Genomic DNA, 72089 nt, shown 5'->3' with positions numbered 1-72089 from the left:
GGAGACTGGCCGCCATATTGGGGCTGCTGTCTTTCCAGCGCGCCACCTGACACAGCGCTCTAGTGCTCCGTTTGGAGACCAGGGGAGGCTGTATTTAAAGCTCACATCCCTTCGCGCAGCGGAGACGCGCAGTGGTGGCGCCTGACCCGCGCCGGAGTCAAGCCAGAGTCCTGCCCGTCTGCGCTCGTCAGCGTCCCGGAGGCGTTCAGGGCGGCGGGTGGGGCTCGGGTACCTGGCATGTGTATATCTGGCCTACCCATGCTGCAATATACTTCCGAGGAGCTTCGCTCTCTCCTCAATCTAGACAGCAGTTGCTGCCCTGTCTTTCCTGGCCGCCACAGAGGTAAGTTATGCTGCCCTGGCTGTGGTTGGTGCCCCAACCGCGCTTTATCATCATCTCCCAACAGTACCATCATTTGTGCTGGGTACCCCTGCATGCTGTTAAATACCAGATCGGCGTGCAGGCACGCACAAGACATTTTTGAGCTTCTTGATACAGAGAAGCCACTCTGTCTTATGCTTACTGAGACGTGGTGGGGAGAATCTTCTAATCCGGACGTTGCTATGGCAGTTCCGCCTGATTATAATATCTTCAGGAAGGATAGAGCTAAGGGAAGGGGCGGCGGAGTTGCACTGGTGGTGAGGAAAGGCACGGCGTGTGCTATCCTGCCTGTGGATAACATCCGTGGCTCCGAGACCCTCGCTTTTTTGATCACTTTGGCTTCTCACCAATCAGTGAAAGGATTATTAGTATACCGACCACCTGGCCCACCTGGAACGTTTTTTGAAGACCTTGATTTGGTTTTGCTGGGACTGGCCTTGAAAGCAGAACACTGTATAGTAGCCGGGGATTTCAACTTTCGGATGGATGATCCGTCTGACCCGGCCGCTATTAAGCTATCAGAGGCTATGGCCCCGCTGGGCCTTATCCCTTACCTCCAGGGGCCCACGCATGACAAGGGGCATACTCTGGACCAGGTCTTTTCGACATCCCCTCTTGAGGTGAAAGAGATTCTCCCGGTGCCATGGTCAGATCATCTGCTTGCCAAATTTTCGATTAGAGGCACAGCTAAATTGTCTATCTCTGTGCCACAGCAGCAGGGCCGAGTGTCTAGAGCTTACCATCGAGTGACCCCTGCGATGCTGGCTCAGGCCGCCCTGGATCACCCCTGCTCCCTCTCAGGCGACTTGGAGAAGGACTTGGAGTCCTTGCAAGCATGGCTTTTAGACAGGCTAAACGATCTTGCCCCGGTGTTGACCCCCCGCTTGACATCGAAACGGGTCTCGGCCCCCTGGTTCACCGCAGCACTGTCGGCTATGCGGCAGCAGTGTAAGGTAGCCGAAAGAGCCTGGCGGGCACAATACGATGCTGGGGATAGGCTGACCTACAAGACGGCGGTTAGGGCCTATCACCGGGACATTCGCCTTGGAAAAAAAGCCTATCTTGCAGGGAGGATAGAAGCCGCCTCCAACTCCTGCAAGGAGATTTTCACCATAGTGAGAGAATTTATGACCCCACGGTCCATTACAGAGATGCCCTCTGAATCCTGGGCCTCGGATCTTGCTAATTTTTTTACTAGCAAGATCAAACTCATACAGGACTCTTTTCCATCGGGAGCTTCTGCGGGGCCGTTCAAACCTGAGGCTGACATGCTCCCTCGGGCATCGCCAGGTGCGATGTTGGCTGTGTTTCCATCCATTTCAGCCCCTGCTTCCCTAGCGCTTATGGGCAATCTCAAATCTGGGTCGCCTCTGGACCCGTGCCCGGCCAAATTTTTGGGGAAAATCGCGGAAGTGATTAATCCGCTGGCGAACCCTCTCCTGAATCTCTCGCTGAGCCAGGGAGTGGTCCCACAGGCCTGGAAGCAGGCAATGGTCATCCCTTTGCTTAAGAAGCCTGGCCTCGATCCGAAGGCCCCAGTCAACTATAGGCCCATTTCATTGCTGCCGGCTCTCGCGAAAATTTTGGAGAAGCACGTTCAGACGGTGCTCTCCAATTTTTTAGAGACACACGAGAACCTGCACGCCACCCAGTCTGGCTTTCGCCCAAATCTCAGCACAGAGACTGCGCTCCTAGAGGTTTCTGAAACCATTAAAGGGGTTTTGGATACTGGGGGCAAAGCCATGCTGGTGATGTTGGACTTGTCGGCGGCTTTCGACACCGTCCTCCATGATGGCCTTCTCGCAAGACTCTATGAGATTGGCTTACGGAGGACGGTGCTCAGCTGGTTTTCTTCTTTTCTAGCTGGCCGCCGGCAAACGGTCTGGGCCTCTCCCGATTCCGCCGTGATGCCGCCTTTGGGAGTCGGGGTTCCACAGGGCTCTATCCTGAGCCCGTCCCTTTTCAACATCTTTATGACCCCTCTGGCGGCGTTGGCGGAGTCATTTGGGGCCCAGATCGTATCCTACGCAGACGACACCCAGCTCCTCTTCTCTTGTAAGAGAGGAGGAGACTTCGATGGGGAGAGTATCCGGGATTGCCTTGGGGCTGTTTTTAAATGGTTCCAACTGAACAGCCTCAAGTGCAATTCCGATAAGTCCGAGGTACTCTTCTTTGGGTGCGATACGGAGCCAGACTGGCAGGCCTGGTGGCCCATTAATATGTTCCCCCCGTCTTGTTCCTCCCAAATTGCTAAGAACTTGGGGGTCAAGATGGATAAGGGGTTAACGCTGAAAGCCCAGATCCTCGGTGTGACTGGCACTTGTTTCGGCCTCCTAAAGATGCTGCGGAGGTTTTTGCCCCTTTTGTCTGAGGAGCACAGGAAGTTGATTGTGCAGGCTCTGATCGGCTCTAGGCTAGATTATTCGAACGTTCTCTACCTGGGACTACCAGAGTATTTGCTACAGCGGCTCCAAGTCGCGCAGAACGCTGCTGCCAGGGCCATTTTTGGTCTGAACAGACGAGTTAGTGCTGCGGGTTTGTTGCAGACGTTACACTGGCTTCCCATCCGCAAACGGATTGCTTTTAAGGCATTGACTTTGGCCTATAAGGCTCTCCATGCGGTGGGAGCAAAGTATCCCCGAAAGAGACTTGCCTTTTACCATCCGGTTCGCTCTCTGAGGTCAGAATATCTATTCCTGGCGGCTGTCCCGCGAGTGAAGAGAGCCCGCCTGGGTGGCCGCTCCTTCGGATTGCTGGCGCCACAGATGTGGAACTCACTGCCGCTCACACTTCGGGGTGCCACCAGTCTTCTTGCTTTTAGGAAGGGCCTCAAAACCTGGCTGTTTACCCAGTAGGCCATCCAATTGTCTGCTCTCTTTGTGTACTTTTCTTCCCCTTATTTTTACTGTGTTATGTTATTGTGCTGTAGCTCTCCTTACTTAAAGCGCCGGGACACTCTTTTTGAGTAGCCGTGCGCTATACAAAAACCAATATAACATAACATAACATAACATAACATATCATCTATATATCTCTTCCAAAAGAGAATATGATGAAGGAAGGGGTTGCTCTCATTATGGACGAAAGTGCGTCCAAAGGTGCTGACGTACAAACCCGCCACACTAGGGGCAAATGTACTGCCCATAGATGTTTTATGGCGTTGGAGAAAGAGGGTATCTTGGTACTGGAAAACATTTTCTGTTAGATATATTCTACAACATTTCAGTACAAAGTGTCTAGGGGTTTTGTTGGGCCAGTCAATGTCAAAAAGGATTGTCTCTAGAGTATCTAGAGGTTTTTTTCTGTGGCAAACTCGTATAGAGACTCTCTACGTCTAGGCCTACTAGAAGCATGGTCTCTTCAGAGTACTCAAAATGTTGTAGCATATTTAGAAGGTCTCTTGTGTCCTTCAAATAGGTGGGTGTTTTTTGGACCAGTGGTCTTAAATATTGGTCTGCAAACTCCGAGAGGGGCTCTAAGATTGAGTTGATACCGGAGACAATCGGTCTCCCTGGGGGTGGCATTCTCCCCTTATGTGTTTCTGGTAAGCAGTAGAAGTAAAAACAGTTATTTTTGAGCACAGACTTGATAATATCATAACACCAGCGCGTGCATGAATTTATCTTGGTATTTGAGAACGCGAAGAGTTACAGCTCGAGAAATATATACGGTTTTTGAAAACCTTATTCTGAAAATACGAACGAAGTTAACAACATGACACTGGTTTTATATGTATGATGATCACCATGAAAAATAATGAGCATGCCTAATATTACACAACAACAATTAGTCATCTATCTTAATACCTATGATGTACGAGTAAATAATAGGAACAGTACCAACAAGAACATAGTACTGTAGTAATCCCCCTAATGATGTTCACACGGACATTTGAGAACGAGAAAGTTGACGCATGATTTGAATGTGACTCTTTGTTAAGTATTGCATAATTCGATCCCATAATCAATTTTTATAAACTATGTCACTGTACATCTTGTGTGTCTTCTTTTACCTTCCTCTATATGTTGGAAGCACTTTCTCCCTTTTCTCTCACTACAGGTACAATGTGACCTCCTACTGCAAGACGAATCAGGTTATAAATTTACCTTTTTCTTCACCTTCACCTAATCACTTTATGGTCCTGAAGAAAGCCTACTGACCAATTGGCAACTAAGGCTGAAACATGTCGACCACTTTTAACCTCACCTAACTAGTGCGCTAGAATTCCTAAATAATTCGAAGGCTGCACAACTACAACTGCTTACCCGAATCCAGATATATTAAAGTTGAATCCCTGGCTGTCCGGGTAATTTTTAACGCCCTACCTCACTATTCACTATTCACTATCACTACTGTCTTAACCAAAGGTAAAACCTCCTGGCGGAGGGTGCAAACAAAAAACTGACCCAAGGATTACGCACAAACACGTGTTAAAAAAGAGCAGGGATACATCATATACCGCTACGCAACTTCGTAAAAACACGTGTATGAGGGTCTTTTATTTGGGAGACACCTACTTACCTACCTGCAGACCTTGGTTATGCAGGACCAGTGATCCTTTCTATATTGATTTTGAACTACAGCATGGGAACTCATGACAGTAGTATAGGCCAGTTGCAAGTTGCCTGCCAAGTGAGAAGACGGTGAAGGAGTGCAGGATGCTGTATGGAGTTGAAGAGCCAAGGCCTCATGGTTGCTGTAGTCAACTGGATATCAGTTTAGCAACAGCGGACAAAAGGTAAGCTACTCGAGTAGTGTAAGCCAGTAGCAAGATGGATCCCAGCTGAGAAGGGGATAAAGGAGTGTGGCATGCTGCATGGAGTTGAAGAAACAAGGCCTCAATGTAGCTGTAGTAAAGTGAATGTGACTTTAATAAGCTACTTGAGTAGTGTAGGTCAGTAGCAAGATGGCTGCCAGGTGAGAAGAGTGCTGGTCAAGGAGTGTAGCATGCTGTGTGGACGGAGATACGCTTCTCCGGTGGTGCGACAGCGACCTCTGTGGCGGCGACACAATTCTCTGGTGATGTGACGGCAACAGCTGCAGTGGTGACATGCTTATTCTTATTGTGGTGTGCTTCGAGTTCCCAACAATACTCAGGCTTCTGCAAATAGAATTCCCAGCGATTAAATTCAGGGGGGAACTGGTGGTGAAGTCTTATATGCCTGAGACTTCAGCAAGAGGCAAGCACAATTCAAGCCCTTGGATTTTCTTCTTCAAGATACGGAAAGTTCAATAAAAGTTCCTTCTCCTTTCCTTGGCAAAAAAGTAACCACTGCAGGCCAACCCCAGAAAATAGCACACTGGCACAGGGGCAGTCAAATCCTTCAGCTTCTTTTGGTTCCTTTCCTTGGCAAAGGTCCATCTTGATTCCTAGAAGTGATCTACCTGCGCACAACCCTCCACGATGCAGGGATCTATGGAAAAACCCCGGACTGGATCACCTCCTTCCTCACCGGCAGAACCCAGAGAGTCCGCCTCCCCCGTTCTGATCCGAAGCCACCACAATCACCTGCGGCATACCCCAAGGTTCATCCCTCAGCCCGACCCTTTTGAACATCCACATGGCACAGCTCGCAAATATCGTCAGAGCGCACCTCCTCAACATGGTCTCATATGCTGAAGACACACAGCTGATCCTCTCCCTCACCAAAGACCCGGCCGTCACCAAATACAACCTCCACGAGAAAATGAAGGCCGTCGCAGACTGGATGAGATGAAGACCTGTCAACTAAAACTGAACTCAGACAAGGTGGAGGTCTTCCTCCTCGGATCCACCCACTCTGCTTGGGATGTCTCCTGTTGCCCTACCTCACTGGGAGCTGCCCAGACACCCACTAACCACGCACGCAATCTGGGGTTCATTCTAGACTCAACTCTCTCTATGACCCAGCAATTCAATGCAACTCCTCCTCCTGCTTCAACACCCTCCAAATGCGCCGCAAAGTCTACAGGTGGATCCCCATCGAAACCAGGAGAACAGTCACCCAAGCACTCGTCAGCAGCAGGCTGGACTACTGCAATGCCCACGACCACACTCCAGAAAAGACTCCAACGCATACAGAACACCCCCGGACGCCTCATCCTTGGACTCCCCGGCCACAGCCACATCACCACCAACAGAGATCTGCACTGGCTCCTGATCGACAAGAGGATCACCTTCAAACTCTGCACCCACGCTCACAAAGCACTCCACAACGTCGGACCAGCATTCCTCAATGAACGACTGTCCTTCTACACCCCGAACTGCCAGCTCTGCTCCACCGACCTTGCCCTTGCCACCATCCCACACATTCCCTGAATGACTACTGGTGGCAGATCCTTCTCCCACCTCGCCGCAAAGACATGGAATATCCTACCCGCCCATCTATAGCAGACCCAGGACCTGCTGACCTTCGGGAGATGTCTCAAGACCTGGCTGTTCGACCAATAGCTGCCCCCACCCTTTAGTTCCTTGAGACCCTCACGGCGAGTAGTGCACTGTACAATGCCTTGATTGATTGATTGATCTAAAGTCTTGGGGTGTGGGCCCAATATTTATACTGCGAATTTCTTTGTTCTCTGAAGGCAGAGAGTGTCTGTACCTGGCCAAAACCAGTTCTGTACTCACTGGTGCAGCTTTCTGGCAGGAGGTGGAGACAGCATTGTTAAAACCATACCTAGCCTACGTAGCTGAAAGGAAATCTCCTCACCCTACTCTCTATTCTATGAGGCTCAGGGGAGTGAAAGGAAATCTCTACCCCCTACTCTCTATTCAGCCAAGGTCCTATTTAGCCCAGCCCTGACTCACCAGACTGCTGGAGCCCAAGCCCTCCTGTCACTCACAAACCAGACATGAAATACACAACCTAACAGAGGCAGGCTAGATGGTTTGGTAAGAAAATACCTACTTTCTGAAAGTGGTATTTTCAAGCACAGAATGTAAAAACGACCTTCACTAAAAGGTATTTTAACATTCTGAGTTCAGGCATACTAAATTCATTTTTCTACCATGTTCCCTGGGTCAGGTAGGATTACAAGATGTTATAATAAAACTTCCCATTCTAGCCTATGGGGACAGGTAGCCTTGCAATAGTGAAAAACAAAATTGGCTGCAATTCACTATCAGGACATGACAAACACACCAGGGAATACCCTACCTTTTCCTTACACTGCACCCTGCCCTTGGGCCTGCCTTGGTTAATATGTAAGAAATGGAAGGTTTAGGGACAGGTAAGTGGGTGCACTTACCAAGTCGACATGGCAGTACTAGACTTCACACAGGCTCTGCAATGGCTGCTTCTGTGGGTGGGTGGCACAATCAGTGCTGCAAGCCCACTAGCAGCCTTTGATCTACAGGCCCTGGGTACATATGGTGCACTGTACTAGGGTCTGACAAGTAAATCAAATAAGCCAATCATGGAGTCACTAATCCTTTACAACAATTTACACCAGGGAGCACTGAATAGCAGTGGCACAGTGCCCAATGCATGTAAACCAGACAAAAACATATAAAAACAATAAACAGAGGAGAAAACAGCGAAAAATGGAAGGGAGACTCACGCCAATGGTATCAGGTCTAACAGTAGGTGTGGTCAATTGAGACTTGGTTGTTGTGTAATATACCATAGCTGTATATTCTACAGATATTTGACTAAGCACACATTGTCACATTTTTATATTTCTTGTGTCCTGTTTTTATTTAGTAGATGCAGCACTTACAAAAAACATTGCAACATGTTGCAGTTTATGAATTTGAAGTATATTGTGTAATTTGCTCTAATGGGCATTGCCACAGATAAACAAACATCCAAGAGATTTTATATATGGCATGTTCAGGTAGTAGATGTAACAGACGGTGGTGTAGCAATATTTTATGTCAATCAGGTCAGTGTAATATTGTGGTATTTCAAGAAGTACAGCTTACCAGAGTCTATATCTCCCAGTATTCCTTCCAAGCCCACAGTGTTTAGGATGGCCAACACCTTCTCCTCCCAGGGCTTGAATGGTGCACTGAGAGGACCACCACCAGTCCTTTGTGTGTCCTAATGGCGGATGCCATACTTGCGAAGCACCTTTTTACGGAGGTTGTTCCACCTCTTCTTAATATTGTTCTGTGTGCACAGCATTCACATTGTTATCAATCCTCTTCCACATGTCTGCTCGTCTGCTCTAATACTATGAGGAGTATGTTAGACTTGGGCTCCAAAAAGACGGAGCTATAATCTAATCATTTCATCCACCAAGGCTCTTAACTCGCCTCCAGTGAATGCAGGGTTTTTGGGTGCCATAGTGAGGGAAAAATTAGAAGGGTAGTGACTTCAACAGATAAATAAATCCAGGGAATGATGAGATAGTTTGTGAAAAAATAATCAAACAGGTGGTGGATGCTGTACTTGCGAAGCACCTTCTTACGGAGGTTGATCCACCTCTTCCTGATGTTGTTCTGTGTGCATAGCATTCACATTGTTAACAATCCTCTTCCACATGTCTGCTCGTCTGCTATAATACTGTGAGGAGCATGTTAGACTTGGGCTCCAAAAAGACGGGGTTCTACTCGAATGATTTTATCCACCACGGTAAAAAATTAAAGGGCAGTGACTTCAATAGATAAATATATCCAGGGGATGATGAGATAGTTTGTGAAAAAATAATCAAACAGGTGTTGGTGATTGATAAATAATAGTTTCTCCCCCCCAAAAAGTGAAATGTGCATTCAAAGGTGTTGTCATTAATAAAGTGCCTGTTCTGCATAGAATGGCAAAGGATGCTGGTCAGGTTTGGGGTGTGATTATAGTATGATTTGCAGGTGTGTCCACTTGTGACAACACTTCTGGTGTGTGTTATTTGAATCATTCAATGGTCAGTGTAGTTTATATTTTTTTCCTTTTTGAGAAACTGCCGCTGGCTGTGCACCACATTGAAACCGCCAGTGTCACTTTGTACTCGTAATATGCCTGGTGGTAGAAATGATATCTTGGCGGCGCCCAGCAAGCTCACCACTCATAAATCACGCTGCTACAAGTCCGCCCCTGAACCGCTGACAGGACCTCCATGCTGGCAGTGTGTGTTTCACACTGCACAACTCATAATATAGGAGGCGGTCATACCCCAGCACACTGATGCGGTTCTCTGGTGGTCAGACCGCCAAACTTGTAATCAGGCCCTAAGTGCTTTATTTCCAGGAGAATCGAAGATCTACTGTTGCTATATGAATAAGTGCTACTGCCTTCTTTGTTCTTGGGTAATTCATGGTATGTTTAGTGCACCGCAAATAATTTGTAGTGCATCTATTGTTCAATTTTCCAAAAAGGCGCCTTTATCAACATACATGCTGTTATTTCATCAGATTACATTTGCATGGGTACTGTTGGATGGTTATCTGCAAACCAATATTGTTTCACGGATCACTGTGACTGTCTTTGTGGTCCACTCTAGAATGTGAATGCTCAAAACAAATTGACACTACCTGACTGGAATGCATTTGTGGATGAGCACTCCATATGCATTTTTCAGGAGACATGGAGCATGGATCCTATTCATAAGGCGGGATACTCCACCTTCTTTATCCCAGCAGTTCGCTCAGAATCAGGGAGGGGACGCCCATCTGGTGGCCTTCTTATCTGGGTTGCTGCCGCATTGAATTGTAGGATGAGGGAGCATCAGATTGGTAGCCCGGACATCCTTAATATTACCTTGAAGGACTCCAGGGGTCGAGCCATTTTGAACATCTTTAACATTTATGCACGTGGCACTAAGGGGGGAAGGCAGTCCCCTACAATTGCCCTCTTGGATGATCTCTTGAGATCAAATCCATATAAGGCTTGTACCCTGGTTGCCGGTGATATTAACTGTACATTCGTGCCCTTAGGCTCGGATGTTTCCCTGGACCAGGACGAGGAGGACGCTAGGAGGGGAATCCCTGCCCTTGAAATAGCCCCCATTAAGAGGTGGACCGAGGTGGCCCTGCAGGTGTATACCCTCAGCTTGGAGTTTAACTTGAGGGCTCTAAATGGGAGGACAGAGTCGGATAAGGGGGGGGTACACACATACAACAGGCCCAACCACACATCAAGAATTGATTATATCTTGCTTGATGTGTGTTTGTGGAATTCAGTGAAGGACATGTCTGTGGTCCCCTCAATAGAGAGCGATCACAACTCACTTTCCCTCACTTTAGATCCTTGGTGGCTAGTTGATAGGGGAAGCCTGGCACCCCCCCTGTAGTGGAACTGGGCGAGTCACAAGTAGCTTTGTGCGGGAGGAAAATAAAGTGGTCAAAATTGATTCTCTCAGATGAAAAGGTTGCAGCCATAACACACCGGTTAGCCCAAGCACAACTTAGCTTAGGGAACTCTGAGGGAGGATTGGGAATGGCGTGTGGAGTCTTTAGTGAGCTCACTGAGGCCCTAATCAAACTGTTCACTGCTCCCCCAAATAGACGAGCGACAAAGGGAAGACAGGGAGTTTCCAAGGGATGGTACACCCACACATGTTAGAGAGACCAAGACCAGACTGGTAGCAGCAGTTAAATCTAAATCTCAAATTAAGATCAGAGAGGCTAGGAAGGCTTACTCCAGGTCCCTCCAAATTATGAAGAAGGACTGGGAGGAAAAATTTTGGGCTGACTTACTAGCTGCCAGTAAACACAAGGATGCTAGAGGGTTTTGAAAACTGGTGGGTGCCCGCAACAGACCCGACGATACTTTGAGGACCTGTAATATCCCTCCCCAGAGTTGGTCGAAACACTTTGGATCCCTATATGCTCCTGTAGATGGCCCCCTAAATGATCCTGCCCCTGCCCCAGCCTCGCTAGGAGACGTCACTTTAGATCTGTTCACAGGTAGGGAGGTCGAGGATGTCATAAAATGGGTGGCACCACGGAAAGCTCCAGGACCGGATGGTCTTCCGGGCGACCTCCTACGTGCTTACCCATCTGACTGGGGCATTGTAATCGCTGCCCTTTTAAATTACATCTTAAAGGGTGGTCCTGTACCGGATTCATGGAAAGGGGCGGTGGTCGTCCCCATCTATAAAAAGGGCTGTAGGAACAGCCCAGGGAACTATAAGCCAATAAGCCTGATCGATTCTACCCAAAAGGTGGCAGGAAAGGTAATTCTGGGCAGGATTCTTAACTGGGTGGAAGAAAATAGAGTGCTATCTGACTTTCAGGCTGGGTTCCGCTCAGGAACAGGGACCATCGAGCAGGTTTTCAGATTAGCACTCTTAAATTGGAAAATTGTGGAACTAGGCAAGGGCAGTCTTTATTTGGCCTTCATTGACCTGAACACTGCTTTTGACCTGGTTCCTAGGGAGGAACTCTGGAGGGTGCTTCAGGGACTGGGACTGCCCCCCTACATTCTATCCCTACTCATTAAACTCCACACCAGTAATTATGCCCAGGTCCGATGGGGGCAAAATGGGGAAACAACGGACAGGATACCGGTCTGTCGGGGAGTCAGACAGGGTTGCATGTTAGCTCCCAGACTCTTTTCGCTATACGTAAACGGTGTGGTTGAGCATCTCCAGCAAGAACCAGCGGACGCACCCTGTCTGGGGGGAGTAAGGATCCCCACTCTGCTCTTCGCAGATGATACTCTGCTTATTTCAAAAACTCCCCAGGGCCTACAGAAGCTATTGACCCGCTTCCAGGACTTCTGTGTATCTAGGGGTTTGGTTATAAACGTGGCAAAAACTAAATATTTAATTTTGCACCCCCCAAGGAAATTAGGAAAGCCGCCTGTCTTGAACTCCGCCCCCTTGGAGAAAGTCTCAGAATTCGACTACCTAGGGCTACGTATTACTGACAATATAAACTGGTCCGCTCACATTGAGAAGATGGTTCTCAACCATAAAAAGGTAGGAGGTGCTTTGCTCAGAGAATTTCAAGCATCTCCGAGACAAGCGGTGAGCCCTGCAATTGAGATCTACAAGGCAAGAGGCGTAACATCAGCATTGTACGGGGCAGAGTTATGGGGTCATTGCAATAAGGACTCTCTCACTAAGGCCGAGAACAAACTTTTGAAGGATCTCCTAGCCCTCCCTTCAAGCACCCTGACATTCCCGGTGCTCCTGGACGTTGGCTGCAAGAGTATTAAAGATCAGGCTCTCCTCCGTCCACTGCTTCTTTGGTCCCGCATTTGGAGGGTCCCGGAGCTGAAGTCCTATGCTGACGGCCTGGCAGAGATAATGAACATGGGAGGTTGGGCCAAGATCAAGTGGCTGAGGGACATCAAAAGTCTCTTGGGGGAGTTGGGCTTGGGGGACTGTTGGATCTCAAAATCTGCTCCACCAAAGGCTGACCTCAAAAAGTTATATTGGGAGTGGGTTTCTGGAAACCTCATCAGGAACCATCACCATTGCAATTTGACTGCATCTTTTTTGGAACTTAAGGATGTGGCTGTTTTTGAACCCTTTCTGGACCTAATCTCCCTGCCAGCTGATAGGTCCCTGTACTACAAATTTAGGGTAGGCACCCTTCCGATTGGGACCTTTGCATCAAAATGGAAGGGAGCCCACCGAACGTCCTTCTGTGCTCTCTGCCCATCTAGGCCAGAAACTGTAGCACATATACTCTTTGAGTGCCCAGACTATATTAAACCCAGGAGACATTGGCTCAAACCCCTTTTTAAACGCCTGGGAACACGTAGGCATTTGGTCGCACTACGGATTTTAATGACCGATTCCGCCCCTCTAATAGTTTGTGGTGTTACCAAGTTTTTAAAACATTCATGGTTGATTCGTTGCAAGAGACTCTCAGTTTCAATTTAATTAATTTTTTAGCTAATTTATCATGGATTATCCCACTTTTATCTGTCTTAACATTTAAATGGCTAACGTACATTGCATTGTTTTATAAATATGTCTCATGTGTATGTATGCTTTCAAGATATCCTGCATATCGAATAAAAGCTTTCAACCAATAATGCTCAAAACATGCCCCAATCAACCAAGTGGGTCTGGTCTTAGTTAGACAGAGTGGCTTGAAATCTGTAGTTTATGCTGAGAATATTCTTACTCCTAACTGCAGTGGTCATTTGTGTTCAAATCTAATGGTATCATTAAAATATTTTCATTGATTGATGGAGGGTGTGATCCAAAACCTGGAGGCAATGGATGCTGTTCCTGGAAAACCTAGGTATTTACCTAGCCAGTCAAGAATACAAAGATTAAGAAGAACCAGAGTTGGTTATTCAGTTGAAGTTGAAAGTACATTCTGATAACTGAAATCAGATACTTAGGCAACAATTTAACAAAGCATTCACAGCCTTGGGTCTACCCACACCAGGTGGTCTAAAGGTAGTTGCAGCAGTTTTATCCTTTGTTAAGCAAGACTCCAAGCAAATTCGTATATCTACACCTTCAATATCTGATAAATAAATATTATGAAGGCCACCTCATTTTAACTAGCGCTAGAACTACTATAGAGATCCTCTGTTCTTTGAAAGGTTCAGTAGAGCTATGATGAGGATGTCAAGGGATGCCACATTTATGGCTTTGCAATAGCTTGTGGCAGGTGGAGACCCCTGTCTAGCCAAAGGAGTAGCTCCTCAGGCTTAGACTGAGCAACATTATTAAAAGAAATTGGGAAGGTGGAGGGTCAGTGCTTGATCACTCCCTTAAGACACTTCTTCAAAATGTGATTGTGTTTTTAAACAAAGAAACGTATTTTAAATACTAGCTCACAATATCCAAGTCCATAATTGTCTTCTCTAAGATGATTTTAATGTTAAGCTAAATTAAGATAAGAAAATATCAGCATAATTACAACTAAGAGAGTTGCCTTAATGCCAAATGCCAAAACACAGCCATCATCAGCAAGAACAAATGTGCCATAAATCATGCTCAGCCAATATTTCCAGTGCTGTATCATATATCCCCTGATGGTTCAAAGGAAGTCTTCATTACTGCCAGAGAACTGTCATATTTTGCCTGTTGTGCCACCTGTAGTTCTCCCTCTCTTCATTTCTACAATTACTTTCTAACTTCTTTTTTCACAAAATCAACTTTCCTTGATCAGCATTAATTTCTCTCAGCAAGCCTTCGAATCAGTCTAAGTGTTTAGACATGCTTCTTTAGGAATAAAGAAATGCATTCCCATGGTTTAAATTCTATCTGAAAGAATGCACTGAGGCTGTTTCTCTCCCCCTCTACAAATCTGACTTTTGCTTCATCAACAGTGGTCTTCCTCAGGCTTTTTCTCAAAGCCATCCTTTTAAAATATATGTTGCATTTTTGCCAAACGCATCTACTCTTGTCCAATTACATTCTTTAACTTAAAAAAACCTAACATTTTCTATGGCATGTTGGTAACACATTACCAATAGTGGTATTTGTCATACAAATAGGATATCCAAATGTATGGACATTGTTAAAAACACCCTAAAGCTTTTCTCAAATGTTGCCCGGTTATTGGCCTGATCGAGTATCTGCCGTTCATCCTCTCTCAGCCGGCTGCCTGTATCAATCACAAAGAATGTTAGCGTGCACTATATGACCCTCCCCTCTTCCCTTGTGGTCCCTCAGTTGTATGGAGTTGTCATAACTTATTTGTCGGCCTCCTCAAGGCAGTCCAATATAATCATTCATTTTTTCCCTTTAACTATAAAAATAAGCTGATTCAAAAAGTGGTTCCAGGACTGTAGCCCATCTGACTGGAAATGCCCATGGGTGTTTTCTCCTATCTCAAATTCAGATAAAAAATGCAATGGTCAGGTTAACCTGGGCATCTTATTTCTGATGAATCTCTGCAGGTTTCCTATCTCTAAACATGCCATTTATAAAGACATATGCTTCTGTCACAAAGTCCTCTTCTCTAGACACTCACTTTACTTGCTACAGGGCTCTCATGTTACTATATTGGACATACTCTTAGTTCTCTTCTCAATCTTAGCCAACTGTCTTGAAAATCAGTCACACTTGCACAAAAGGTAGATCCACTTCATATGTGGTCACTATGCCATTCAATGCACTTACTGTGTCACTGTATTGGCACACTACTGTTATGAAGCTCCATAGAATCACTGATGTACTTAAATAACTTTCCTCAGTGATGAGGAGTTTCAAAGTGCAAACCACATGAACTTCGAGTAGATGAAAGTATTTGCAGTTAAGGTACCCCCTCACATTCCTTCTACTGGCACGTTCCATCTGCCCTGAGCAGGCAGACATTGCCAGATTGTTTCTTTGCAGAATTGGGCATGAAATTGTAGTAATTCCCAATTTTGAAGATAAGTTGTAATGCAAGCAATTGTTGCAGGAATACTGGCCTGAATCAAAACTTCTGGTCTCCTGGAATCCCTTCATAAATCCAGCACACTGATCATGAGGCAGACGGATGACATAGTACTCATGATACCAACAGAAATTGCCACCCATAGGCTACTTAAGCGCTTTGCGGAATACTTCCACAAGAATTCTCTGACCTTCAATGGTAGCAAACCAAAGAGCATTGACCTTGCCAGGTAGGTCGCCTCCCCCCGCTGCAGCTCCACCAGCGCTTGAGTGCCCCTGTGCCCGGTTTATGCTGTGCCCAGTTTGCCTCTGTTCCTGTGTGCCCATTCTCTTCTTCATTTCTTCATTCCTATCTCTTTGTGTGCCCATTCAACTTGCTCCTTGGGTGTCTATTTATTTCTTCTGTTCCTCGCGCCCCCGTGCCCATCCCGCTCGCAGTTCCCGCTACTGCTGCCCCTGCTGCCCTGCCCTGTGCCCATTCGCTCACCCCTGCCACCCGCCTCCCAGCTGCTCCTCCCTTCCTCCTGCCCATAAAATGGCACCTGCTGTGCAGCCGCGCCGCGCCGCTGGCGTGGCAAAGGCACGCCTAAATCAAGCCAGTCTGCGTCTGTCCGCACCTAGACCGCGCGCAGAGTCAGAACCCCTGGCCCCCGCACCAGCCGCGATGACCGCATCCGATACAACGCCACCACCCTCATCGCTCTCAATCCAGGACAAACCCCCACCTGCTGCAGGGCCACCCCGAAGCACACCCATGGTCCCTTCGCCTGCCAGAACTGCAGCTTCTCCTGCATCGAAGGCGCAGAGACACCCACCACGACAAAACACAACCAGCTCGGTTGCATCTTGATTAACACCTGCTCCACACGCAAACACGCCGTCGAGCTCTGGGACCTACTCGACACCGCATCTCCAGACGTCGCCTTCCTGACCGAGACCTGGATGAACGAAGCCTCCTCCACAGACATCGGAAAAGCCATCCCCGACAGATACAAGATCGCCCGCAGACACCGCACAGTCAGCGTCAGGGGAGGAATCGCCATCGTCCACAAGAAGACCATTAGGGTATCAACAAACACCTACGACATTCTCAACATCGCGCAACACATGCATTTCCAGATCTACACAGACCCCAAGACCAACCTAAGGGGCACCCTTGTCTACAGACCACCCGGACCCCAACCACAATTCTGCCGATTTCATCAGCACGCACGCAATGACCTCCACCAACTACATCCTACTCGGAGACCTGAACTTCAATCTGGAGAACAACAAACAACAGCAACTCCTCCACCCTGATAGGCAATCTCACCAACCTCAGACTGGAACAGCTCGTCCCGATGCCGACCCACATCGCTGGACACACACTCAACGCCATCTTCTCCTCAAGCCCACACGTCTCCTTCAGCCACGTCTCCGAACCCACCTGGACCGACCAACATTGCATCCACTTCACCTTCCGGAAACCAGTCACACATCACCACACCCTACAGATCCCCCGTCACTGCTGGGACAAAATCACCGAAGTAGAACTACAGACAATCCTCGCACTAAACCCACCGACCAACCCCTCCAACCCCGATGATGGCACGCGCACCCTCAGATGATGGATGGCCGACTGCACAACGCCTTAGCCCCGCTGAAAAAACAAACCCTCAAAGACACCAGCAGGAGAGCCAACTGGGATACCCGGAACTCCTAGCGTCTAAGCGCACCTGCCGGAAGTTGGAGAACATATGGCACAGCGAGAAGTCACTTAGCAGCCACACAGCCCACAAAGACACCATCCTCAACCACCACCCCCTCATCAGGACCGCCAAGAGGACCTCTTTCAAAGACCGCCTCAACAACAATGCACACAACAGCATGGAGCTCTTCAACGTCGTGGAGGAACTCTCCAACCTTAGCTCCAACGCCAACGACATCCTGCCGTCGCAAACCCTGTGTGACTCCCTCGCCACCTTCTTCCACCGCAAGATCGCTGACATCCACAACAGCTTTAACCCCCGGTTGACCCCTATGGGCCCCAACATGCAGGTACCACCACAACCCACTGACTACGACCCCCTGACAACCTGGGCCAACGTGAGCATCAAAGACACAATCAAGACCATGGGCACAATCCACTCCGTTCACCGTCTGACCCTTTTCCACACCACATCTTCAATAAAGCCGGCACCTCCATTGCACCCCACCTACGCAACATCATCAACCTCTCCATTGACACCGCGACCTTCCCTGAGAGCTGGAAACACGCCGAGATCAACGTTCTACTAAAGAAACCAAAGGCGGACCCGAGCAAACTGAAAATCTTCCAGCCCATCTACCTCCTTCCCTCCAAGGTCATCGAGAATATAGTCAATATCCAGCTCACCCGCTACTTCGAAGACAACAGCATCCTGGACCCCTCCCAGTCAGGCTTCCACAGAAACCACAGCACCTAGACAGCCCTCATCGCCGCCACATCAGGATCCTGTTGGACAACGGCGAGACGGCGGCCCTCATCCTTCTGGACCTCTCTGCCACCTTCAACACCGTCTGCCACAGCACACTATGCACACGACTCCACGACGCAGGGATCCGAGACAAGGCCCTGGACTGGACCTCCTTCTTCCTCTCCGGCAGAACCCAGAGAGTCTGCCCCCCCCCGTTCCAATCCGAAGCCTCCAATATCATCTACGGCGTCCCGCAGGGATCCTCCATCAGCCCGACGCTGTTCAACGTCTACATGGCGCCTCTCGCACGCATCGCCCGACAGCACAACCTCAACATAATCTACTATGCCGACGACATGCAACTGATCATCACCAAGGACCCCCTCACCGCCAAATCCAACCTCCACCAGGGAATGAAGGCCGTCGCCGAATAGATGGAGCATAGCCACCTCAAACTGAACACAGACAAGATGGAGATCCTCATCCTCGGGCCCAACCCCTTAGCATGGGACGACTCCTGGTGGCCCGCATCACTGGGGACACCCCCCGTGCCCACCACCCACGCACGCAATCTGGGAGTCATCCCCAACTCAAAGCTCACCATGACAAAACAAGTCAACGCTGTCTCCTCCACTTGTTTCAACACCCTCCGTATGCGCCGCAAGATCTAAAGATGGATTCCGACAGACACAAGGAAAACGGTCTCCCAGGCCTTAGTCAGCAGCAGACTCGGGGGCATGAGAATGTGCAAACACTCCAAGTAGCCGAAAAGAACTTCCTAAGAACTCTGCTGAGGTTGGGGCCTGGGACGCCTTTAGTGGCATTTTATGTGGAGCTAAACTTTGTATCGGAAATTGCAGCTCTCAGGACAGTACTTTAATGGGCTAGACTAATCTTAAAGCAGCAACCTATTTAAAAACTATAGAAGAAGTTACCAATAGTAATGACATTGGGGGAGCACATGGTCGTCTCATGTACAGAGCATTCTAAAAGAGCTGCGATGGAGTCCTTATGTGCATCCTCCTGTAGAGTTAACAGGATATTGCACATTTGGTTAAAGAACGGTACCAGAGACATGAGCAGAATAGGGGGCGCCTGGCATGGAAGCTAGTTTCTATTGCATGCATTTATTTTAGTAATGCTTATGGCTTCTCTTGTACTAAGTATTGGGAAGTGTTATATACCGAACTGAAGAGAACACAGTATGTAAAGTACATGTTTTGTATCCTGCCAACCAGGGACTAATTAATACAAATTCCTAGGCTCGCCACTAAATTTCATCTAATGTGATTGTAGCTTTGGAGGGATAATTTTACCAGTATTATTTTGTTCTGTACAAATATGGCAGTATTGACTCCTCCCCCTTTTTAAATTATATGAGGTTGATATGTTAAATCGGCTCTAGCCGATCGGCTCTATGCATTAGTTTGGATTACGCCTGCGCCTATGTGGTTAATTATGTTGCGTCATTCCTATGGTTCAAGTCAATGTAGGTGCAGAATGTTGAGTTCGTGTTTACAAGATGATGAATAAAGAAGTGTATTACTAATCTCTGTGTGTGATGTAGTCATTGGCGAGTGCCTGGGCTGGGAAAGATGCTCCAACTGGAGACGAGTAGGGGATTCGTAACCAGAACATCAACAGTGCCCTCCCAGAGAGTTTGCCATGGTCCAGCAAACTGCTTGTGCATGTCATGTGTGCCACAATCAAAGTGTGGAATCATCATTGGCATATGTGGAGTAACAGCCAACCCTCAGCCTATGTGAAGCATTTAAGTTTAAGGAAAGCATACTTTAAAGATTTCCACATTGTTAGCCATAAACAGAGGTGTTGTGATACTATGCAATATGGAGTGATGAAGCTGAAGGTCAAGACAACTGAGTTTAACAGTGCTGCAGGCCACATCAGTCTACACAGGCTACAGTTGAAGTCTGCTGTACTGTTGTGACCTTGCCTGAGTGAGTAGTCTTCAGCTAGAAAACCTAAGAGGCTCTGCATACTTTCTATCATGCATTGGGCTGCTAGTTCTAGTTCAAAATTTTTATTTGCTTGCACACCTATTGCTCCTCTGTATTTTCATTTTGTTTTCATCTGGCTAAGTGATTTATCACTCTTATTGTGATGGAATTTAGGGCCTGATGACGATCTTGGTAGGTGGGATACTCTGTCACGAATGTGACGGATATCCAGTCTGCCATATTGCAAGTTCCATATTATATAATGGAATTGCAATTTGGTGGACATAACATCTGTCACGTTTGTGACGGAGTAACTCTGTCTGCCAAGATCATAATCAGGCCCTTATTGTCTAACTGTTTTATGAAACTTAACCCATAGTACTGTATATGTTTTTAAGGCACTAAGCCTTCAATGGTACTGTATTTTAATGTCTCTTTGAATTTGCACTTTCACTTATTGGATGAGTTTGATGGCTGTCTCATCGGAATGGAACGTTGTGCTTAAATGTTATTATACAACCCAGCTGATTGCACTGAACACGTTTTCAAGAAATAGGTTTTGTATTTATATTGTTTTCAAATTGCAGTTTTAACTATTATAAGGATGACAGCTGAAACAATAAGTACATAATATGGTGTCACATAAATATTAAGGGGTTTATTACCAAGCCCCTATCGCCACCACATGTCACTTTTTTTGACGTTTCTGATGGCAATAGGGTCAGCGCCCTATTACCAAGGCAGCGTTAAACCACATAAAGTGGCTTTTAGCCACTTTAAGTGGCTTAACACTACCTTGGTAATAGGGCCCCTTTCACGCTAAAATTAGCCTGAAAGGGGCATGCAGTGGGTGTTGCGGTGGGCGTTCCACCGCAACACCCATTCACTTTGACACTGCCACCTATTATCAAGAGAGGCGATAATAGGTGGCAGCGCCGCACTTAAGACCAGAAAAATCCTGGTCTTAAGGTGGCAAAACGAGAAGAAATGCTTCATTCCTCCTTGTTTTTGCTTTTTCCATGTGTGCTGCCTTGTACAGCACACAAGGAAAAACAAAAATGCCAAGGTTTTTTTTATGTACAGGATGGTGTCCCTTCCTGTACATAAACAAACCTTTTTTAAAATGCCATTTTGTAACTTACATGTGTGCTGCATGTAGCAGCACACATGTAAGTTACATAATGGCATTTTAGGTTTGTTTATGTACAGGAAGGTACACCTTCCTGTACATAAACAAACCTCCCTGCTCACTGACACTCTTGCACTCTTGTGCAAGGATGCCTGCGTTGGGGTTAAGTCATGAGACTTAACCCCAACGCAGGGGGAAATGCCAGGCTGCACCATATCCTTGATAATATGGTGCAGCCTTGCATTTCCGAAGTGGCGACGAGAGGTGTTAAGCCAAGGAGGCTAATGCCTCTCACCACCACTTCCTAGATAATATGCCCCTAAGTGTTATCTGCTGAGTAAACCACCCGAAATCTAACCAATGATTTGAATGCTAAACACAGACCTCAGATGGAAGAGTTTAAGGGTAACTGTAGCAAGGCACATTCGCCCTCTGGCCATGGACGGACAGCCACTGCCGCCAAGAGCAAGGATTAAGTGCAATACAGGGTTGTAGTCGGGAGGGGACACCAACAAAATATGAGGGAGTTTAGGGAAAGAGATTGCTCTTTAAAGAAAAAAATAAGGTAGCAACTGCAAATGCACTTTTTTAGGCATTTAATTTTGTTCAAGTGTCCAGAATACACATCTAGACATCTCTGATTGTTTTTCAGTGTGATCGCTCTTAAATATTTTTTTTAAATTTCAAAATAATCCTACGTTTAGCAAATGTCAGCGCACAAATTTGGGATATTGTTACGAATAAAATATTACTGAAATGTGCCAAATAATTTGTTTCCAAGCAGATGGTGACACTGGCAGCAAAACAATATTCAAGACATTAGTTGTTGATATGATGGATGCAAATAGTTTTATTTGCGGCATCCCTCGATCATGAGGCAAATCTATTTAAATGAAAACCTCTTGGTTCCACTCCTCATGCTTCGGATGCTCCAGGTTTTCCTTTCATGAGATAATGTTGGTAGGAGGACATGAAGGAAAATATCGGATTGATTTTGTTCCAAACTATTTAGATTGTACTTAAACTTTCTAAAATTGAAGCAAAAACAGAAAACTATTTACTCATTCTAATCAACCAATCAATCAATAATGATTTGAAAAGCATGCAGCAACATCAACAGAGGTGTCCCGGTGCTAGTAGAAGACTACCGAAAAGAATGACAGGGAGACTACACCTGAGTAAAGAGCCAGGGGCCTTATTTATGAAAAGTGACGCATCGCTGCGTGAAAACAGCGATGTGTCACTTTTCACTGCGCACTCCTTGCGACACCAATGATGCGTCATATTTAATGTTTGACGCATCATGTCGCAAGGAGTTACAGATACGTCAGTATTTCTGACGTATCTGTAAGCGCAAAAGTGACGCATTGCTGCAGTGCAACTCCAGCAATGCGTCCTTTCACATGGGGAAAGCCCCATGTGAAAGGGCTTGCGTCAGTCTTACGCCTGCTGTGAGGCAGGCACAAGATTTTGACGCAACAGCGTCCTAAAAGTGACGCATCACTATTACGAGGCTTTTTGCGGGGGAACGCCCCCTCTGCATACATTATACCTGACGCAGGTATAATGTGGCGCAGGGGTTTAAAAAGTGACGCATCTACCTAGATGCATCACTTTTTAAATATGGCGCAACAAGGCGCATGTTTTACGCCGCCGATGCGTCACAAAAAGTGACGCATTAGCAGCGCAAAACTGACGCAAGGCCTCATAAATGAGGCCCCAGGCTTTTAAGACTTTCCCAAACTCCAATTCTGCTTCAATCAGGCACAGGTGGACAGGCAGAGTATTCTATAGTTTCACTGTTCTTTCTGACAATGACTTGCCTCCTTACAGGGTTTTATTATATAGTGGAGCGTGAAGGAGTCGCAGGTGATTGGATCTGCTCCTGCTGATAAGGATTATCCCTCTGCCTGCGATAGAAAGGGCCAAAGCTGCTATTGGCTCTGAAGGCCGTAGTCAGAGCCTTAAACTCTATCCCCCTGCCACTGGGAGACAGTGCAACTGTCTCAAGTGAGGGAAAATATGGTGCTGGAAAGGTACTGGCCGAATTAGCCTTGCCGCTACATTCTGAATTATCTGTAATCAGTGAATCGGGTATGGAGTGAGCCCCAAATAAAGCATGTTAGCATAGTCCAACTGAGAGGTCACCAAAGCGTGGACCATGATCCTATGGCTCTCCTCCAGCAGATGACATATACATTTCCTGATATATCTTAGCTTCCAAAAGCAAGTAGAGGAGATTTGTTGGACGTGTGCCCTGAATGAGAGGTCCGTATCCAACCTGATTCCCAGATTTCTTGCTGAGTCAGCAGGGATTGGAGGAGGATTCAGCTCCATGGGTCACCAGAAGTTTGATGAAGGGGGTGACGCCTGACTGAAGAACAAGACCTCGGTCTTGTCAGCATTCAGTTTTATACACATACCGTTCATCCAGATAGAGATATTTTTCAGGCATTCCTTAACATAATGGAAAGCCATAGCAGAGTGTTTGTTAAAAGAAAACACAAGCTGTGTTTCATCCACATAGCAAACTACCTTCACACCCCAGGATACAATAAGGGCGGCCGGTGGGGCAAGGTAAAGATTAAAAAGGAGCGGCCCGAGGGCCGATCCCTGTGGCACTCCACGCACCAATGTTTTCATTGAAGATGAAAAACGTTGAATAACATCCAAAAAGGGCCGAATCCAGGACAGTGCTTTCCCATGTGCGCCAAAGGGGCTCAATCTCAGCAAGATTGGGTGTGCAACTTTATTGAATGCTACCGACAGGTCTAAAAGTACTTTTATGGCAGATGCGCCACTGTCCACAGTCTCTCTCTCACTGATTCGGAGGCTTCAAAAAGAGCAGTCTCCGTACTGAACCCCACTTTGAAGCCTGATTGAGAATTATGTAGAAGACCATTAGCTTCTACAAAATCAGCTAACTGTTTCTGAAGCTTCTTCTCTAGGAATTTGGTAGGAGCAGGCAGTAGGAAAATAGGTTTAAAATTGCTAAGCACTGCCGGGTCAGCATTCATTTATTTTAGCAATGGCAGCAGGAACACCTGTTTAACTGCATCTGGAAAGATGCCAGATTCCAAGTAGGAGTTCCAAATCTGATCTAGTATAGGATTAACAAGGGGGCCAACATTCTAAAGAGCAAGCGTTTAATGGAGAGCCAGATTTACACTTTGAAAGTTCTGCTAATGAATCTCAACTGAAATATGGAGACATTCTGAAAAGGGAATGAGGGAACCGGTGGACCATAGTTGCAAATAAGCAGCTGTCCACATCCAGTGATAAAGAGGAATAAAGTTTCCTCAAAGAAATCAGTAAAGGTCATTCACAGAGCAGGAGAGAGATGAAAGGTGTTACCTATTGCTCCTGGGTTGGTAAAGGATTTTACATTATTAAAAATATCTTTAGCAGAATTATCTGAGCTCTCAATTTGACTTACAAAATATTTCCTCATCTTAATCGGCATTATTTGTGAAATTTTCTCTGACCCTCTTTGTAGGCACTTTTTTGCTGCGGGGTTGAAAGACTTTGTCTAACAACACTCTAACTTCTTGAAGATGCTCTTCTCCATTCTTCGTTCAGTTGAGAACCAAGGGGCCAAGGGTTTAGGTCTGTTAGATGTAGCTGACCTTAGGGGAGCAACTATGTCTACGGCGCTCGTGACCCATGAGTTACAGCAGGAGGAGTCACTGTCAGGATTGCCTGTTAGCTGAGGCACAGATTCTTGAAGCGCCGGCACTAAGGTCTCTTTGATGACTTTTCTACAGTTCTTCCTCATTTCCATGTCTTTCCTATGTGTTTAAAGCCTGGTCTCAAAACTAAAAATGATTGGTACCAGGAAGTCGCCCGTCCATACCAGAAGCAGTGGATCCTACACTCTAAGATTTTGATTATTCGTAAAAATTAAGTCCATCAAATGTCCCGCTCTGTGGGTATGTGAGGTTACTAGCTGAGTGAGATTGGGGCCATCTAATTTCAACGTTAGCTGGAATGCCTGGCAGCAGCTACGATCATCAACATGTAAGTTAAAGTCTCCAAGAACAGTAAAATTAGCATATTGTAATGATAACTGATCAATAGTGTTGCAAAGTTCTGGCATACAGCTGATGGGGCAATCCAGGTGGCCTATATAATAGTAGACCTGCAAAGAAAAAAGATGGTGAGAGCTTGACACAAACGGTCAAGCCCTCAATGTTCCTGATTTGGCCCAGCCTGGTGGTGGAGACCTCCCAGCTATCCTTTAAAATGATTGGATTAGCGTTAAACCTGTCATCCTTGAGTGGTCTTCCTCCAACTTTTTGCCTGCTTACCTCCACTTTTTCTGTATCTTCATGTTGGCCCTAGGACTCTGAGCACATTCCCACTGCTAGCCAAGGCGAAAGTGCATGTGCTTCTTCCCTAAACATGGTGGCATTGGTGTATACCTGATTGGCATATTTAGATTACCTGTATGTCCCTTGTAAAGTGGTATACCAAATTCCCAGGGCCCGTAATCTAAATGCTTCTAGTGGGCTTGCAGAACTGGTTGTGCCACCCACACAGGTAGCCTTTTAAACCTATCTGAGGTCAGCCATTGCAGTTTACTTCCACTTCGGAATTTAAAACTGCTTGACAAGTGTTGAACTCCCCTTTTAAGATACATAGGTCACCCCTAAGGTATGCCCCAGGTAGCCCTAAAGTGTAACTAAAAGGTAGTACATGTACTTCTAAGTTTTATATAACCTGTTAGTGACAAACAGCTAAATCTATTTCTCACTATTGTGAGGCCTACTCCTCTCATATGGTAGCATTTTTTGCACCTAATGATCCACAACCAAACTGCTGCCTAGTAAAGTACCCGAGGTTAGTTGAAAAGAAAATGCCAACTCAGCAGTTATAAACCATTTTAGATGCTGCAACAAATGCAATGTTAGTATGGAGGATCGAAGAGGAAGCTCACTTTTATTCACTTTAATCTTGGCACTTGCACACTTTACCAAAGTCTAAAGCACTTTTTTGAACTATGAAATGTTTACATGTAGAACTGTTTTAACTTGACGTTATATTGCATTGCAACGGTTTTAATTAACTATGCACATAAACTAAACTTGAAACTTGACACATAGGCTAGCATTGGAAATTCCTTAAAACACTTTTCAGCTGTAATTCCGGATTAGAAATGAGTAGCAAATTCATATTTGATAACTTTGGAATGATAATGCTAAATACTCTTCAGTCTTGAAGTTGAATTTGACATTACGATATAGTACGTTTAGAAAGTGGACATTTTTATGCTCTGAACTTAGCCAGTACCTGCAGCCTGTCTTCAATATAAGTCTGGGATGGGTGACGGCTACACTTTTGTCAGGTTACCAAGTCACTCTTGCCTGCCTTGTTGTCTTACCTGTAAAGTGCTTGGCAGGTTTTGCAGAGATGCTATGGGCCAACCTCCCAGAACCCCTAAATTATAACCAGAGATTTGTACCCAAAATCTATGGCTACAAAATGGAAACCTAGGGAGGAGGGCCAGATTGGGGCGCTGATGAATTCCTATTGTCGACCTGCGAGGCAACAAGAATATTTTGAATGTGTTGTGTTCTGAAAAGCCTATTAAACTTTACAGTTCTTAAAGTTAACTCTAGGGAAACAGTTAGCATAAATGTCCTACCAGTGAATCTACAGGAATGGTCCGAGCGTCCTGGTTGTTGTCGTGTGATGAGTCTCTTGTCAGAAGTTTAGTCCTGATGAGGGTACCGGTAAGAAGTCGTCCGAAGTATTTCTGTGTTTTATTAAAGAAAAAAATTAATATTAGCTTTTTAAATTCTAATATTCTAAAGATGCCAACACTTTTAGTACTTTGATACACTTCATCCTTGCTTTTGCTCACTTACTTATTTTTATCTGCTTCTGTGACTGTTTACTCATCACTGGATTTTGTTCCTTAATAAATAACAAACATGCACCAAAGGATAGAAAAACATTTCTTTAAAATGTTACAAAAAGTTCTGGGTTAACAGTTGCAAATAATACCATGCAATCGTTCTTTTGCCAAATGTCCTTAGGACGTTAAAAGTATTTCCAAAAGTTTTTCCATTAATTGTTCTTCTATTTTGCACAATTAGTCTTTCATCTGTCTTGCATAGGGCGCCTTTTGAACAGAAGAAATAAAAAAACTTAACTTAGCTTTCTTTCTTTCTTTTTCAGAAACCGAATCCTGCTGGCGTCGAAGTTCCATGGAAGCCGGATGTCTTCAAGGTAAGCCTCTCGATGTTGACACGACCTCACACTGAAGGCTAAGGGCAATGCTTTTCTTTGGTTTCCTTGATTTCACTAAAGGATTGCAAAATAAAAAAAAGCCCACCTGAACGTTAAAGTAAAGTACAACACTTGGAATGCCCCTTTTTCCCGCACTGAGCATGTTTTCTGCACTGCAGTTAAAATCACTATTATCCAAACATTGAATACTAAATACAATACGCGTGACAAAAAATAGGTACACAAGTAATTACATTACCATACACATGATACTAGCTTACATTCCTTGGAGTGCTGGATGCACGGGATAGGGGTGGGTTTTTTAATGGATCATAAGACATACGTTTTATAAAGTTTACTCGTGAGGGACATCTAGTAACCACCAGTTGAACTGCAGCTCTTTGCAGAATTCTTTTGATATTGTATACTATACAATATTCACTGCCCACTGTTAATCTCATCCCAAAATGCTTTCAGGGCCTTTGGTTGGGAATGTTTTTTGCCAATAACTGTGTTTGGGTTTGTCTTAAGAGGATGGGACCACAACTAAATCGTTCAATAAGATGTGCTTTTTTGTTTTCAAGGCATCTGTTTGGTACTCCCCTAGGTTAGGGAGGATCCCAAAATCATCACATCTCCCACTGCTTGCTAATTTTTCAGTTTCACCATTGTGAAAGTACTATATGCACTTTAGCATATAAAGATAGAAATACTTATTTTATCATATCTGGTCATGTACAGGAAGCTTTTGGCAATTATTTTACAATTTTTGCACAGTACAGACAAGTACACAGTGTCATCTGCTACGCTACACAGACTATGTGTACTACGCGTAGTTTAAAGTATAATACGTGAAGCTACGTGTAGTGCTGCTATGCAAACTGCACCCAGGCTTAGTCATCACGGGGTGAGATCGATGCACTGCTTGCTTGCGGACCGCATCACGTCGACGCGAGAGTCGTCGCAGTGCCATTGCATCACGGGGCCGCGAGAGGAGAACATCGCCGCCGGACCGCACTTCGTCACTGCACTGGAGATCGCTGCCGCCCCGAAGATCGTCGCATCGTACCTTTTGCGAGCCGCCTCCACCGAAACCTGTGCACCGGAATCCATGCAAGGTATCGCATCCCTCCTCATATAGACCAGAGTCAACGCAACACGCCCACTGCGTCCAGCGGGGTTGTCACATCACCTCCCCAGGGTCTCAGGAGTTATGTATCGCTTGCTTTTCACCGCTACATCTTTCACTTGGAACTTTTGTTGAATCTAAAGGTACTGTTGGCTAAAACGTGACGCAACTGTGGATTATTTTAATGCAACCTTAAGAACTCATATGAAACCGTATTCTTGACCTGTGTATGTTGGATCTAAACTATTCTGGAGTCAGTTTGTGGTGTTTTCACTGTGTTACTGTGAGTGTTGGTACAAATACTTAGCACATTGCCTTTGATAAGCCTGACTGCTCGTGCCAAGCTACCAAGGGGGTGAGCAGGGGTTACCTAAAGAGTGCATCCTTCTTATCCTGACTAGAAGCAAGGGTCCCTATTTGGACAGTGGTACCTACCTCTGCCAACTAGAGACCCCCAGTTCCAACATTGTTGGTCAGCGGTGGGATCTTGAACTTGTATTTGTACTAGAACCACAGTGACTGGTGTACATCACTAGTGAGTGCAGACTACTATGCCACCGCATACTACGGTTGAGTTTTTTTGTTTTGGTTCTATTTTTGATCGTAACCCTGAAAAAATCCAAGCATCATGTCTCAGAATGGTAAACCAGCAAGTGAGGGTACAGAACTGGAGTTTGATATTAAAAGGCTAAGTCATTACAAAGTAGGTCAACTCAAGCAGTTCTGCAGGAGCTTTGGATGCCCCATGAAGCGCCGCTACAAGAAGGAGGAGCTCCAGAAGGCCTTAAGGGCCTGGTGGGGGACCAAAGAGGCTGGGGAGACAGTTGGTGCAGAAGTGGAGGAGGATACAGAAAGGGATGGTTTCAGGTCACTAGATCTGCCTGTGCCCAGAGCAGCCTCCAGAGCTGGCAGCAAGCATTCAGCTCAAAGTTTTTCCGCAGAGGAGTTGGAGGAAAACCAAAGGGTTAGAGAGTATGAATTAGAAGTCATGAGAATCAAGATGAAGCATTTGGAAGTAGAGAGGGCAGCGGAGTAGAGCAAAAATGCCCGTGCCCTGGAGGAATTAAAATTGACCTTGGCTCATGAATTAAGAATGAGGGAGCTTGAGTTGGAGCTCAAGAGGCTTGAGGCCATGAGTGTCTCAGTTGAAGAAGAAACATGGATAGCTCAAGAGGTGAGCTTTGCTGATTTGGAGGTGGAGTCTAGCTCAGATCGTAGCAGAAAGATTATAGTTTCCAGTGCTGAGAGAAATGTACAAACACTCAGATATGTGGCGCCTGCCTTGAGGGAGGGGTTCGACATACACCAGGGGGTTCAGTTTTATTATGTAGTTCCAGTGGAGTGCAGTGTCCCTGAAGTAGATTGGGGAACTGGCACAGGGGAACATATTCCTGCTGGTGGGCAGGACACTCTACTGACTCTAGATGAGGGGTACAGGGAGACGGGTTCCCCCATGGTAGAAACCTTGGTGTGTGAGTATGAAGACCAGAAGAGTGTGGGTTGTGTGACAGAGACAGTAGTACACTGTCTTGCCAATCTCAGGAGAGTGGTGTGGGGTACTTGTGTGAGGCACTGGAGGGTGAGGCAAAGGATAGCTTGGTTAACAACTGTGGGGGGCTGTGTGATTCATTTGTTGGAGAGCATATTTTAAGTCCCTGTTTTCCAGAGCTATGTCAACACCCGGTCGAGTGTGAGTTTTCTAATTCCAGAGAGCTTGCATGGGAGGCAGACCTCTTAGTGGATTCTAGAGAGTCTGAAGAGGCATTTGGGAGTGATCCCAAAAGGAGTGGTTCAGATATCTTACAGATCTGTGAGGTGGAAGAGGATCAGTGTAGCCCAGTTAGGTCCCAGTGTAGTGGGAGGGTCCGTGGAGAGGGAGTGAGTGTGGGACTGCGTGCCCCAAGGTGCCCGAAACCCAGTCTCAGGGCCTGGAGGGTTCCTTAAGGGAACAAAAGGCTGGGAGCCTGGAGGGTGCTAGTAGGCCATTTGAGGAGGATCTCCTAGAGTCTGGTGAACAGGGAGTGCCTGTAACCAGGCCTCCATCAGTTCTGGTGTCTGGCAGTGCCACTCCAGTTGGGAGGGTGCAGAAGTCCAGACTGAGGAGTGAGAGGGGGAAGGAGTAGCCAGTGGGAGAACCAGTGGGTCAGGGGCCAGCCAGAAGGGCTGAGTCACCGGTGAGTGACCATGGCGACCTCACTTCTGTCCTGGGAGATCTTCCCGCACTGTCAGATGGACAAGGGTCGGGAGATCTGGGACAGGCAGACTGTCACATGATACCTGAGTTGTGTGTCACCCTCAGGGGGGCATATGTGCTCCCAATGAAGTCCTGGCAGTGCCAGGCAAGTCCTGACCAGTTTATCTTCCAGGGGTACCCCTACAGTAGGGAGGGTGCTGTGCTCTGGAAGGGGGTGCAGAGGGAGGGATTCCTCGCCTCTGACCCTGGTGCAATCTGAAGGTTTAGACCCTAGGTTGGGAAACCAGTTGCTGGAGAGAGGTCCTGAACTGATGAGAGAGTTGTGTTCTGAGGTTGACTCTCCTGGAAGAAAAGGGCAGGGCCCCAGAAGGAGAGGTAGGGGGAGGAGAACCTCGCCTGTGACCTCTGGTCAGTCTGAGGGTACAGTCCCTGGGCTGGCGGGCCAGTGTCAGGTTGCCCTACCTGACTTGGCAAGAGGGAGAGTGGAGGAAAGGTACCAGGCACCTGGGGCTACTGCCCCCTACTCTCTAACGCCACAGAGGTTAGAGAGCCTGACAGGCATGAGGCCTGGCTCTCATCACTAACAGTTGTCAGTGGCCCCTGGGGCTGGTTGTCCTGGTGGACAGGGTTGCCCCTGGAAGGGGGCAGGAGTCACACCCTGGGGGTGGGCTGGGCCACACCGTTGTATTGGCCAGGTGGATACTGTGTGAGTCCTCAGAAGTCTTGGTGTGCCAGGCAAGGGTTCAACTGCAGGGGTTGGTCCCTGTGTGGGGAAGCCAGGTTCAGATGTTGCCTGACCTGGAGGCTTTGGAGCCTAGGTTTGAGCGCCAGCTCCAGGGTGTCCTCCCTGACCTGGAATCCCAGCTGCAGGATAGAATCCCTGAACTGGGGGGTAAATGGTGCGGGACACCTGCCACAGGTGCCATGACTATTCTAGGAGGGGGTACCGCTCCGGGTGGGAGGGTACAGAGCCCCAAGGAAGAGGAGGACCGGGTGTTGGGAAGCCCACCCCAGCCTCCTGTCCAGCCGCCGGATACAGGTACGGGACTGGTGGGTCAGTGCCAGGATGTCAGATCTGACCTGACAGGAGGGAGAGTGGGCAAAAGGTGCCAAGCACCTGGGGCTACTGCCCCCACCCTCTGATGCCACAAGGGGTTGAGAGCCCTGAGAGGCATACGGCCTGGGTCTCAACCCTGACCACTGTTGGCGGCCGCTGTGGTTTGCTGTCTGTCTGTTGGGACACAACTGTGAGTAAGGTAATGTTAGGTGCTACACAGGTGGTGTCCACAGGTGAGGAGAAGGGTTCCACATGGATTGGCGTGGTGGACCTTGAGAGAATGGATAGAGTGATCCAACTGGGTTCAGGATGGCGTAGAACAGTAATAGTGCCCTGCTGTTTGGGTCAGTTTCTGTGTTCTATCGCCTTAAGCAGGGAATCCCATTGAGTCATCGTTTGGTCTACCCTGGCTTTAGGCTGAAAGAGGGTTGTGTTGGAAATGGCCTTTTTTGCAGGGTTATCCCCAGACTTTTAGCTTCTTCCTCCCTTATTTCCCTGAGCTGTGGTTGTTGGCAATAGGACTCTGGGCACTTTACCACTGCTGATCAGTGCTAAAGTGCCTACGCTCTCTGTAAATTTGTATTGTAATTGGTTATCCATGATTGGCATATTTGTATCACCAAGAAGTCCCTAGTAAAGTGCAATGGGTGCGCAAGGGCTGGTGATACAAATGCTACTAGTGGGCCTGCAGCGCTGATTGTGCCACCCACATGAGTAGCGCTAAAATGGTGTCTCAGGCCTGCCACTGCAGTGCCTGTGTGCAGTCTGTGAACTGACATGTCCCCACTGACCAGGCCTAACCCTTCCCTTTCTGTGCACATTGGTCACCCCTATGGAAGGCCCAAGGTACCCCCCTGTGCAGGATGCAGTGTATGTGAAAGGTAGAGCAGGTACTAGTGCAGGTGACATGCTCTGGTAGTGAATTACAGCCATTTTTGTTTTTCACCATTGTAAGGCTATCTTGCCCATAAGCTATCATGGGGAATACTGTGTACAGTGGTTACCTGCATATCTTCCCATAGGAGCAAGATAGGACATAAAAGTCTGGTATCCCTGAACTCAGAATTTAATAAAACATCTTTTAGGAAACGTGGTTTTTAAATCCTGTTTTTGAGAACAGCAGTTTTAGAAAGAGTCAGTTCTCTTGTCTGACCTTTATGTGTACCTTTGGCTGTTTGCAAATTGACTATCTGGTTTGTGAGTGACAGGGCTGAGGGATTCCAGGACACAGAATGAGTCTGCCGAGTGGTGAATAGAGAGATCTGCATCTAGATAGGAGGGAGGAGTTGCACCTGGGACCTGAATTGGACTGTGGCTGCCCCCCACAGTGCTGCTCCACCCCCTGTGGTGCATATGATGTCTCTGCCCTGCACTGTGAAAGGAGAGAAGGAATCATGTCAACAAAGTGCTCCAGGGCTGTGCTTTCCCTCCACAATACTGGCTCCACCTCCTGTGGTTGTGTCTGATGTTTCTGCTCTGCACTGTGAAAGGAAAGAAGGAGGCATGTAAACAGAGTGCTCCAGAACTGGATTGGATCGGGCTCAGAGCTCTCCTGCACAGAGGGAACAAAGACTTTTAGGGTTATAAGTACTGGACCCCAGACTACAGAAAATTAAATCATCCTGGAATCAAGAAGGAACCTCTGCCAAGGAGAAAGCTGGAAGACTGAAGAAGGAAGACTGTCCTGCTGTTGCTTTGCTGGACTGACCTGCAGTTGCTTTGCTGCCAAGGAGAGGGGAAGGACTTTGCTTTGTGCTGTGTCCCCTTGCTTGAAGGAATCTCCAAGGGCCTGAGGAGAGCTGGCTCCCTGTTAAGAAGTCCCAGGAACAAAAGGACTTCACCCACAGGTTCCCTGAACTCTGCTGAGAGAGTTATGCCCTTCCTAGAGTGCTTGGGCCAGTTGTGGTGCCTCTGGAATTGTACCTGTGTTGGGAAGCTGAAAACCAAGATTTTAAAGAACTTTCCGCAAAGTTTAACTCATCACTAGATGGCGGAGCGCATCCCCGTCAGTGCGAGAAAATTCCTGCCGCTACGAAGGCCGAGATCGTCGCAGTGCCTATAGCCGCTGCCAGAGTCATAGCATCCTTCATTTGCGGGATGTACCAGTCCGGTGCGGGAAGATTACCATCACTGCGAGTATCGTCACAGAGCCTGTCGTTACAGGGTGAGATCGTCGCCCCGCTTGCTTGCGGACCGCATCACGTCGCTGCGAGAGTTGTTCCAGAGCCATCGCATCAAGGGGCCGCGAGAGGAGAAGATCGCCGCTGAGCCGCGCTTCGTCACCGCCCCGAAGTACGTCGCCGCCCCGAAGATCATCGCATCGTACCTTTTGCGTGCCACTTCCACCGAAACCTGTGCACCGGATTCCACGCAAGGTATCACATCCCTTCCCATAGAGACCGGAGTCACCGCAACAGGCACGCTGTGTCCAGCAGGGTTGTCGCATCACCTCCCCAGGGTCTCAGGAGTGACGCATTGCTTGCTTTTCACTGCTACAGCTTTCACTTGGAACTTTTGTCGCATCTAAAGGTACTGTTGCTAAAACGTGAAGCAACTGTGGATTATTTTAACACAACCTTAATAACTCAATTGAATCATATCCTTGAACTGTGTATGTTGGATTTTGGTCTTGTGTAGTTTAGATTAAATACCTTTATTTTTCTAAACTGTTGTGGAGTTAGTTTGTGGTGTTTTCAGGGTGTTACTGTGAGTGTTGGTACACATTACCTTTGATAAGTCTGACTGCTTGTGCCAAGCTACCAAGGGGGTGAGCAGGGGTTATCTAAAGAGTGCATCCTTCTTACCCTGACAAGAAGAAAGGGTCCCTATTTGGACAGTGATACCTACCTCTGCCAACTAGAGACCTCCAGTTCAATCAACAACTTTGTGCATTCCCTTTAGACAGACAGAAACATGGGAAGGTTGAGTGTGACAAATGATTAATATCTTTTTAATCTGAATTTTAATAGCCTTCTTGGCCAGGAAAGGGGAGAATGAGCTGACACATTGAAATAGGCTGTGTCCTGTCTGCACATAAAGGGCTGATTATCATTCACAGGGCATAAAAGGGGACCTCTGTACTTCAATGTGCTGCTTTGAAGCCCCCTCAACCTCAAAGGCACATTTGGTTATAAGTGCTGGTGCTCTGACTCTACCAAATCAGTGCACTACTGGACCAGCCTGGAGCAAGATCCTCTGTGCTACAGGGACTGCCACTCTGCTTGACTGGCTGTTCTAAGGAACTGCTTCAGTCATGCGCTAAGCTGCGCCTGCTGACTGCTGATCGTTGTCCTGCTGAGAACAAGGACTGGAGGACTGGGACTGGACCCATCTCTCTTGAAGCTAGAGTGACTCTAAAGGCTTGCTGGTTTGCCTCCTTTTTTCTGAAGTCTCAGGTTTATAAAACACATTTTGCAACTCTGCTGGTGCTGCTGGAATCTGCCATCTGTGAGCCTGGTACCCTTGTCTGAGGTGCCCCCTTCAGTCCTGGGCCCTGGAAATGGGTTTCTGCAGCTTTTTCTACATTGACGTCGATGCAGCAGTGCATTTGCACTGTTCAGAGCTGACACATTGCTCTTCGACACTGATGCAGTGGCTGTTCAACTAAGAAATTCTACAGCCGTTGTGGCGCATGGGCACTGGACAGTGGATCTCAATGAAGATGCAGTACCTACATCGTACAGGGGTTTGTCTACGAAGTTTCCATCAAACACGGATTGGGATTGACGACGATGCTGTGCCTCCTCAACTCCTCGCCTAAAGTTCTCAATGTCAGTCTTTTGCTACACCCAGGAAACTTTGTCAACGGACCTCTCTCTAGGTCATGAACTTCCGATTGATCCCGGTCTAGTGAGACCTCAAGTAACCTTTTAGCACTGTTGACTTCTAAGCATTATTTTTGTTTATTCTAATGATACTCTGGTTCTACTTATTGGATTTCAGTTTTTTTGGTCTTGATATTCTCATAAAAATATGCTCTATTTTTCTAAACCTGTGTGAACTCTTTTTGTGTTTTTTCATTGTGTTGCTGTATGTGTGTGTTGCACAAATACTTCACACGTTGCCTTTTTAGATAAGCCTGCCTGCTCTGTGCCAAGCTACCAGAGGGTCAGCAAAGATTATTTTTTAGTGTGAATCTAGCTTACCCAGACTATAGTGGTGCTTTCTGCTTTGACAGGGCGCATACTAAACCTGGGTATAGCTCACAAAGTTTCCTACTTGGAATTCCACTAATTTAGCTTAAATCCCTGCGGAATTCCACAGAGTTCCATGAGCAGGCAGAGTATTATAATATTGCACCCTGGTATATAATGGTGGAAGCAGGCAGCAGTGATGTAGCCACCCCCAGGGAAATTACCCAGGTTTCTGCTGCTCAGGCTGAGGATGCCTGAGGTAACTATCTGCCTCCATAATTGTCTGGTCCACTGCAGGGCAACAGGGGGAGCTGGGGTCGACGCTACAGTCAATCCTCTGATGCTGTCATTTTCAGGCTAGAGACAAAACTGACAATCCTGCCGGAGGCTGGGGTCACCAGGAAATGTGCTGCAGCACAGCTAATGGGACATGCATGAGCTCTAGAATAAAATAGCAAACATGTGATTCAAGGGAGGGGGCTGCTTAAAGGCAAAGCATGAGAACTGCATGAGGAAGTGAGCTGAATGAATCAACCAGTCGACATGGACTCGGGCAGCCAAGTGAGTTGGAGAGTGGAGAACTTCAAAATCGGAGTGGCTACCAGCCAGTATCTCTGCTATGCAGTTGAGTAGCATTATTACAACTCTGCACTCCAAGGGAAGCGTGGACTGGCAAAAACTCTACAAACTCTAACGGCGGAAGGGAGTTCATCACAATAGGTTAGTGCATACCTCTGCCAACCAGAAACCCAATTTATAACAATTACCCCTCCATCACCCACCTAATGAGTTATTGTGTACTGCATACATATATAAATACACATAAATTATACTAGTGGTTTATTTTCTATCTCGACAAATTTCACCCTCTGGGTATGTTCCTAACACAGGTGATAAGTTAGGTGAGCAGTACTCTGTTGTGGTCCAGCTCTAGTCCTGAGGATGCTGAGGATCAACCACAATTACAGTTTTGTCCTGGCTCACTAGCTTTCTACATAATTTAGCCTCTGACTTACATCCAACGTAGTGGTTACTAGTGTTTACGTAACTAACAGCATGCATACAGAGTAGTCTACAAGGTACTCTGGCAAAACATTGAACATTAAATATCATGCTACACAAATATTGTAGACAGAATATCAACGAACAAAATATCAAAAAAATTGTCATGTCAAGTATATGTGGGTAAGTAGTTTACTATACTTAACTCCACATATGTCTAGTGAAGAGATCTTTCTCTCCCCCTGCATAAATATATATAAATATTCTCTCTCCCAGCTATGCATGTTTACATGTTGGCTGGTGGAAGGAGCATGTCCTCAGGCACACTTACCGGCAGTTGTTTGATGCACATGTCATTGAATGGTGGCGCTTTATTTATGAAATCTGTGTAGTCTGGCATGAAACTCTGCAATCTGCTGAGAACTTTGTTGACACCATTAACATCAACAACTCTAACTTGCAATTCACAGCGCATATCAGTGATCAGAGGGTGCAATTTTTAGATGTCGAAATTTACATCAGCAATGACACAATCCAGACTAAACTGCTTAGGAAGGTCACGGCAGGTAATTCTACTCTACATGCCCATAGTGCCCACCCTAGACACCTCAATAGAAGTATTCGCTATGGGGAGTTCAATCGAATGGACAGAATTTGTAGCACTGAAACAGACCGCAAATCTTGTCAGCAGGGATTTAATGGCAGCTCTAACAAAGGCCAGTACTAATGAGAGGCCAGTGGCCACAACAAATCAGTCTGAGCCTGTTACTACAGTTGTTAATCCAGCTAAATCGAACACGATAAGATTAATAACAACTTACAGCAATCAGGACTATCAAGTGAAGAAAATCATACTCAACAACTCGCACATTGTCAAAACTGACCTGACCCTTTCACAGATACTTCCTGACTCCCCCTCTATTACATTTAGAAGGGCACCCTCCATGCCAGACAGCTTAGTGAGAACTAGTCCAGAAGTAATAATGGCACCCACTACCTGGCCTTCTCTCAAAAGTGTTTTTTACAAATGCAATAATTGCAGGGCCTGCAAATTCGGTGTTAACAAAACAGAATATACTGATGCATTTGATCCTAAACCGGTCCAGATGAAGGATTGTTACACTTGTCGTACCGAGTTTGCGGTCTACATACTTGAGTGTACTTGCCACCTCAAATATGTGGGTAGCACCAAGCTTCAGGTGTTCAACCGCATCTTACAACACTTGCGTGCCATTTTCAACACGGACCATAACTACCCTGTTGCCCGCCATTCTAATCTGGTACACAATAATAGTCTTAAAGACCTCACTTATTTTGTTATTGATGTGGTTTCTAAGCTACCTAGAGGGGGTAACAGGGAAAGAAGATTACATCAGTTAGAACCACAATATATATTGACACTAGACACTAAGACACTGGGCAATAGCTCGCTTAATCTTCCCGACGGCCCCCCAGCGCCTAGAGACCCTTACGGGTGATTGTGCACTTTACAAATGTGGACTTTACTTTACTTTAAGATGCCAAATGGAATAAATACGGGCGAAGATTTGCACAAATTCTTGTAATCAACTTTGGAAACAAGAATAACATCTGATTGATTAATTCTGTATTTATCTATTGTGGCCAAGCTTTCCTTTATTCAACTGGGTAACTGTCAGATGATTTGCTATGAAAGTAAACATTTTATATGTTCTTTCCAGGGGGCTTCTTTTATCCTATACTTATGTTTTCTATCCCCGTTTTTACTCAGTTTTTAGCACTTATCATTGTTTTTTAACTGTTGTGATGGGATTTTAGAGAACTGGGTTTTAATTAGTCTTTTAAGGATATCGCTCTTGGATGTTACGTATACTATTATGAAAATCTGTACATATTCCTATTTTACAATGTTATTTATAATGTTATTTTTAATGTTGTTTCCACTGCTTCCAACAGGCACTTTTTCCGGCTTATTTGCACATCCGTTTCATACTGGATTCATCCAGGTATGAGTCACGTCATTTTGTGCTGCTATTTCTGGGCTCTTTATCCATTTGCTGACCTGATTATTTTGCACACTATTATCATCAAATGCTATCAGCTCTTAGCACTTTATCTGCGTTCTTTGCACACTTCTGTCTAGGGGAAGTCTATTTTTGACTATTCATTCGGCCTAGTTACATTTTATTAGTTGCCTTCTTAGTCAAGGTTTCCCGCTGTTTTGCAATCTTGGTTAATAGTACTGTCTCATTTGACATCCTCGGGTATAGATTTTCCAACCTATAATATCAATGGCATATCAGCACCCCACTGCCTAATAACCTGCCCCATAGAATTTATTACATTGTACGTGTCACGCACTACATTGTAAATGCACTTGCACTTTTTTTTACATGTTTCAACTTCTCCTCATGATGGTATACTGACCACATTCTTGTTATAACTGAGAGAACTATATGCCTTAAATGTGCAATACGCCTTATTCATTTTTTGGCCTCTTGGCCACACTATAATGCTGTATTCTATATTGAACAGTAATATCGTATATTTGGTGATGATTAAAGTACGCTACGTATTTCTTTGTAGTTGTAAATCACATGTATGAGCAATTTCTGTACAGAGCATTTCCATCAGTATGTTCTCTATGTCTATCAATCAAGGAGGAGTGGCATTCTGTAAAGCACCACTTAAGACACGCCTTTTGTTTTGCATGTCATGTGATTAAGACCAGGGAGACACGGTCGATACGCGTCATGCAGAGGTGGTCATCCTAAAAATAAAGCACTAATTCCACCAAGCTGATTGTGGTCCATACCTGTTATTTTCTGCCCATATATATTTTATATTTCATATTTCATATTTCTTATTATATATATATTTTATAATATTGTTCTCGCTGTACGCAATATACTTTGCAGTCTGCATTACGATTGTAGCAGTTCACTTTACTTGCATGAGAAAGAGGACTGTTCAATAAAACCTTTTATTGAAAATGCCCGTCTCTCTATTTCTCTGCACCTCTGTAGAAACGAAGTATGCACGAGTGACTGAGTGAAATACTTATCTATTGTTTCCATGAGATACGTTTCTTATTCTTGGGAAACAAAGTTGTCATGTTTATGCGGTTGTAAGAAATTAATCCCTTCTTGTGAATTTGAGAACGTTTCTAGTGACCTCTGAGCTAGCTGGCATTCACTATTAAGTTTAATATATTCGATAGAGACCTAGTCGACCTCAGTCCTACGTCTAATCTAAAGGATATATTATTCCGATGTGTAGAGCCTATTGGGAATATAGGAACTACACTACGTGGCGCCCAATGTTTGGTAAGGCACTAATTTAATGCTAGATACTAAAGTAACTCTGTCGTGCTTTTCTCAGAGACCCCTTTTTACCGTAAAATACTCCAATAGACGTCTGAAATGAGTCAAAGATAAAATATCCGCCATAACTGAGTAGGACGAAAATCCTATGTATTAGTTTTTGATTTGTTCAACTTTAAAGGATACAGTGTTCCAAAATATTTATCTTTGTTTCCTTGAAACTTGCCCTGCAAACTTTCATTAAACAATGTCGGTTAACGTCGACAACAACACAATCGGTGGAGCTGCAGCAGCTGCAGCCCTACCCGGCTTAAAAGTTACAGGTTTTCAACAAGATGACTTGGATGCTATAATCATCCCAGAAAATGTATCACTATAAAACTTATAACAAATCATCAAGAGGTGGTAGGGTAATTTTTGTGATAGAGGCACACGAATACCGGCAGACAGAGGTATTCTATTCATGGATTATCTTTCCTGAAGCAATTTCAGAAACACATGTGTTTCACTTCTGCAAAGTAGAGGAACATCCAACGGAATACGTTCCTTTCGAGGATATTGAAATTCCACTAACTTACCAAGAGCATGCACTCTGGTTTAAAGGCGACCTACAACATCATGATCATATTACCAGGCTTGGTCCACTAGGTAGACCAGGAGCGACATGGCCGGTACTAGCAGGCTGTACACCACATCCTGACATTGAAGAAATGTCAGGTGAAGAACTATTAGTTCAACTAAAACAACTAATAAAAATTCACAGACAATTGGTTCAATATGTCATGCGGACTCTAACAGTCCAACCTCCTATCAGGATTCCCCAACACACCCCTTACCAGGAGAACACAAATAAAATCACACCACAGACTATACAATCAGTCATTGGTAAATTACCTGCAAAAAGGGAACAAATTCCATTCTGGATAGCTAAAAAATTTACTCAAATGGAGGCAGTATTTCCTGATACTACCCCTCATGAGAAACACAGGATTTTAACAATCTGTGTACCAATGGGGATCGCACCACACCTGGAAGACTGTGACACTTGGGGTTCAGTCTTTGCTGCAATCTACAGCAAAACACATGGTGATCGTCTACGGCGGTAATACCAGACGTCCTCAAACAGATTCAAAGTGAATATGGGGCAGAGCCTGCTTTAAAACTAGGTATGAAATTACTGAAAGATTGCAAACAGGTCTCAACAATAATATAAGCTAATATTAAAGGTGAAGCAGCATTTGTGGCGATCCGCCAAAAGCTAAGAGAATTTGATATAACTGAGCAACCTCAAGAACTAGCCAGAATAATCGAACAATCCTTTGAAGAACTAGTTAGAGACAGTTTGAGTGGTAAACCAGTAAAACTCCAGCAGACTGAAAGTCCTGACATGGTCTTTATTACAAATACTCTCCTTGTTCCTAAAAAGAAGTGGGAGAACACTAAACAAACTTCTAAAGAGAAGCGTTCTTAATCCTGAGGTATGTCTCCTCATTAGGAGCCTTCTGAAAAGAGGTATAACTTCAGGATTAGGGATAATTTGAAAAAGCCTGATAGATATCAAGATACTGATACACGTTCCTCTGATACCTTTCCGACTTCATCACAGAAATCGGAAAGAAGAGGAGGATTAGAATAAAAGGAAGAACGTGTGAAGTCCAAAGATGATCAACACGTTTAAAAAAATAAGAAAACTCAATTGACCAAAAAGAAGGTAGCAGGACTGAAAACTAGACATTCCGAGGATCTTGTGGACACAACTCAAGAACGGGGATTGGGCTCAGACAATTTTAGACAGCGCAGCAGAAGTTACCATAGCTAGCAAGATCATGAATGACTGTCTGGAGACAGTGGACTTGAATGAGTACATCCAAGTTGAAACTGCAGATACCAGGGTTAGTGTCCCACTCAAGTTATATGAAGTAACACTCCAGATGGAGGGGGACATTACTAGAAAAATAAGAGGACTCTTTTGGGAGAAGCTCTCCAAGGGTTATGACATTCTTCTAGCTGAACAAGACTGGCCACCTGAATTTGTCAGGGAGTGCCCACATGGCGAAGACATCATTATGCCAGCCATCTCCAACCATATTCCAATTCATAAAAAATATACTTATGCCAGAAAATGGGCAGTAGCCCAGGCTCCTGCATTACATAAAAATCATGAAGAATGGGATGAGAATTCTCCTCAGCATAAAATTCAGTTAAACACTCAACCAACTGCACAAAGGCAGTATCCTATTAAGCAAGAAGCTAAAAAAGAAGTCAGGGAGATCTTGGATCAACTTGAATACCGAGGGGTGATTGAAACATGCACCTCACAAATGAACAATCCTTTGTTTCCTATCTCCAAACCAGACCATACATATCGTCTAGTTTTAGATTACAGGCATTTAAACTTCTGTTGCAAAACTTTTGCAGTACAAAATACACACAGCGCAGCACTAATGAATATCATTGTGCGTAAAAAATATAAAACTTCATTAGATATTTCTAACGGTTTCTTCTGTCAAAATATTGCACCGGAAAGCAGGTATTTAACCACTTTCTCAAGTATGGTGACACAGTAGCAATTCTGTCGTCTCCCTCAGGGATTCAAGAATGGTCCAGGGTTATTTTTAGCCAGAGTAACAGAGTTACTACAAACATATGATGATGAAGCATTATCACATGTCAACGACATCTATTTACCAGAAAATGACTTGGACAGACACTTGAACAGGGTGAACACCATAATACTTGGCTCCGAATGGTATAAATGCAATTTCAAGAAATCAAGAACTGCCCACCTCAATGTCCTCTTCCTAGGATATTAATTATTGAGTGAAGGAAAAAGCCTGCCAGCAAACTTTCTAGAGAAATGTGTGCTGGTCCAACTTCCAAAAACGCTGAAAAACTTACAGTCAATTCTAGGTTTCCTAAATTTCGGAAGAACTTATATTCTAAATTACGCAGAAAGGGTTAGATCTCTCTACGAATTAATCAAACCAGATTTCAAACAAATAAATTGGACTCAAAAACACACAGAAATTTTGCGTTCAGTACAGACATGTTAGCAACCACACATTTACAGACACACGTAAACATGCACAATTTATAAATCCAAATCATTCCAGGAAGATGCGGATTCACGCACCTAACCTTTAATGAAGGGGAAAAAGTACCAATTGCATATAAATCACACTTGTACACACAAGCAGAAATTAAATTCACTTCTACAGAAAAAATTCTGACAGCGGTTCAAACTTCAGTAGCAAAAGAGAGAGCCCTCGCAGAGGAAAAACACATAATGGTCGTTACTCATGTACCTGCTTTAGAAGCAGTAACCAAAGTGGGAATTCCGAATGAAAAGGCATTACATCCAAGACTTATACAATGGGTAAATTCTCTTGCTGCAACAGACGTTGAATATGTTTTTGACCCATATTTGAAAACACAAGAATTTCTGCCATACGAACAAGAATGTCCTCTGCCAACTGATATTCTGCCTCTTAAACAGTGTGAATGTATAATTTATACAGATGGATCAGCACAACCCGCAATCGGGGGTAAACAAGCTTATAGTGCTGCGTGTGCAATCGTTAAAGGTCGCTGGCACAATGGTAAATTCCGACCTTTGGTTACAAAAACACAATCTCTCGGAGATTGTACAGCTCAGCGAGCTGAACTACAGGCTTTCAAGATGGCGCTTGAAAATACAGATTGCAAATTCCCCACACTTATAGTGTGTGATTCCTACTATTGCGTTCAATCTCATAACAAATACTTGCAGAACTGGATTGAAAACGGTTTCAAAGATGCTGAAGGTGGCACAATCAAGCATAGATTGCTTTGGAAACAAGTAGTTCAGTTAAGAATAGAACTACAAAAAGCTCACATGATCAATACACTGAGTAATCAACATGTTGGCATTCACGTTGCGGGCAATTTATTGGCTGATGAAGCTGCAAAGGCAGCTGTGCAAAAGGCTTCCGTAGCTGCAATCCCTCATTCAAAAACGAACATAGACAGCAAAATAATGCAAGCTGTCAATACTTCAAGCAAAGACGGTGGTAAAACATTATTAAAAAGGCTTTCCGCTCAAATACTCAAATATAACTGATGCAAATAATGTTCCGTTTGCTCAAATCCCTGGAGTGGGGGATAGAGTAATTCCAAACATGGAACATAGATTATGACTAATCTTAGCAGCATATGAAGGGCTCGCCTCTGCACACGCAGGTGTTTCTGCTACAGTATCATTATTAAAACAGCGTTACTGGTGGCCGCGCATGAGGAAACAGACCAGAAACTATGTTTTGGAATGTGAAATCTGTCAAAAGATGAAAGTCTCTACAGAGAATCGTCCTGCGCAGACGCCCCTGTTAATTTCAGATAAACCATTAACATGTGTTTATCTAGACCACTGCGGTCCCTTACAAAGGGATGCTAACTATAAATATATCATGGTCACAGCGGATTCATGCTCAAGTTTCATTTGGATATGGCCCCAGCGTTCAGTTGACACCCGAACTGTTATAAAAGATTTGAGAGTCTTTATCGGCACATACACAATCGGCACGCTACATTCTGACCAGGGTCCTGCGTTTAGCTCAAAAGCTTACAAGGAGGCCATGGCCAATCTGGGTGTTGCATTGCGGTATTCTAGTCCTTTCCATCCTGAGGGAAATTCAGTTGTGGAGAGAAAAAATGAGACATAAAGCAATATATAACAGCTAGGGTACTAGGCTCGGGTGACGGGTGGCTCAAACATCTAATAAGTGTCCAACGTAGTCCTAACAATCTGCCAAGAAGTTCTCTAGGGGGATCACACCAAATGAAATCCTTTTTGGAAATAGAATGATTGCCCAGAACCTTGACCGTCACACTGCAGTGGTAGAACAAAAACCTTTTAATATCAAAGACCGTTTGGCTGTTTTGCAGGACTTAAATGAAACAAGAAAAAGTCAAAGCAACGTATTTCCGAAGCCAATGACCACTGAAGAAAAACCACCCATCCCAGCAAAGCCTGCCTGGATTCCAAAGATTTCGGATCTAGTCAGAGAAAAGATCGCAGACAAGAAGGAATTTGGGCCTTCATAGACAACCAGTACCTGTTTTAGCAATTCACGGATCAAGAATAATACTACTGCTGCCCCTTTCTGGAAAAAAGGAGAACAGGTTTGTATCCATCGACCTGGTAAAACCACATCATGTGGCTGATCATAAGTAGTAGGCCAAGTGGACTCCAAAGATGTAGCAGATGCCCAAATCTGGCTACAATCAAAGAGGTTCAGATTGAGAGACTGATAACATTTGAAGACTCTTCAGCACAGAACAAAGGACTATGTAACAAACCCATGGAACTTGTGCCTCTTGAGACCCAAATAACAGTACGTCAAGAAACACCTGTCTAAAATGATAGAGCATCAGAGAGTACTAATATGACAAGTGATCAAGTGATTTCAGTGATTTCATCGAATCCGGATGCAATCCCTACCATTGACAGAACTAACTCGGGCTACTTCATTTACTTTGATTCGTTTCCCAAGGATCCAAGTGAACCTGAAACGCCACCTGCTAAACAGACTTTAAGAAAACAAATAACAGATCTCTTTTGACAAATGGAAAAGATATATCTGGTTTCACCATGGATTGAAGTATGGATTATCTGAGGTGTACTTTTTCTTCTACTTTGGTTGACTCTGGTATTTACCTTGGGAATGCTGATCAATGGAAAATATAGTACAAAGGGCACAGTAAGAAAGAATATCAAATTATTCCCCAAGCCACACAAATCATCCCATCGTGAACAAAGAGACTTGTCAGCAGTACACATCATTCCTATACCAGGTGGCATAGCTTGGGACAGAACTGAATATGACATTCTTGGTCCAGTGGAGCTGTTGAAGATTCTACACAAATTCAAGGTTTGAGTGATTCTGTTTCACCCAGCACATTTTCTGATGATTAGGACTTTGAGATCATTAATAATATAATGTCAGACTTAGAAATGTCTGTACAATTTACAAATCAAGAATACTTAGAAGGTTCATCAGATTATGAACAAATGTACTGTTATAATCACTATGGTCATCATTTCCTACATAGATCTGCAAACCCTAGACATGTTTTCACTTATAACCAATGGGAACATTGTCCGACGCCACCAAAAGGTAGCTCAAAAACATTTTATGACAAATTTCCATACTTTTCAGGCTGTTTCAAATCCAGAATCATTTTACTTTAAAAATGTTAATAGGACAGGAATGAAAAGTATGTTGACAAATACAAAGCACATTTATTCAGCAGCCTTTTATGCTCAGCTGTCTACATTAGATTTGACTTTTGGAAAGACACCATTGAGACAAAATTTGTCTGGGGCACAAAAGACTGTCAGGTGCCGGGCTTGGAAGCTTTATTTAGAGCCTCCATTATCCCAGAGCAAATAATGTTTTTGAATGACACTGTTCAGCAGACATCTTGTCTTGGATTAACTATGATAAAAGATTTAAACAAACCATCCATACCTACACCTACCCCTGACAGCAGAAACTCTTCAGAGGGGGTGGTTGACGTACAAACTATTTTACTCAACAACAGAACAGATTCTGATTGGAAAACATGGTTAATCTGGCCCACATACACAAACAACTGTCAAGATAGAATCCTAAATAAGACACAAGGGTTCACATTCACCAAGCCAGATCCAAGATACGTCCAGAGACAACATCCAGGGATAGTAACACCATACAGTGTGGGAAAACTGTGCCTTTAGTGGCTACAAAAATCTACACTAAAGGAAGTAAAACAACACTGATCTTTACTTAAAGATGGCGTAGATTTAAGGGACTTCTTACAAGGACCTGCGAAACCTCGTCATAAACATTTTATATACGCCGGTATCTATGCCATGTATAATGAAGCATGGAAAACAACGCAAGCAGAGACTGCAGAACGGGTACGAGAAATTGATCGTATTAATTTAGAGAAATCTCTCTCTGTAGTTGACAATGGGTTAACGACTCTGTCATCCAGAATATATTCTTTGGGCATCATAGTATCCTCTGCCATTGACATAATGGAACAGGACTTGGTCATGTTACAGCATGGTCAGTCACAATAGCGCTTTATAATGCTTTACGTGCTGGAAGTTGCAAAACCTTCGTTCTGGATATATGCCCTGGCATCTAATCAACACCACATCATTGTTTTCTGAGTTTAACCTTACAGATAAACAAATCATTGTGGCACAAAGAGGGGCAGACTATACGGTGCTGAGCATTGAAAAACTGGAAAGATTACCATTAACTGTTTCTGGGGAACCAGTGACAGAATGGATAATACTGTCAGGAGTCATGTCGTGGCGTCAATAGTGAGTCAGGTAGGGTGCAAGCGGCCACGAGTGAGCATTAAACCCAGTACAGTAAATGTGTGGCATTACTGTAACTAGTAATGCAACTTCTCCTAAGATGGCCGCCATTATGGACGGTAAAGGAAGCAGATGCCATTCTATGCCACAGAGTGTTCGAGGGGAGCGCGAGCGCTGTTTGCTGCGCACTTCAACTAACGTTTTTCCTGAGAAGCCAGTCTGAGTTTGTTCCTCCGCTAAATAGTTTTAGCGGGAGGAATAATTTCGAGTTCCTCACAGCTATTAAGGTAAGGAAGTGAGCGTGAATCCTCTCAGAGTATTTTGGGGTTAAGAGTTATTTGCCACTTCTACTTGCTGGGAAGTCATAAATCCTTCAGAGACTTCCGCGCAGCCTTGTCCACAGTATTGGTTGTTGCGCACCTCTGGAGCTGCCGAGAATTAAGTCGACACCGGAGATAACAGAGAGCTACTTCAGTCTCGAGCGCCAATGCCGGAATTGGTGTCGAGACTGTCAGAACTGAGTCAGGAGAGAGCCCAGGAGTAAGCTGCTACAGACTCAGTGCCACTTCAGCTACAGACCTACAGTAAGACTACAGTTGTTGCACTGAGGAGCAGTCAGCTTGCTTAATTATCGTTCCCTCCCAGCTTGCGCTTTTTCTATTCTATGCCTCCCTCTGTTCCTTCCCCTATCTTTCTTGCGCGCCTGTGGAGGATGCTGTTACTCTCAGACTCTCTTGTAAATAGTTCCTGAAAAAGTCCTACTTGAAGACAGTGATTAGTACACTGCTGCAAAAGAGAAGCTCACAGGTAATTCAAAGTGAATCAAAGATAATTCCCCAAGAGTGAACTGCCAGTTTGCTTATTAGTAATAAGGTCTTTCTCTTGTACCCAGGGCTTCCAGTCAAGCATTAAAATACAGAAGAGAGGCACAGACTCCCTCGCCAGCTGGTAGGACAAGTGCTTATTATAGAATTGCAATTAGAGTATCTTGGTAGGTGTGTTTACTCAATTCCCCCTTTCTGTGCATTAGATACCCATGCCAAGACGGGCAGAAGAAACAGCTAGAAGACTTCAGACTTAGACCTGGGCGTTCAGCAACAGGAGTGTCTCTTCTCTCCATCCACTTCCCCTTTCCCCTCTTGGCTGGTTTAGGAGCTTAACCGCCGTGACACTGGTCGGCAGGAGATTGGGACTAGCTACAGTCTGCCTCTGCAAAGCGTTTGGAATTTCGTGACAAATACAATCACTCTGCCTGTGACGATTTTCCATGTTCAGTATTGTTTAAAACAGTTACCAGCGGGCATATATGAAATGTTGGGTAAAGGATACATCAAGACATCCTTATACACACAAATGTTGGAGTGGAGGAAAAGAAGTGTTTCTTAGTGGTACGAATTGTGAAAACACACTAAGTGGTTCACTCTTATGTCAGGGTATTAACTTACACAGGGCCTGCGATGGTTCCTCAAACAACTTATCCTGCCACCTACAAGGTTCTCCGGCTGCTGTGATAGATCCAATTTTTAGGTAGCTTTCTAATGGAAGTTACATTATGTTGAATGATCACAGCTGTTGTGGCATGTTGCCAGGAACCCCAAATCTCTTTACTGTGTCAGCCAGGGTTACTTGCTGTATGCAAGTATTGTTTCCTAAAACTAAGTCAGACGGGGAGTCGCCATTATGGCCTTCACTGAACATCTCTTCTATTCGAATTGATACTTTAAGCAGACTGAAAGCCATTCTTTTACAAAAAACGTTGCCACTGACCTCGGCCGTAGAGACGTATGATCTGTAGGTTGCAAGGACCTCTGCAGAGATACATGCCCTTTTATCAACAAACTGCCCTATAGATTTCTCAGAAATATTCGGTTGTATCTTAAACATGTCTGATACGAGTGGTATTGTACATGTATTTAAGACAATTTTTTCGGGACTGTTAGGACCCTTTGAAGCAGTCCTAGGCATATTTCCAAACTTCGTGCACTCTGTGTTTGGCGGCCTGCCTCTCGTTTTGGGTCTCAAAGCAGGAATACTATTTTTATTAATTCTGCTCCGATATGGCAAGTCAAGTCACCATCGACACCCAGATCTCCTTGGAGAACACCCTCCTGGCAATGAAGTGTTGTGAGCGCATTATACAAATTCTGGGCTTGGCTCGTTTAAGAGATCTAAATACCACGTGGTTTTTATCATTCCGACCAATCTGATAAGATTGCATCTTACCTGTTCTACGATGCCTGCTATGTGGAGAAGAATGCGTGCTAGACATCTGTCTGCCACTCCCATCAGTCCTGCCAACGGAAGATGATACTTTGCTTGAACCAGTAATGGCTCTTGCACTGTGTTGTCCCCAGCGGCTACCAATCCTGATGACGTAATTTGTTGAGATCTCACAGGTGCAAACTGCAGACGGTGAGATACGTGGAGCATCAGGCACACAGGTACCATCTACGCCGAACGTTGCTAATACAGCTGATGCTGACGGTGATGCTTCTCATTTATGTGCCCATTGATCTGCTTAATGAGGTAGTTCGACTTTCACCTATAGTAGTAGATGAATTCTTTACCAGCTTAGAAGATTTGATGTTTTCTCCAACCAATGACACTGACTTTTGAAGTTAGCACACAGTGTTCTGTGTGACTCTGAATTCCACCTTCACTTTTCAAAAACAAACTTCTAACTTTGGAACTCTATTTTTCTATGTTTTGACTCGTTTAAAAAAATTGACCTTTTTATTTTGGCACAAGGTAATCTGCTTAAGGTAGAACTATTCGTAGAGAACAAGAATTCTTTGAATACTTCCGAGGGACAATATTTGACCTTGTCCACAACCAAACAATTGATATATTCTGTCATGGAATGGTCTTGATTTTTTTATGTATTTAAGAGCCATTTTAAAAATGTATTCTCATGATTCATTCGGAAAGCGTTTTTTAACTATCATCTATCTGCTTTGAATAAAGCATTGCTTTAAATCTGTACAGCACAAATGTTCTTTTGTGTACAAGCATTTTGAATGCATTTTTATGTATTTTGAGTGGGGTTTTTACACATCATGTTTTAGATATGTTTTATGTGTTTAGAACTTAGTAATATTGTACATAATAAAGTGGAGTGGGTGTTGTATGGCGTTTTAGGATCCAAGTGATTTTTCCCGATTCATGCCCGTATATAGGTACAATTCACACTGCCCTAATGTAGGCATAGAAATCATTCCTTTATTTAGACATAGCCCATGCAGACCTAATACAGGCATGGCTACTTCCACCTGTACCAAAACATCACAACTATTTCTTGGAAAATCGGCTTAAGCAGTCAGGGACCTTCCCTTGCTTGAATATTGATTTGTCCAAGAACTCATGTACTTTACAAAGAACTACTATTCCATTGGGGTTCTTTCCTGAAGTTATTATGCCCGACTTTACATCAAACTAGACACCTTCGAGGTATAAATATGCCTTCAATTCCTCTAGCAAGTGCTGAAGGAAGCCGAACCTCCAGCTGATGCACTGATCGAGATGCTGCATTTTTCTCAGCGAGAATTCAGCTCCAGTGTTTCCAAGCTCCCCTTGCGGGGTGTTGGGAAATCAAGTCCCGAGACTGAGATACCAGACCTCCTTCATTCTAAACTAAAGGTATGGACCTGATTAGAACCTAGAGAAACCTTGGATAGATTCTTGGCAAAGAAAACTAAACCTATGCTACACCACACTTACTCCTTCCCGCGTACTAGACTTAGGTTAGGTACATTGGGGTAGGCGTATTTTAGAAGCGCCAATTGAGTACTTTTAGCCCTTGTTATTTATGTATTTATGATATATTGTTTAGAAACCATACAATGCGCTTACAGTATTATTTTATAATATTGTTCTCGCTGTACGCATTATACTTTGCAGTCTGCAAACCGATTGTAGCAGTTCACTTTACTTGCATGAGAAAGAAGACTGTTCAATAAAACCTTTTTTTAAAAATGTCTGTCTCTCATTTCTCTGCACCTCTGTAGAAACTAAGCATGCACGAGTGACTGAGTGAAATACTTATCTATTGTTTCCATGACTCTAGAGATACGTTTCTTATTCTTGGGAAACAAAGTTGTCATGTTTATGCGGTTGTCAGAAACTAATCTCTTCTTGTGAATTCGAGAAAGTTTCTAGAGACCTCTGAGCTAGGTGGCATTCACTATTAAGTTTAATAAATTCGATAGAGACCTAGTCGACCTCAGTCCTACTTCTAATCTATAGGATATATTATTCCAATGCGCAGAGCCTATTGGAAATATAGGAACCACACTACAGCGCTACCCTAAACCCTAAAACACTACCCCCAGCACAACCCCCTACACTACCTAAACAGCACTGTGCTTCCCTTAACCCTAAAACAATACCCACAGCACGACCCCCTACACCAACCAAACACCACTGCGCTACCCTAAACCCTAACACTCTACCCCAGCACGACCCCATACACTACCCAAACACCACTGCGCTACCCTAAACCCTAAACACCACCCAAGCACGACTCCCTACACTACCCAAACTCCTCTGCACTACCCTAAACCCAAAAATACTACACCAGCACGACCCCCTACAGTACCCAAACAACACTGCACTACCCTAAACCCTACATCTACCCAAGCACGACCCCCTACACTGCCCTAACACCACTGCACTACCCTAAACCTTAAAACACAACCTCCTACACTACACAAACACCACTGTACTACCCTTAAACCTAAAACACTACCCCCTGCAAGACCCCCTACACTACACGAAGACCCCTGCACTACCCTAAACCCTTAAACACTACCCCGTACACTACACAAACACCACTGCACTACCCTAAACCCTAAAGCACTAAACCAGCACGTCCCCCTGCACTACACAAACACAACTGCACTACCCTAAACCCTAAAACACAACCCCATACACTACACAAACACCACTGCACTGCCCTAAACCCTAAAACAATACACTAGCATGAACCCCCACACTACATAAACACCACTGTACTAGCCTAAACCCTAAAACACTACCCCCAGCACGAACCTGCAAACACTACCCAAACACCACAGCACTACCCTAAACCATAAATCTACCCCAGCATGATCCCCTACACTGCCCAAATACCGCTGCACTACCCTAAACCCTAAAACACTACCTCCTACACTACACAAACACCACTGAACTACTATAAAACCTAAAACACTATCCCCAGCATGACCCCCTATACTACACAAACACCACTGCACTACCCTAAACCCTATATCTACCCACAGCACAACCCCCTACACTACCCACACACCACTGCGCTACCCTAAACCCTAAAACAATACCCCAAGCACGACCTCCTACACTACCCAAATACCACTGCAACACCCTAAACCCTAAAACCCTACCCCCAGCACAACCCCCTACACTACCCAAACACCACTGCGCTAACCTAAACCCTAAAACTCTACCCCTCGTCACGACCCCCTACACTACCCAAAAACCACTGCGCTACCCTAAACCCTAACACACTAATCTTGGCACGACCACCTACACTCCTCAAACACCACTGCGCTTCCCTAAACCCTAAAAAACTACCACTGCACGGCTCCCTACACTACCCAAACACCACTGCGCTACCCTAAACACTAAAATACTATCCCCAGCATGACCCCCTACACTATCCAAACACTACTGCGCTACCCTAAACCCTACAACATTACCCCCAGCACGACCCGATACACTACCCAAACACGACTGCGCTACCCTAAACCCTAAAACACTACCCCCAGCACAACCCCCTGTACTAACCAAACACCACTGCGCTACCCTAAACCCAAACACACTACCACTGCACGGCTCCCTACACTACCTAAACACCACTGCGCTACCCTAAACACTAAAATACTACCCCCAGCATGACCCCCTACACTATCCAAACACTACTGCGCTACCCTAAACCCTACAACATTACCCCCAGCATGACCCGATACACTACCCAAACACCACTGCGCTACCCTAAACCCTAAAACACTACCCCCAGCATGACCCCCTTTGCTATCCAAACACTACTGCGCTACCCTAAACCCTACAACATTACCCCCAGCAAAACCCGATACACTACCCAAACACCACTGCGCTACCCTAAACCCTAAAACACTACCCCCAGAATGACCTCCTACACTACCCAAACACCACTGCGCTACCCTAAACCCTAAACACTACCCCAGCACAACCCCCTACATTACCCAAACTTCTTTGCACTACCCTAAACCCCAAAACACTACCCCAGCACGACCCCTTACAGTACCCAAACACCACTGCACTACCCTAAACCCTAAATCTACCCCAGCATGACCCCTACACTACACAAACACCACTGCACTACCCTAAACCCTAAAACACTACCACATACACTACACAAACACCACTGCACTACCCTAAACCCTAAAACACTACACCAACATGAACCCCTTTAGTACACAAGCACCACTATACTACCCTAAACCCTAAAATACTGCCCCCAGCACAAACCTGCAATCACTACCCAAACACCACTGCACTACCCTAAACCCTAAATCTTCCCCAGCACGATCCCCTACAGTACCCAAATACCACTGCACTACCCTTAACCCTAAACCACTACCCCCTACACTACACAAACATTCAGTATAGGACTATCATATGCACTCATACACTATATTAACACTCACACACCACCACTCATCCATAGAGATACTCACACACCTAGTCAGTCATGCAAATAATTAATCACACTGCCATTTACTCACCTATACAGTTATACACACTCCAGCTCAAATACTCATACAAATACTAGCACATTCGTATGCTCCTATACAATCACTGATACAAGCACACACCCATCCATACAGCCACTCTCAAAATCACATACTCTCACTTATAGCCATTCATATATTCCAACACACATATATACTGCCTTTCACATATGCAGTTACTCATACATGAACTACTGAGATATACATTCACTCACTAACACCGTCATACACACAGTCACCCACCCATACAGTCCATCACAGATGCACTCTTGATACCATGCACCCAGTGAATCACCCACTCACCCATCTATGTACAGAGTCACACACACTCCACCAACATAAACACTCAGGCACCCATACAGATACTCAGACAAGCAATCAATAACACATATAGACACTCATGCAGCTATTCACAAACCCATGTAACCGGTTACACACCAACAGACAGACGGATACAGACATTCACACAGTTTACTCACTAACCCATGCATTCAGTAAGATACATTTAAGATACATTTAATCACTCACTTATAGAGTCAGTCACGCACCTACTAAATCATCCATTCAGACACTTAAACACCCACTCATTCTTCAATATGCCTTTCCCTATATATATTAAACATATTTACACTTTACAGAAACACACAATCACTGGATGATGTCATCAGTGATATCATTTGAAATGTCATGAGTGATGTCATAAGTGATGTCACTGACCATGTTATGAGTGATGTAATATGTGACGTCATCAGCAGTGCATTGCAGAGGCGCTAGTTATAGTTGGCAGAACTAATTATAATGGAGGGATTTCTATGATTTTGTATGAGTGAAATGTCCAGCTAACTGTAACTGTAACACCTCTGAAACCTATGTTTTTTTCAGTGAATATATAAATATATAGAGAGGAATTATTAGCATTTAAAAAACCTTAGAAATTCACTGAAACAACCATAGGTTTCACACATGTTATAGTTAGCTGGACATTTCACTCATACAAAACCATTGTGAAAGAGTGGCAGACCTCCTCTCACCCTAATGTAACCTTTGATACACACATTCAAAAATAGAAATTAAAATGTTTAAAAAAATGGAGATACCAACCTATTCAGTAATTCCAACATCTACATACACATCCACTCATTCACCAACAGTTCTATATTGTCACTCATACCTATACTTACTCATCATATGTACTCATACACCTATACATCCTGTTACACACCGACACTCATCCATAGAGTTACTCAAAAACATGCTCACACATGCAAATAAACTATAAAACATCCATTTACTTGCATGTAGAGCTATACACACACACCACTACACTTACTTCTAGAGAAATGTACACATACTTAATCTCTTAAACAATCACTTATAGAAACACATACTCACTCTCACATATACTCACTTATATACATCAATACTCACATATACTAGTTTAAAACATATGTAGTTACTCATAAAGATACTATTGAGACAGTCATTCACTCACTAACACACCCATACACACACTCATCCACCCATACAGTTCTGCACACATGCTGTCTTCAAAACACATACAAACAGTGAGTCAGTCATTCATGCATCTGTGCGCTAGGTAATACCCCCCACCAAACCATAGAGACACTCATTCTGATACTCAAAAAAACAACTAATAACCAGTATAGACACTCATGTAGCTACTCACCAACCCATGCAGACACTTATACACAAAGTGAGACACTGATACAGATATTTACATATTTAAACATTACTCGCTAATACATGTATTCACTAAGATACACTTAATGAGTCAGTTATGAAATCAATTTTCCCCAAAAAAATCCATTTAGACACTTATTTACTAGACCTAAGCGTACTTTGCGTAGCAGCACTACACATAGCTTCACATAGTATACTTTGAACTTCACGTAGTACACATAGTCTGCCTAGCGAAGCTGATGACATTGTATACTTGTCTGCACTGTGAAAAAAATTGCAAATGACATCCAGTACAGTGCCAATTATGATAAAATAAGTATCTTTATCTTTATATGCTAAAGTACATATAGTACTTCCACAAAAATTAAACTGAAAAATTAGCAAGCAGTGAGAGAGGTGATGATTTTGATATCCTCCCTAACCTAGGGGGAGTACCAAGCAGATACCTTGAAAACAACAAAGCACATCTTATTGATCAATTTGGTGGCCGTCCTATCCTCTTAGGACCACCCCAAACACAGTTATTGGCAAAAAAAGCATTCCCAACCAAAGGCCCTGCAAAGTATTATGGGATGAGATTAGCAGTGGGCAGTGAATACTATATAGTATCCAATATCAAAATAATTCTACAAAGAGCTGCAGTTCAACTGGTGGTTACTAGATGTCCCTCACAAGATACTTGGCTCCCAGGGAATCCCAGTATTCAAGGGGAATTACTTCCCTCTCTACTAATGCACCAGGGGGCGTGTTTGCAGAGTGGTGGAGGAAGGGGGCCGTGGCCTCCTCCCGATCCTGTTTTACATTTTTTTTTTTTAAGAATGGTTTTTTTTTGGGACCTGGGGACTCCATCCCCCCTGGGGACCAGGGCCTGAACCCCAAATATTACATTTTTTAAATAGGAAGGGGGCAGCGTGGCCCCCCTCCCGTGCCTAATTCCAGGCCCTGGGGACACCATACCCCAGGGCATGGGCACATTTTAAAAAACATTTTAAGGAGGGGGGCTGCATAGCCCCCCTCCTCTGGCCACTTAAGGCCCCGGGGACCACATCCCTCGGGCCGACCTGCCTCCTTTTTTTAAAATTTTTAATTATATGGGGAGGGGGGCCGCGTGGCCCCCCTCCCGGGCCACTTCTGGCCCCCTCTGCAGGGGACTGTGGGGGGTCCCCAAGCCCACCACGGTCCCTGCCGGTTCCCCGCATTCTGCGGGAGCCGGCATTGCTTTTCTGCATTGGGAGTAGCTAACATGCTGCTCCCCATGTAGAAAAGAAATCGGCTTTGGTTTTTGAAAAAGAGAGCAGGTTCTCTTTTAAAAACCAAAGCAGTTTGCTATGGTAGGGAGGGAGCCGAGAGGCTCCCGCACTACTATAGCAAACAAGAGTGTCCCGGGAGTGGGCACCCCAGGACACTGTAGGGTATGCTCAGACGTGAGTCCCTTGCTCACTTTGCCACTGGATTCAAGCAAGCCTGGCGGAAGGCGGCTGAGATGCCAGAAACCGGTCCTAGGAAGCTTGTTTCTGGTCCAGGGAAGGCATGGTTTGGCAGTTCAGGCTGGACTGTTCTAATGAGGCACAGGGTCAGACTGATTTGCATATGGCCATGTCTGAACTGGGGTGCCAGAGTGGGCTAAAGAACGATGATGGATTAAACCCAGATCTTTTGACTGGGTGTGAGTGTTTGATTGGTTCAGATGCTCCGTCTATCAGCACCCCCTTTTGTACCGCTTGGTTCGCCATAAGTTGGCAGGGTATGCTCAGACTTGAGTCCCTTGCTCACTTTGCTACTGGATTCAAGCAAGCCTGACTGAAGACGGCTGAGATGCCGGAAACCAGTCCTAGGAAGCTTGTTTCCGGTCCAGGGAAGGCATGGTTTGGCAGTTTGGGCTGGACTGTTCCCAAGAGGCACAGGGTCAAACTGATTTGCATATGTCCGTGTCTGAACTGGGGTGCCATAGTGGGCTAAAGAACGATGATGGATTAAACCCAGATCTTTTGACTGGGTGTGAGTGTTTGATTGGTTCAGATGCTCCATCCATCACCACCTCCTTTTGTATGGCCCTGGGGGGGTGGCAGTCCCCAGGGCCACCACAAGGCTCCAGGAGGGGGGCCACGCGGCCCTCCTCCCAATATTTAAAAGCCCCGGGGAGGTGGTGGTCCCCGGGGCGTGTGCGGGGGCTCGAGCCCCCCAATAGTTAAAAAAAATAAAAAAAATAAAAAATAAGCCCCGGGGTTGGCGGTTCCCGGGGCTGCTGGGGGCCATGAGCCCCCCACATACATCATATTAAAGGGGTTACATATACATGGACGGTGCACAGAAAAAAAGTGGTTCTTGGAAGCTCCAACTTATATTCCAAACTTCCTTTATTTCATTCTTTTAAAACCTCTTCAGCCAACGCGTTTCGTTCACAACGAACTTCGTCAGGGCTGCAATCGTTAAAAAGTATATGAGAAACTCAGTACCAAGAATAAAACACCAAAATACAAAGAAAACACCCACACAAAACAACGTACATATTAACATACATATTAAAAACAAAGCTTCTAAAGTTGAAAGAGTTCATGTAAACACACATTTCTTAGCTTGAAAGGGGATAACCCGACCTGTACATATCACAGCATAATACATAGCATCAGTTTGGCAGAAAGTTAGGCTGATTTGCAACGGGGTGAGAAATCAAACAATAATTATATATAGGACATAATATAATTGCACACACTATTATCGTATTCGAGAAGATAGACACCTTATTCATAATATGGACAACGGGATCGTATTAACCATCAAGTTGTAAGTTAATGTCAGTTCTTTATATACCATCGTTATCAATCCATACCAACAGGTAGCACCTGAAAGTGAGTTTTTACCCATAGGTTTAAAATGAGAATGCAAAAAAAGAAATTCATATGTAAGTATGGGACTAGAATTAACCCAGACGCACGGGGAGAAAGTTGCCAAAAATATTCCTTAAGTTAATCTATACCTCGTGTCCAAAGAACGTCTAAATGATGTAGTACATTCATTGTCAAAGAGCTCCTCACCTTTCAAATATCCTATTATCGTTGTCCAGAGATAAATGGGTCAATATGATAATCGCCCACCATTCAAGAAAAGTAGATGTATATACTGAAAAAGAGTTAAATCAAAAACCGAGATCAGTCATCGATTCCTTCGTCTATATCACAGAATTAGCTGCCTTTAAGATATCAGGTTACTTTCATCTGTAACAATACACTCATATTAAGAACATATCCTACCTCGATATTATGATGAACAGGTCCCCACCGTGTGGTAGCGTTGGAAAAGTCGGACCTATTTCTTTATAAATATGTTTTATTAGGAAAAACCAAAAATGAGGTATAACTGAGAACTGTTCATTACTCTAAGCAAAAACGATACACATTCAAACCAATCTACATATCAGTCATGATTAAATTTGCCTGTAACGGGTTGTTCCTAGTATCATATAAGGTGGGAGATCACATGCACTAACGAACTATCAATTTGTAGTCACACCTAAACAGCGATGTTCTCAAATTAAACATATGTCTGTAATAGATGTACTTAGCATAGTATGAGATTTGAGACCACATATACCAAACAAACTGCCTGGAATACCATCTAAACAGCTAGGTTATCAAGTTCGACATAAGCTGGTACATGGGTGCCCATAATAAGAATATTATTCTTCTGTATCATATTAAAGGGGGTCCTTGTGGAACCCCCTAAGCAGGCCTAGGGGGTCAGGGTGTTTCTACCCTGCCCCTTTTCTTGTTTTTTGCATTTCTTTTTCTGTTTTCTTGTGCCTCTATTCTACCGAGGTACAATATGGCTGCCAACACTTCCTGGTTTGGAGTGTTGACAGCCAATTAGCATAAAGCTCGTGCTCGGGAGGATAGGCGTACGTTACTTTGTCTATAGATGTATCTATGATTTTACTTTTGATTTTCTCAGGAACTACTGCACGGATTTATTCCATTTAACAAAAAGCGTAAACTGCGAACCAAACTCTATCTTTTTGCCAAATTTGGTATAATTCCGTTCAGCAGTTCAGGCTGTAGCCTCACTTAAAGGTCCCTATGGAAAATTGCATGGGGAAAACATGTTCTGGGATGCCCTTTTTTCTCGGCCCCCGCTTCACGAATCACCCCGAAACTGTCAGGGAAGGAGCGGAGCACCCCATCTTCTTTGAGAATTTTGTGAAGATTCGTCTACTGGCGCCAAAGTTATTCCAAATAGAATGTTGCAAATTTCCTATGGAAACTAGGTTCTAACTATAACTACCTACTGGCGACTGCTAGCAGGTAATATATAAATATAAATGTGAGAAAGAGCGTGTGCCCGAAACGCGTAGGTGTGACAGACTAATCTTGCTGTGGAGTTTGCCAAATAAACAGAGTTATTACAGTTCCTGAGTGCGGCATACCCTTCTTGTTATAAAAGATTTACTGGACCTGTGGTTGGTCCCACGCACGCACCCGCCGAAGAGCGCTCTAGGTTCAACCGCCATTGTTTTGCATATATATATATATATATATAAAACAAGCTTCAAATTATTTCACAGAGACAATGAACTTTTTGACTCACCTTAGAGACTACGTGAACCAGCATGCTATTGTGCAACTCTTGTATGTAACGCCCAAAGTGGGTGGTGTTCTCAATAAAGCTACTAAAGAGACAACACTGGTGAGTCAGTCATTTCCCCTGTGTAGCAGCCCATGAAGAAGAGGCGCTGGCCTCGAAACGCGTCGGGAACAGAAAAGGGAATCCTTAAGGGAACAGAAAAAGGAAATCCTTAAAATGAAATGGATGCAAAAAACTGCAAGCAGCCTCGCTCTTAGACCGGATGGTAGGAGCTGCATCGTGTGACTTCTGTAAAGCTCAGGGCATTTGAGAGGAAATATATATATATTACCTACTGGCGGTCGCCAGTAGGTATATATAGTTAGGATTTTTTCTCTATGGGTTTTTTGAAAATTCTATGTCTAATAACTTTGGCGTTTGTGGACGGAATCGGCTGAAATTTTCAGGAAAATGGTACATTTTGTTTCTGAGCAGCCCTTGAAAATTTGGGGGGGGTTCGTCCAGTGGGGGCCGAGAAAAAAGGGGGGTCCCAAAACGTGTTTTTAACATTGAGTTTTCCATAGGGCGGTTGGCCTCACTTTTAGCCCGAACGGCTGAATGGATTTGCACGAAACTTGGCAAAATTGTAGGGACTGGTAGCCCGATGTGCCTTTTGTAGGTCTCAATATATGTGCTCCAGTGGATTTTGAGAAATTAACGTTTAAAAAAAGATATATATCTGTAACAGCGGACCGGTTAGCGCTCTGGTTCGCGGACTTTTCGCGCAACGGAGCTTTGTGAAGCGAAGCTGATTGGTTCTCCGGCGTCTGTCAACATTCCAAACAGTCCGTAGCGGCCGCCATCTTGTCTCTCGGTAGGATCGAGAGACAAGAGGAGGTCAAAACAAAGGGGGAAATAACTATAAGGGGGCATAGTAGATCCTCGCTGACCCCCTAGGTTTGATGTGGAGGTTTTAAAAGGGCCCCGCGGGGCAAAAAAAAATAATAAAAATAATAATTGAACGGCTGAATGGATTTGCACGAAACTTGGCAAAATATTAGGGACTGGTAGCCCGATGTGCCTTTGCTAGGTCTCAATATATGTGCTCCAGTGGATTTTGAGAAATTAACGTTCAAAAAAAGATATATATCTGTAACAGCGCTCCGCTTCGCGTAACGGAGGTTTGCGAAGCTGATTGGTCATTCTGTCACTGGGCTATAGTTGGGCTACATCTGGCTGATATTTGGGCTACATTTGTTTTTTTGTGTGTCTGGCGGCCATCTTTGGGCTACATTGGGCTACATTGGGCTTCATTGGGCTACATTCGGCTAATTAGCAAATAGCTCATCGCAAACTAGGAATGGTAAAGAATCGCTATTTATTCCTTAAAGTTCGCTATTTAGGAAATGCAAATAACTTTTATGATACATATGGCGGTTCATCTCTAACAAGATAAGAAGCATAGGGATAGATTTATGATGACTGGCGCATCACCAGGGATGTGTTAGTCATTCTGTGCCGCTGTTCCGTCACCTATGGTGTGCTGCATTTACAATGCGGCGCATCATGGGGCAAAAACAGCACAGATGCGTGATGTATCTGTGCCGTAAAGGTGGCGCATTGCTGGAGTTGTATCGCAAGTGTGATGAAGCTCCAGCAAGGGTCGGGGGTGCCCCTGTCGCAGGGTTTCTGTTCTCACACAGAACTGTGGACAGAGGATTGGAACCTCGGCGAATTAGGGTGTCCCAAAACTCACGTTAGTAATCAAAAACTATTTAGCAAGCTAGGTACAGTGTCACATTGGATATAACAAACTCTCAATGTTTAGACAATCCAGAATATGAACTTATAGTACCTCAGGATACGTGGAACTCATGAACAGTCGGTCGTTATATATTTCTTAGAAACCAGAACATGGAGTTAAGAAGAACACATGTGTATTTGAAATGTTTATTTACTAATGCCGTCTTCTCAGGCGTAGTACCTTAGATAATAAAAGTACACATATTATCAGTAGCAAAATTACCAGCATAGTTACTAGTACATAAAAAGTGAATGGTGATAGTATGTTAACATGCTGTAAATGAATAAGAGTTAGCAACACTTATAAGCAGCCGCGGGCCGTGGAGGGAGTTACGGTGAGGCAGGGAGGCGGGGAGGGGGAGAAGCAGGGTGGAGAATACAAGTACACATATTATCAGTAGCAAAATTACCAGCATAGTTACTAGTACATAAAAAGCGAATGGTGACAGTATGTTAACATGCTGTAAATGAATAAGAGTTAGCAACACTTATAAGCAGCCGCGGGCCGTGGAGGGAGTTACGGTGGGGCAGGGAGGCGGGGAGGGGGAGGGGCAAGGTAGAGAGGGCTCCACCCTGCTTCTCCCCCTCCCCGCCTCCCTGCCCCATCGTAACTCCTCCACGGCCCGCGGCTGCTTATATCTCACCCTCCCTAATACACATATTATATTATTTGCTAAGAAGGTCTCTTTGTGTTGGTTTAGGGCGTGTCCATACTTTAGTGTCTTACATTTGAAGGAATCACATCAGCATACACCAGCTCTCTCTTCATGTGAACCGCATCAACTGTTGTGTATGTGTGTTCGGCAAAGCAATATAAAACCCGCCTCATGCCCAGAATTGGCAGAAGTTGCACTTATGTTATGAGTATGAAGTCGTGGAGATCAGACCTCATAACAATTCTGTATCGTGTTGTTCTTGAAACTTTAGCACTCGCTGTACAGATATAGTTTAACAAGTAAAGCAGATAGTAGACCAATAACATATTATTCTCATGTAAACCACGATGAACTACTAGGTGGAAAGCTAAAGCAACAACTAAGTGTCGTGTGCAGAAGTTGCAAAAAAGGAAAAATGGCGTTTAAACCGGTAATGAGCCCATGCTAACTTAACACGGTGTAAAGATATCCAGGACCTAGATGACACCTCCTCATGATCCGGAAACGAACTGAATAAGATAATAGAAGTGCCATCTCATGAGAGCAGATTGCAAGTTTATATGTGGACGGTCCGCAAGGTAAAGCATTAAAAACTAGGAAAATTCAATGCTAAAGAAAAATAAAACAGCCAAGTACTTTATCGAGTCTTAAGCCAATAGGCAAGGTAAATAATAAAAACTTGACAAATAAGTCAATGAATTGTCAATGAAATGCTAGTACTCAGCATATCAAACATGAAAAAGGTCTATGACATAACTGTGTATGCAAAATAAGCTGCAACAGCCTCCAATAGGAAGTCACCGTCTTCATCCGAAAACAGTTCAGCCATCCAATTTAAAAGCGGAAAAGAACATACGTGCTCTCCCAGCACCGGATCCTCTATCACCATCAGAGGACAGCTCGGTGGGTTTTCAAGAAAGCTGTGTTCCAAGAAAGACTGTGCTCCCGCCAGTAAATTCCAGGGACCAAGTAGTCCATGCATCAATGCCACAGCCATAATCCTTTCGCCAGGACAAATCAACTCGTGAGTAATGATAGGAGTCATCAGCTGATTAAAGTCGACGTCAGGAGAAACCGGTCCGCAGAGACACAAATCAATGGCCCAATCGAAATCACAGGTCAGGCAGTGAAATACAGGCTGGACACAGGTGAAGTAGGAGAACCGAAAAGATAATCCATATGCCGTGCTTAATATCGCCAACGGCATTGTGCCATAATATTCTAGCATGCGATTGCGGAACAGTGTCAGCAGCTGCAGGGTCGGAGGTTGCATAGGAGGGACATCCATATTTAAAAATGTAAAAAAGCACAAGAGCGTCCGCTGGTAATGCAAGTAAAAATGCAATCCACGAAGCAGAGTGGAGAAAATGGAATGAAAGGGAGCAGGGATGACTCCAAAGATTTTCTCAAATGAAGTCACGAGACCACTGGTAACAACTTTAAAAAAGTGTGCCAGGGATTTTGTGGAGGATGCGTTAAAGATAGTCGGAAACATGTTGCTGAAATTGAAAGGCAAACCTGTGTACGGGTGTTCGCTATGTGAAGTACGAAAGTTTCACGGGCCGAACTCAAGGCCACCTCTCTCTGAGACAAAAGAGCTCTTATTCTTGTCATGCCGTTGAAACGTGTCCCAAGGTTGGTATTTGTGGCCAGATTGAAAACTCCCTATGTTCATGTGTGGGAGGAAATAGAACATTTCTGCAGCAAATAACCCGTTCACTTACTGTTACGATAAAAGGAATACTTTTTAATTAACTCAGAACAATCTTCATTATTGAGCATCAAATAACTACCATTTTCCAACAACTTGAACGTGGGGATGATAGCAGGAACTGGCGTGCCTTGCAACACGCAAGCCATATTTGGTCGGTGTTTGTTGCATGAATCGTGTAACTGTATGTGCCTACACATTAGTGAATGATCTGGCGTCTCAGTGCATTCCTCTCCATTCAGATAAACTTCTTGATCATCTTTGAAACATCTGTATGTGTATGGAAGCGACCAGACCTCATGAACAAAAGCACTACCTAAAGGTTCATAAAGACCTATTGGTATATATTTCATACAATTTGAAAACTTATATAAAGCAAAAGGCAGCGTTATTAAACCGTGGATAAGGCATGTTGCCAAAAAACCCGCAATCCTCTGCTGATGATGTCACTGAGCATGTCATGAATGATGTAATATGTGACATCATCAGTAGTGGATTATGGGTAATAGTATCTCTAGTTTACTCCCCTATAGCTGTCTTTCTTTTAACATAAGTGTGTGTTTCCTTCCCTTATACTTACTGTTTTTGGTTCGCTTCCAGTTCGCGTACCAGCGAGCGAACTAGGAAGCGAACTAAGAGAAATAGAGGTTGGCACAGTTCCAAATATTGTACCAATTTTTTAATAACGGGGAGGTAGTTCTGAAAAGAACTTTTTTTTTTATTTTTCTGAAATTTTTTTTACTGTTTTTGAATTTTTCGGAACAGTTTTATATTTTTTTGGGTTTTTCTTGGAGGGGGCAATGAAAACGATTCATTGTAAAGGGCTCAACAGGAGCAACAAAACAAAAAAAAGAAGTATTTATTATTTTGGGCGTTTCGGACAAACTTGCATATGATAGTCAATAGCTCTGTTGATCAGAGTGATGCTTCTTTCTCCGTAGGAAATGAATCCATCGCAAAATACGCAGGTGTGTTTTACTTCACCAAATCTCATTTGTATATTTGGCACCATCTCCCTGCCCTCTGGTCCCGTTACTTCCGGTACAACAGATCTTCTGGCCATAATAGGGAGATTATCTAGGTCGTTCCGAAACTGTGCAGCACTGTAGTTGTTAGGATGCCACCTAGTCATATGGCGATGCATTGTGTAGTTTCCGAAACTGTATTTTTTGTCGGTCCCTCTGGACAGTCTATCTTGACATATAAGGCAAGTTACGTATCTTGCATTTACTTTTTTCTGACCTTTGGGAATTTTAAAAAATTGCCAAATGAAGTTTTCTTTCCGGTGAGACGTCTTGGGCTGCTCAGGCAAAAACTGCCTCTCTTCGTGCTCGTCCTCCTGTTCCTCTTCTTCTTCTTCTTGTTGAATTACAACTTGAGCAGGTGGTCCACTCTTCCTTGGATGTGGTGGAGGTGGTGGGGAAGCACCAGCTGAAGCTACTAAAGAAGCCATGGCTCAGTGATCACAAAGGGTCTTTCTCTCACAATGATGAAAGTCAGAGTGAGGAAAGAAGGAGGGATTTTCATCATTTGGGAAAAACAAGAGTTCTCAACCAATCAAAAGTGTTCATTTTAGATTATATGACCTAGTCTTACATCATTAGGAAACCAAAAGTGAAATGAACCAATGAAAAGTGTTATTACCAAGTCACATGACTTGCTGTGTTTACGTTAAGCGCTTTGCAGGGCCTCCCGGTTTGCTTCCAGAAACCTGCGCTTTGCGACTCGCTTCGCGTACCAGTTCGCTAACGTAGCACGTCATATGACGTATCACGCGACAACGTGAAACGTCATGCGGACGGGAGGCGTCACGATGTTGTTTTCTAACGCGGCACTTGCGGTAAAGAAACGTTTACCGGCTCGCGGTCTATTTCGCGGCATCAAGGTCAGCTAACGGGAAGCTTCCCGATTCGCGAAGCGGGAACGAAGAAAAAAAAATATTTAAAAAAAAAATTATTCATAAACATATAAAATATATTTTTGGATTTAAAGAAGAATACATTTTACAGCTACAGATATTAGCTGTTAAAAAACCAATGAAATTCACAGAAAAAACCATAGGTTATAGACCATATATAGTTAGGAATTAGCATTTACAAAACCTTGAAAATTCACTGAAAAAACCATAGGTTATAGACCATATATAGTTAGGAAATAGCATTTAGAAAACCTTATTTTACTCACACAAAACCATTGAAATTCCATATATAGTTAGTTGCACTAACTATATATCGCGCACCTGCAATCCACTGCTGATGATGTCACATATTACATCATTCATGACATGGTCAGTGACATCACTGATGACATCACTGATGACATCTCAAATGACATCACTGATGACATCACTGATGACAACATCCAGTGACTGTATGCTTCTGTAAAGTTAAAATATGTCTTACATATTGAAGAATGAGTGGATGTATAAGTGTCTGGATGAAGGATTTAGTAGGTGCATGACTGACTGTATAAGTGAGTGATTAAATGTGTCTCACTGAGTGCATGGGTTAGTGACTAAACTGTTTTAAATTGTGCATCATTGTGTCTGTTGTTTTGTAATCTGATGCATGTGTTGATCATTAGCTATATGACTAACTATATGGGTTATTGATTAGTTGCCCAAGTATTTGTATGGGAGACTGAGTGTGTGTGTGGGTGTCTGGGAGGTGTATGACTCTGTGCATAGATGTGTGAGCAGTTGATTCACTAGATGTATGGGTTCAAAAGTGCATGTGGAAACATCTGTATGGGCGGTTGACTGTGTGCATGAGTGTATTGGTGAGTGAATGGATATCTCAGTGCTACATGTCAAAGTAAGTACATATGTAAAACACAGTACATGTGATAGTTGACATATATAAATAACTGTGCATAAGAGCCAGTGAATGTGTGAGTGGCTGTATGGATTATTGTGAACTTGTATCAGGGATTGTATAACAGAGTAAATATGTGTTATTATATGTTCCAATAAGTAAGGTGTGTATAACTATATAGTTGAGGAAATCGAGGTGTGATTGATTCTTTGCAAGACTGACTAGGTGTGTGAGTAACTCCATGGATGAGTGACAGTCTGTGAGTGTCTGTTTACACTGAGTGTATCTAAGGTTATATTAGAGTCTGAAGAGGTTCATTGTATCATCACATGAATGATGTCATCAGTGATGTGATCAGTAATGTCAAATGAGATGTCATCAGTGATGTCATCAGTGATGTCATTTGAGATGTCATCAGTGATGTCATCAGTGATGTCACTGACCATGTCATGAATGATGTAATATGTGACATCATCAGCAGTGGATTGCAGGTGCGCGATATATAGTTAGTGCAACTAACTATATATGGAATTTCAATGGTTTTGTGTGAGTAAAATAAGGTTTTCTAAATGCTATTTCCTAACTATATATGGTCTATAACCTATGGTTTTTTCAGTGAATATATATATATATATTACCTACTGGCGATAGCCAGTAGGTATATATAGTTAGGATTTTTTTCCTATGGGATTTTTGAAAATTCTATGTCGAATAACTTTGGCGTTTGGGGACAGAATTTGCTGAAATTTTCAGGAAAATGGAACATTTTGTTTCTGAGCAGCCCCTGAAAATTTGGGGGGGTTTCGTCGAGGGGGGGCCGAGAAAAAAGGGGGGTCCCAAAACGTGTTTTTCCCATGCAATTTTCCATAGGGCGGTTGGCCTCACTTTTAGCCTGAACGGCTGAATGGATTTACACCAAACTTGGCAAAATTGTAGGGACTGGTAGCCCGATGTGCCTTTGCTATGTCTCAAGATATAGGCTCCAGTGGTTTTTACGAAAATTAACTTTGAAAAATATATATTGGGCTACATTGGGCTATATATATGTTGGAGCCCAAATGTAGCCCAATGTAGCCCAATGTAGCCCAATGTAGCCCAATGTAGCCCAAAGATGGCCACCAGAGACAAAAAAAACAAATGTAGCCCAAATATCAGCCAGATGTAGCCCAACTATAGCCCAATGACAGAATGTCCCAGAGTGTTCTAAAGAACAACTAGAGTGCTAACAGTCCTACTTATTACAAAGGTATGGCACACCTGAAGCCATCTTGATTGGAATAAAGTGGTAACTCTTAAAACATTTAATTTAAAAAGGAACAAAATGAGGGGGTTCATTTTGCCATAGAAAGTATGATTAGCGAATATATGACGAAATCCCGCATACCATCAGTCCGCAAAAAAAATACCGCATGTACTATTAGGCCGCAAATTAAAATAACGAAAACTTTTAGAACGAATATGCCTTTAGCATACACTAAACAACTAAACTACCCTAAACCCTAAAACACTACCCCCAGCATGACCCTACACTACGCAAACAGTACAACACTACCCTAAACCCTAAAACACTACCCCCAGCATGACCCTACACTACACAAACACTACAACACTACCCTAAACCCTAAAACACTACCCCCAGCGTGACCCTACACTACGCAAACACTACAACACTACCCAAAATCCTAAAACACTACACCCCAGCATGACCCTACACTACGCGAACACTACAACAATACCCTAAACCCTAAAACACTACCCCCAGCATGACCCTACACTACACAAACACTACAACACAACCCTAAACCCTAAAACACTACCCCCAGCATGACCCTACACTACAACACAACCCTAAACCCTAAAACACTACCCCCAGCATGACCCTACACTACGCAAACACTACAACACTACCCTAAACCCTAAAACACTACCCCCAGCATGACCCTACACTACGTAAACACTACAACACTACCCTAAACCTTAAAACACTACCCCCAGCATGACCCTACACTACGCAAACACTACAACACTACCCAAAACCCTAAAACACTACCCCCAGCATGACCCTACACTACGCAAACACTACAACACTACCCTAAACCCTAAAACACTACCCCCAGCATGACCCTACACTACGCAAACACTACAACACTACCCTAAACCCTAAAACACTACCCCCAGCATGACCCACACTACGCAAACACTACAACACTACCCTAAACCCTAAAACACTACCCCCAGCATGACCCTACACTACGCAAACACTACAACACTACCCTAAACCCTAAAACACTACCCCCAGCATGACCCTACACTACGCAAACACTACAACACTACCCAAAACCCTAAAACACTACCCCCAGCATGACCCTACACTACGCAAACACTACAACACTACCCAAAACCCTAAAACACTACCCCCGGCATGACCCTACACTACGCAAACACTACAACACTACCCAAAACCCTAAAACACTACCCCCCAGCATGACCCTACACTACGCAAACACTACAACACTACCCAAAACCCTAAAACACTACACCCCAGCATGACTCTACACTACGCAAACACTACAACACTACCCAAAACCCTAAAACACTACACCCCAGCATGACCCTACACTACGCAAACACTACAACACTTCCCAAAACCCTAAAACACTACCCCCAGCATGACCCTACACTACGCAAACACTGCAACACTACCCAAATCCCTAAAACACTACACCCAGCATGACCCTACACTACGCAAACACTACAACACTACCCTAAACCCTAAAATACTACACCCCAGCATGACCCTACACTACGCAAACACTACAACACTACCCAAAACCCTAAAACACTACCCCCAGCATGACCCTACACTACGCAAACACTACAACACTATCCTAAACCCTAAAACACTACGCCCAGCATGACCCTACACTACGCAAACACTACAACACTACCCTAAACCCTAAAACACTAGCCCCAGCATGACCCTACACTACGCAAACACTACAACACAACCCTAAACCCTAAAACACTACCCCCAGCATGACCCTACACTACGCAAACACTACAACACTACCCTAAACCCTAAAACACTACCCCCAGCATGACCCTACACTACGCAAACACTACAACACAACCCTAAACCCTCAAACACTACCCCCAGCATGACCCTACACTAAACAACCACCACAACTCTACACTACACTAACACAACACTACACTACACAACACTACACTACACTACACAATCACTAACCCACGAAAAAATTACCTCTCTCGTCATCGTGGTTTTCACAACGCAAATGCATTTACCATACATGCCTTTAAAACGTAATTCTTTGTAAAGGCATGCGCGATAAATGCACATGCGTTTTGAAAAAATGCGGGATAATGGTATGCGAGGTCAATGACCTTGTGGGATAATGGTATGCGGACTGAAAGTCTGCGGGATAAAAAATGCAGGAAAATGCCTGCAAACCATGATTAGCAGCAGACTTCCCTGGTGAGCACTAGCTTTACTAAAGTGATCTAATGAGCAACTAGAGTGCTAACATTCAGAATTTATGGCAAATGTGTGACACATCTGAATGCCTTCTTGATAGAACCAAAGTAAACAAGCATTGAAAATGCAATAGATCTCGCCCTCGTTTAAGTTAAAGCCATTCTGTTTGTAATGAGGTGGCTTTTTAGCTTTGCTTTTATTAGTGTTTTTAAAACTTTCATGTAAATAACATGCATATGTATGCATATATGTATATGTATGCATGCATTTATATTTATATAGATATGCAGACTATATATGTTTATATATGTATATTACCTACTGGCGATAGCCAGTGGGTATATATAGTTAGGATTTTTTCTCTATGGGATTTCTGAAAATTCTATGTCTAATAACTTTGGCGTTTGTGGACGGAATTGGCTGAAATTTTCAGGTAAATGGCACATTTTGTTTCTGAGCAGCCCCTGGAAATTTGGGGGGGTTTCGTCAAGGGGGGTCGAGAAAAAAGGGGGGTCCCAAAACGTGTTTTTCCCATTCATTTTTCCATAGGGCGGTTGGACTCACTTTTAGCTCGAACGGCTGAATAGATTTACATGAAACTTGGCAAAATTGTAGATATGGTTTGCCCGACGTGCCTTTGCTATGTCTCAATATATGTGCTCCAGTGGATTTTGAGAAATTAACGTTTAAAAAAATATATATATCTGTGACAGCGCTCCGGTTAGCGCCCCGGTTCGCGTACCTGACGCGTAACGGAACTTCGCGAAGCAAAGCTGATTGGCTCTTGGTGTCTGTCAACATTCTAAACAGTCCGGAGCGGCCGCCATCTTGTCTCTCGGTACGATCGAGAGACAAGATGTGGTGAAAAACGAAGGGGGAAATGAAGGAAAGGGGGCAAGGTAGACCACTCCTGACCCCCTAGGATTGATGAGGGGGATATTAAAGTGCCCCACGGGGCAAAAAATAAAAAAAATTTTTTTTTTGCGATTTTACGCCGTAGAGGCGCGTCCCGGTACGCGAACCGGGCAGCTCACCGGGCAGCTCATCGGGCAGCTAA

This window comes from Lissotriton helveticus, chromosome 1_1 (assembly GCF_964261635.1).
Source record: "Lissotriton helveticus chromosome 1_1, aLisHel1.1, whole genome shotgun sequence".
Classification (NCBI taxonomy): Eukaryota; Metazoa; Chordata; class Amphibia; order Caudata; family Salamandridae; genus Lissotriton; species Lissotriton helveticus.
The sequence above is the reverse complement of the archived record's forward strand: the minus strand, read 5'-3'. Positions refer to the sequence as shown.